At 33.3% G+C, this 72,089-nt stretch overlaps 2 protein-coding genes across 2 annotated transcripts; both read right to left on the bottom strand.

Moving 5' to 3' along the window:
* Window positions 1-16,826: 16,826 nt before the first annotated feature.
* On the bottom strand, window positions 16,827-17,360 carry LOC139511013 (uncharacterized). The gene has a single exon (XM_071297578.1). It carries the CDS (start codon window positions 17,358-17,360, stop codon window positions 16,827-16,829), a length of 534 nt encoding a protein of 177 aa, XP_071153679.1.
* An 8,831-nt stretch (window positions 17,361-26,191) lies between these two features.
* LOC139511012 (uncharacterized) lies at window positions 26,192-63,690 on the bottom strand. The gene is made up of 5 exons (XM_071297577.1): window positions 63,679-63,690; window positions 59,600-60,808; window positions 58,760-58,799; window positions 48,483-48,731; window positions 26,192-26,331 (listed from the first exon to the last, which is right to left on the bottom strand). The coding sequence occupies exons 1-5, from the start codon at window positions 63,688-63,690 to the stop codon at window positions 26,192-26,194; spliced, it is 1,650 nt and encodes a 549-aa protein (XP_071153678.1).
* Between the last annotated feature and the right edge of the window lie 8,399 nt (window positions 63,691-72,089).

The raw sequence follows: 72,089 nt of genomic DNA, 5'->3' as shown, positions 1-72,089 counted from the left end.
AATTTTCATTTCCTTGTTTGGTTTCTATTTCCTTATTCGATTTTCATTTCCTTAATCGGTATCCGTTTTCCTTTTTCGATAATCAAATTTTTAAAAATTTTACTAGTCCTAACTAAATTTTTTTTTCCCTCAAATTTTTTTTACAAATTTTTTTTTCCTCAAAAAAATATTTTCTTCAAAAAAAATTTCCTAAATTTTTTTTTCACCTCAAATTTTGTTTCTCTTATTTCTTATTTGGTTTCTATTTTCTAATTCGATTTTTTCGGTTTCTATTTCCTTATTTGATTTTTATTTCCTTTTTCAGTTTCTATTTCCTTATACGGTTTCTATTTCCTTATTCAGTTTCAATTTCCTTATTCAATTTTCATTTTCTTGTTTGGTTTCTATTTCCTAATTCGATTTTCATTTCCTTATTCGGTATCCTTTTTCCTTTTTCGAAATTCAAATTTTTAAAAATTTTATTAGTGCAAACTAAATTTTTTTCCCCTCAAAATTTTTTTTCACGAATTTTTTTTTTCCTCAAATTTTTTTTTTCTCCCTCAAATTAAAATTCCTAAATTTAGTTTGCACTAGTAAAATTTTTAAAAATTTGAATTTCGAAAAAGGAAAAAGGATACCGAATAAGGAAATGAAAATCGAATTAGGAAATAGAAACCAAACAAGAAAATGAAAATTGAATAAGGAAATTGAAACTGAATAAGGAAATAGAAACCGTATAAGGAAATAGAAACTGAAAAAGGGAATAAAAATCAAATAAGAATTCCTAAATTTTTTTTTCACCTCAAATTTTGTTTCCCTTATTTCTTATTTGGTTTCTATTTTCTAATTCGATTTTTTCGGTTTCTATTTCCTTATTTGATTTTTATTTCCTTGTTCGGTTTCTATTTCCTTATTCGATTGTCATTTCCTTATTCAGTTTCTATTTCCTTTTTCAGTTTCTATTTTCTTATTCGGTTTCTATTTCCTTATTCAGTTTCTATTTCCTTATTAGATTTTCATTTCCTTATTCGGTTTCTATTTCCTTATTCGATTTTCATTTCCTTATTCGGTTTCTTTTTCCTCATTCGGTTTCTATTTCCTTATTTGATTTTCACTTCCTTGTTCGGTTTCTATTTCCTTATTTGATTTTCATTTTCTTATTCATTTTCTATTTCCTTTTTCAGTTTCTATTTCCTTATACGGTTTCTATTTCCTTATTCAGTTTCTATTTCCTTATTCAGTTTCTATTTCCTTATTCAGTTTCTATTTCCTTATTCGATTTTCATTTCCTTATTGGGTTTCTATTTCCTTATTCATGTTCTATTTCCTTATTCGATTTTATCATTAATTTTCCTTATTCGGTTTCTTTTTCCTCATTCAAATTCTATTTCCTTATTCGATTTTTATTTTCTTATTTGGTTTGGGAGAAAAACGTTTCGTAGTGCCGAGACACTACCACTACCATACAGTGGTTTTTTACTCTTTTTTTTTAATAGTATTCGTGCAAAACAATTAACAAGGGTCTAACTTAGTTTCATGTAATTTTCATTATCAGCATAATATTGGGTTGATATCCACTATAAAACAATGTGTCCACTACGAAACGGTTTTGTAAACTATTAAAATTCATCAAAATGTCCACTAAGTAACACGAGACTGAGTTGTTTCCTTATATGTAAAGTAACTGTCTAATCTTTATCGGTAAAAAATGGTTCTCCAATTCAGAAAAAAAAAATTCTAGGATATAATGAAAAACAAACTGGAATGTCTATAGGAGACATTAAAGAACAAATGTCCCCTACGAAACAGTAGAGGGTAGATTATGAAAATAATATCATTTTAAAGAGTGTTTAAGAATGAACTTTTTATTTACAAATAGGTTTATGATAGAGGTATTCAAAATAACTCTTGAAATAAAATTTTAGACAAGTTGATTTTCCATTTTTTTAGGTCTGAAATTCACGCTTTTATTAAAACACGCCCAATTATGTCACAATGCAATATAAAATTGAAAGTGGTCATTTTGTAGTATTGAAAGGCGCATCCTGAAATGCCAGCGTATTCTCGATTTTGGTAATTTTTTTTACTTCTTTTACAGAAGCGACAAATACAACCTCAGTAGCCAAGTCAATAATTTTCTATATTTAGATCGGAATTCCTTCTAGTTATTAAGACTCTGGGGCCTGTTTATCGAAACTGTCCTAAGTTCCGTCCTAAGAATTTCTTAGGACAGAATTTAGGATAAAGTTAGGACCGACTTACGACACGTCTCAGCATGCACATCGAAGCTATCTTAGGAATATCTTAGCTAGGACGTCCTAACCGATGTCCTAAGTATTGGCGGAAAAGAAAATACAAATTAAATATGAAAAAAAAATATGATATCAAATTTTATCAATATTTTTTGTTTTTTTTAAATATGATTAATTAGAAACTAGTTTTAGATTAAACGTAATAAATAATTGTACATTTAATCTGTGTAAAACAAAACAGAAGAAAAAAAATAACTACAAATTATCAAACTAATTGTAAACAAGATATAATTATAATCGGTAAAAATCATTACATGTTTTTGAGTGAGTTGAATTCGAGGTGTCACGGTTTTATTCTTCAACAGTTGAAAGGCAAATCTCGTGCATTTTTCAAATAAATACGGAGACTTTCAACTAATTTACTACTGCTAAAAAATAATACGTGTGAAAATGAGCAAAAGACGAAATTAGAATATATCCTAAAGTTAGGACCATCCTAAGACCCTCTTAAGACACCTAAATTGGTATCCTAAAGTTAGGACAATTCCTAGGATTTTCCTAAGTTGAGACATGTTTGATAAACCCATTTAGGACTAAGATGTGTCCTAAGTTGGTCTTAGGACACGTCCTAATCCTAAGAGAGCTTCGATAAACAGGCCCCTGGTCAATATCGGTTAGGGACATTTTTTCCGGAACTTTATAATAAAAAAACAATAGGATAGCAGTTATCGTTATTAAGTGATGGAAACATCGGGTTACTCAATGAAATATGACTTATAGTGGAGTGGGCATTCAGTTTAACCAGCCTTGTCCGTGCGTACGTCCGTACGTAAAAAAATAGCTTCCGTTCTTTTATCTTGAGTTTGCCTGAACAAAATGTTATGAAACTTATACACAATCCGTATTACAACAAAAAACAGATCACATTTGAATTTTGGTGGCGTCATTTATACCATTTTAGGGTTATGCGCCTTAACAAATTAAAAAAAAATTACTGAATTTTTCGTTTCCGTTTTCTAACCTTGTTTGCCCGACACCAAATCAAGACATACACACAAAATTCGTAGCAAAGAAACAGCGTCTTTATTGCTGTTCTTCATCTTGAAATAATACAGTGAGATCTTCAACACAGAAAATTTTCGTCTAAAAAAAAGTTGCAAGACAGCCCCTAGCACCTGTTTGAGCAGAATTGTTTGCTAACGTCAATATTGTCACAGTTGTACGTGGCATAGGAGACACACAGATGCGAGGCAATATGAACAACTTAATATGAAAAGCTGTCAAATTTCACTTAATTTAATACATTAATATAAAACGAGACAAATTTGAAGTGAAACACATGGTAAGTTACTACAGGTTGCATATATATAAAACCCCTCACAAATGAAGTTTTAGGTGGTATGTATATATGATAAACCAATTGTGTTCCGTCCTAACTTGTGAGGTACTAGTACACTACATTATGTAGGTGGTCTTTTTACCGGGCACAATAAAAAAAAATCCATCATACATGCCATTTTTGCTGAAGATGGAACCAGAATCTTTTTTTAGTAACTGAATAGGCCAGATCATTTTTTTCTGGTCAAAATAGAGGCCAAAATAGAGGCCAGATAAATACCCCCCCCCATTTAAACACAATGCTTTTGACCACAAAACACAGATCAAGTTTACATTTGGGAAGCGTCTATTTACTAATTCTAGATTTATGACCACTTTACAAATGAAAAAAAAATGCTTATTTTTTCGTTTCAGTTCTCTAACTTTAGTTTGCCTCAAACACATATTATAAAACTAATGTGCATTACTTATTAGGGAGCAAATATTTGACTTTTTTTAATAAGGGGGGGGGGGGGGAGTAGTTGTAATCCCTGTCTTGCCTTTTTTTATTTCTCATTGTATTCGGTACTGCCTTTTTTATTAGTTTATCCTGACTTGTTTTACTAAAATTGTCATCTTGCTCTTTTTGGCAAATTTGTGTATCCTGTTTATATTATTTCGTTACTGAAAACTACTGTCCTGCATTTTTTCAAATTTCATCCTACTGAAGGTTGGTGGTTTTCTCCAGACACTCTGGTTTCCTCCACCTATCAGGAAGAAGCCAAAATGTAGAGCTTTAAAGGGACGTTAAAAACAACAATCAATCGATGAATTAAAATGGTTTTTATAACAAAACTTTGATCAAGTACAAATTTGGGTAGTGTTACTTTTACTGTTCTTGATATATATCCCTTAATAAGTTACATCGTATATGCAAGCAGGGGCATAATTTCTGTCCCATGAAAACAGTTACAATTTATTCTTAATAAAACGACAAAAGTTCGTTTAAACTTTAAGAAAGATGATTGAAAAAAATAATAGTGCCACAGATCAGCTTTTATCGTTTGCTACTTTCTGAGGACTAACCCCCATAATCTGGTACTATAGTTGTCACATAACACCTAAGATGACTGTGTATAATACTATTAAGGTCACATATACCAGCATTACATGCATCTTCTAAGGACTAACCACCCCATCAAGGTACTACAGTTGTCACACATACCACATGGGACTGATTATAAGACACTTTGGACCATAGACACAGACCAGGTTTTACAGACAAGTATCTTATAAGGAATAACCACCAGAAACCCAGTGGCGAATCCAGGAGAAGGGTTCCGGGGGTTGAAACCCCCTCCCTCTTTTTTTTTGGACGATCAATGCATTTGAATGGGGACATATAGTTGGACCCCCCCCCCCCTTCCCCTTTGTCCTGGGTTTGGACCCCCTTTTTAAAATGTCTGGATCCGTCCCTGAAACCGGTACTATACTTGCTAAACACAAACTCAACTTAGAAAGACTGATTATAAGACCCTTTGGATCATAGTCACGGACCAGGTTTTAAAGGTTAGTATCTTATAAAAACTAACCACCACAACCAGGTACTATAGCTGTCACACTACCACAGATGACTGATTATAAGACCCTTGGGACCACAAACACATATACTCATATAACACGGTTTTACTTTCTCGCATGTTTTAACATATTATAGAGGTTAGTACTGTATAGACATAAGACTATGGCCATAGCATTGTCAGTTTATTTTCGATCTTTGAGTTTGACTGTTCTTCTGGTATCTTTCACCACTCTTTCAGTAACCTGACAGTATGTTCTACACTGATATATAACCACACAACACTTCTAAGTGAAACAAAAAACATATACAACGGTTTACTATCTATTATTTATAAACAGTTCATGGAGGTGAAAACAGACATATAAGACTAACTTCAGTAACCTGGCAGTATATATTCTACACAGAAATATGACTGTACAACACTCGTTCTCAGTAAAAAAAAAAACTCATTTTACATGGTTGACTATCCCTTATGTATAAACATTATACAGGCAAAACACTTACTTCTGTAACCTAACATGCAGTATGTTCTACACAGAAATATAACTGTACAGCACATGTTCTCAGTAAAAAACAACAACATTCATTTAATATATGGTTGACTATCCCTTATGTATAAACAGTTTATGGAGGTTAGTACAAACATAAGACTAACTTTAGTAACCTGGCAGTATGTTCTACAAAGAAATATAACTATACAACACTTGTTCTCAGTGAAAAAAAAACTCATTTTACATGGGTGACTATCCGTTATGCATGAACAGGTTACGGCGGTTAGTACAGGCATAAGACTAACTTCAGTAACCTGGTAGTGTGTTTTACACAAATATATATCTGTACAACACTTGTTCTCAGTAAAAAAAACTCACTTTACATGGTTGACTATCGCTTATGTATAAACAGTGTATTGAAGTTAGTTAAGGTATAAGATCTAGACTAACTTCAGTAAAATGGCAGTATGTTCCACACATAAATAAAACTGTACAACACTTGTTCTCAGTTAAACAAAACTCATATTACATGTTTGACTACCCCTTAAATTGTGACCCTTATGTATAAACATATGGAACGCCACAGCTGTCTTATGTGGAACTCTGATATTACGTTATGTTATCTTATTATTACTTGATAATATTTTGTTTTTACTTAATATGGTTTTGACATTACTTAACCCTTTCGCTGCCAAACAAATTTTTAACAAAACCCCTTCAGTGCCAATGCTTTTTTTGATTGTCTTAACGAGACCGCAAAAAACGTCGACGTCATAGTAAAGGTATAATAGCGCCAAAAGATGTTAACTGCAAGTGGCGGGAAAATTAAACTTTTTTTTACTAATAGTCCATTTTCCTACATATAATATCGATTTTTGACTCCGAAGTTATAATATTTAGACAAGTTACGTGTAATAAGATATTCTGGTTCCGGTTCTAGTAAAAGCAACAAGATAAGGTAAAATATTTTTTTTTTGAGGGAGGGGTAACTATTTATGTTTTCCATGGAACATGACAAAATAATTGCACCGATTTTAAGTTTGACTTTACTTCTTTTAGTTGCCCTCACTTGAACTTATACCAGAAAATCCCTACTATAGAGAAGGTAACCTGTCTAAAAATCATATACTCCCGAGTCAAAGTTCGGTAATACGAAAAGAGATAATGCAAATTAATTTGTCACTACTTATAAATTAAAGAAAGTTTGTGATTATTTTGTGTGAACAACTTCATTATATGAGCTTGATACAAAATTCCAGATTCATATTAACATTTCTCAAGAAAGATATTTTATTCGTCGGTGTTACATCGTCTGTCGTGTTTCTTATATTTACTACATGGTTTATGAACAATTTTACGACAGAGAGCACACATGCATATACTAGTACATGTTTCGGCCCTTTCCTGCAACCAGGCAGAGGCGGATTTAGGGGGGGGCAGGGGGCCCGGGTTGCTTATATAGGGAATCACTGAAGCGTGACTGGAGCGGGCCCCCTCTTAGGTCAGTCAGTGGGCCCCCACTTATGAAAATTTCTGGATCCGCCACTGCCAGGGACATTTCGTACAGAACATACAGAACAGTCTCTTCTTTTCGACCCGGCAATTTTCTCAAATGTCGTTTTGTTCTTATTATATGATCTTCGAAAATGTCACCGAACAATTAAATGTATAAAATAAAGACCTGATCTAACATTGTCAGAGTTCTTTTAATGGGAATTTTCTATCGTATCTTAATATGAAAAATAATGTGTTCATTAATTCTTGACAACCGTACAATAATAATTAACTGTGATTGTAATTTTGAATGTATAATTGTTCACAAAGTTTTCAGGTTGTTTGCGGTTTTGTTATCTTTTATTTTGGAAGAAGGGATAAATAATAAATAAGTACAGACATGCACCGATCAAAGAACATGTAGTTTACTAGGAAACATGTTACATGTATCAAATAAAAGTGTCATGTTGACCTGGAATGTTAATTTGGCCGGCACAATCCGGCAATACTCTTTTTTTACGATGCTTTACAGGACATTGCATTTTCACACGATAAATAAAATATTAAATATTTTCCTTGTATCTCTTGTATTATTCATGTTTAACTGTTTGCCTTTGAAATTTATTTAAACGTATGCCGTATAAAGCCTAGAAAAATTAAACGCAGCAAAACAAAAAGAAATTAACGAAATTTATTCCATGCATTAATATTCTCTGGTGGCGTTTTAATGGAACATGGGCATAAATGTATGTTATCAAGACAAACTTCTTCGTCGAATGAATTGTGAAAAACAGCACGATATAGGCAATGGTTTTGAAAGGAGTAGGTTCAGTAAGACCCCTTTTTGGCCCCAAAATTAAGCAGTTTTGCAAAATTGTGAAAATGTAATCTTTTAATTATTTTTTAGAAAGTAGAATGCTTCTGCTACATAAATATGTGCTGTTTTTGACAAAACAATGCACATATATCGTGTACTAGCATCATTAAGTCATGCTAAATTACTGAAATCTTCACAATTATAGCATTTTAGTTAAATTTTAGACGGTTTCCGTCTTAAATGAAAGTGGCCGCATTCGTGTTCATTCATAATATTGAAATGTAAGTTGTATTTGATGATAATACATAACATATATAAAGGTTGAGGATGAACACGGATGCGGCCACTTTCATTTTTGACGAAAACCATCTGAAAAGTGACGTTTTTTTGGCATATTTGATAGATTTTTCATATTTTAGCTTCAATCGGAGCGTTTTTAATGACTGAATCAGTTAAAATCTTTAACATAAACTAATCGAATCAATTGAAATAGACACTAAGTGTTTAAAAAGTGTCCTAAATATCTCGTTAGATGAAACTAAAATTTGGGGCCAAAATTAATCGGCCCTTACCGGACCTACTCCTTTCCCTGCAGTATTCTTTTATATGACCTACATTCTGGTTAAATAATGTGTGATCCCTCACTCAGGAGGATAACCACGGATAAGGATTAGCATATAATCCGATGGATGCGTTATAAATGAATCACGTCATTAAATTAATTGCGTCATTAACATGTAGGGCACTTTTTGCGTACTTTTTCATCTTTTTAATTTTTATTTTTTTTGCGCTTTTTCTAATCCGTTCTTTGTAAAGGTATTTGAATAACTTCTATCTTCTATATTTTATGTATGTGAAATTATATTCTTCCAATTTTGGAAAGTAAACGCTTAAAAACTTAAGGCAGTTTAGGAAAGTACGTAAGCCTAGAATATATAAATATACTAAATGGCCTACTGCAATAGCGTCGGGGAAACAAGAGTGGAAAAAATTATTTATATTTATAAACGCATCCTTACATAATTTTATTTTCATAAATTTCATAAAAAAGCTCCCCTTTCATATCTTTTAATATTGGTAAAAAAACGCGCGAATGTTTCAAGACGGAGGAATTAAATTTATCACAAAAACGGCGACGTCATAGTACATTACGTAGTTCATAACATCATTTCAATTGGCACTGAAAGGAGTATGACTTTAGGCCGATCATCGGCCCTGTGGCACAGAACTCGTTAATGATGTCATGATATTACACGATATGGTTTCGTATTGACTCAATATGGTTTTGTCATTACTCGATGTGGTTTCACCATTATTTAATGTGGTTGTGGCATACGTCAATGTGGTTTTAACATTACTTGATGTGAATGTAACTTTTAAAATTAACGTTATTTATCATATGTTTAGTAGTAAATACAGTAGTTTTTGCATGTTTGATAAATAGCCTGCTGTTTAATCCATATCGCGCAACTTTGATGCGCACCCTTTATCGCATACCCTTTATCACACCCCTACTTTTTTTTTTTTTTTATACAGAAAGTCAGTTTTTGTTTTTTTAAGACCAAACAGCCTATTGTTTATGCGCATCAACTAACGCAACTTGGTAGTGACATAAAAGCTCTATGACGTTGTTTCTAGCAATGAAAAAAACGTCAAAATAAAACGTCCTATTTCGCGTTTTTCACGGATTCCAACATGGTGTACGCTTAAAAATACGTCTCCCAAGGAATTAAGTGTCGCGCTGATATCTTGTGGAAATTTAACACATATGGACACAACAGATACTACACTATATTTAACCTTCGTTCTAATATAAATAATAAAATATAAGTTTTGATCTCGCCTTTTTTACATTTGCGCCTATCTGCATTTTATTGTTTTTATTCTTTCACATGCGTAGATTTTGTCTTATATTTGCGCCGATCTTCATTTCATTTTTTTTTATTCTTTTACTTGCGTAGATTTTGTCTTTCATTTGCGACGATTGTGTACAGGTTAATTAGATAGATGAAAGTTATTTTTATGCCCAATTTATGGGCATTATGTTTTCTGGTCTGTGAGTCCGTTCGTCCGTTCGTTCGTCCGTAGTTCGTTCGTCTGTCCCGATTCAGATTAAAGTTTTTGTTTAAAGTTTTTGGTTAATTAAGGTAGTTTTTGATGAAGTTAAAGTCCTATCAACTTAAAACTTAGTACACATGTTCCTTATGATATAATCCTTCTAATTTGAATGTAATTTTCTTCTAAAAAAAATAAACAAGAGTGCACACACTGAAATGTCTCGCCTTCTATACTAATCATTGATATTATGTTGATAGTCCTAAGTATAAAGCTAAGCTTTATTACAACTGTCACATAAACTTAACATTAACCAAGATAACTAAACAAAGACCAATGAACCTTGAAAATGAGGTCAAGGTCAGATGAACCAAGCCAGGCAGACATGTACAGCTAACAATGCTTCTATACAACATAAATAGTTGACCCATTACTTATAGTTTAAGAAAAATAGACTAAAACACAAAAACTTAACACTGTGCAATAAACCATGAAAATGAGGTCACGGTCAAATAAAACCTGCGCAACTGACATAAAGATCATAAAATATTTCCATACACCAAATATAGTTGACCTATGGCATACAGTATTAGATAAAAAGACCGAAACTCAAAAACTTAACTTTGACCACTGAATCATGAAAATGAGGTCAAGGTCACATGACATCTGCCCGCTAGACATGTAGACCTTACAATCATTCCATACAACAAATATAGTAGACCTATTGCATATAGTATGAGAAAAATAGACCAAAACACAAAAATTTAACCATAACCACTGAACCATGAAAATGAGGTCAAGGTCAGATGACACCTGCCAGTTGGACATGTACACCTTACAGTCCTTCCATACACCGAATATACTAGCCCTATTGCTTATAGTATCTGAGATATGGACTTGACCATCAAAACTTAACCTTGTTCACTGATCCATGAAATGAGATCGAGGTCAAGTGAAAACTGTCTGACAGACATAAGGACCTTGCAAGGTACGCACATATTAAATATAATTATCCTATTACTTATAATAAGAGAGAATTCAACATTACAAAAAATTTGAACTTTTTTTTCAAGTGGTCAATGAACCATGAAAATGAGGTCAAGGACATTGGACATGTGACTGATGGAAACTTCGTAACATGAAGCATCTATATACAAAGTATGAAGCATCCAGGTCTTCCACCTTCTAAAATATAAAGCTTTTAAGAAGTGAGCTAACACCGCCGCCGCCGCCGCCGCCGGATCACTATCCCTATGTCGAGCTTTCTGCAACAAAAGTTGCAGGCTCGACAAAAATTGAGTATTCAAAAGGTTAGGCCGATAAACAATTATTGCCATACTGACAACGTATGCATGTAACTGATGTCTGGATGATTCTCGTAAAATAATGTCCGATCTTGCAATGAAGTTAAAATTTAATAATACTGCTTATTTGACAAAATCTTATAGTGAACATAAAAGTATGACAAAGGGTCATTGTCGTTTGTCATTTGTTTAAATTCACATTGTCTAACCATTTCGTCTGATCTCACTGAAGCGTACAGCTAATTTCCTACTGTATGTAGATCAATACTTTGGTTATCTTGCTAGCTTTGTTTGTATATTATGTATAATTATATTCTGATTGCGTCCAATTGAATTTAAATATCATATGTACAGGTTCACATACCTATATATGAAGATGTAAATCTTAAGTCTTAACTACACTACATTAATAACAAACACAAATTGCATTTAGCCGTGCAGACTACATTTAGCCGTGCAGACTAACAGAGCCGGCGTTTAATTTATATTTTATATTATAAATCATGACATATATGAAATACAAATGCATTCCAAATGAGGTACACAGAAAGAATAAACATCTGAAACAAGTTTACTCTGAATCAATAAGAGCCCATATCTCTTTGTATGTATGTATGTATATATGTATATATATCCGTCTTTAACGTAACCTCGCCGCCCAGGAAAAACCATCAAAAAACTTTACTAAAGAAAATTGATATGGAAACCTGTGTTCGGAGCAAGTGCAAGGCACGCCTCGGGACATTAATGCCAAACTCCATCACAAGAAAAAACAGCAAAATAATATACAATATCAAATATTATGAAACATTGAAGTTTAGTGTTGAACGTCTGCGGCTAGAATGATTTTCAAACACATGAAAATTAAAAACCCGCTTTCACCACAATCCAAATGATTGGTCCACGTAACCACGTGTACAACTACACATAACAAAACCCGCCAAACAGTCATTCCCAAAAAATGGGTACAATTACAAAATTTCAGTGTCGCCGGCAAATAACCACAAAATGCAAGCTTCACATATGTCACAGATAATCTTTTTCGTGTTCTAAGTGATTAATATGTATACTAAAATAAAATTATATTCTTTTGTGATGTATATCGTAAATATATTTGTGTGATTTTCTATTCAATATACGGAAATCACACGAATTCCGAATGTCGCCAAGAAAAATTCCAAATATCGGTGTGAATTAAAATACTTTATTTCATCTAAATCATGATTAGATTTGGATTTTTTATTTGACACTATATTGATTTGTATTCACAAAAATATTTTAGAATCAAAAGTTATAATATACACTTTGATTTACCCATTAAACCAATGTCGCCGATAAACGTATAACCTACCGTAACGTATCTTTAGGTACAGTCAAAACATATTTATATGATTGGAAATCATGCCCAAAGTGACTTTAAGCAAAGTTGATACATCAAATTTTAAAATCCTGGCTTTAACTTTTGTTGCAATGAAACGAAAAATAAAAAAAAATCTTCTCTTTCTCTTTTTTTCGATTGTCGCATATAAGAATCCAACCTACGTAACGCGGATTTTGGAACGCACTAACCAAGAACAGATCAAAATGATGATTATTTCATTGAAAGCACCCATAAAGCTTCTCAATAATCAGTTTTGAGAAAGCAACTCAACAATATTGTTACATATTTCCATGTATAATGTAAATAAAACTAACCTCCGTTTAAATAACCTCCGTGACGCAGTTATTTACAGTTAAGTTGTCAGACTTGTTTTATCAGTATCAGCGGCTGCCGACACTGCCGAAAGTCATTTTTGTAGCAGACATCATTTATTATAAAGAAAACAGACAAACAAAATACAGATTTTGAGAAAAAAAATTTTGTTTTGAGAATGGTAGGTTAACTTGTTTTTTCCCTATTATGTGAGCAACATTATAACGTTTGATAAACGTTATATCAGCCATTTTCTTAGATTTAAAATAGTCTACAACACAACTTGTGTAAATACGACGACAATCATAACTTTAACAGCGGTTTATGGCAAACATTTTCAAGATTATTTAGGACTCATCAATGTAACGGAGGTTATGCAAATAAAAAAAATCTAAAGATGCATGTAAACACGATCATACCAATTGAAATTCTTGTACATTGTTATAGATACTAAATCAGTTCATCAATTATCACTAATAAAAATCAAAAGATGATGTCAATCATAGACGACATCATTGATTTACGTTACGGAGGATAGAAATTTAAGGAAAAAAAGTTTTTTTTCTCTAACAGGACTTTACTCTTTTAAGATAACGATTTACTAAGAAAAATGTTTAATTCTGTTGTCTTGTTTGTCATTTAATTCCAATATTTACATTCATTTATATGTTTGCTCTTGGTAAGAACTGGAATTGTCCGTTATGGAGTTTTTAAAAGTCGTTACGGAGGATAGAAATTTTTGAAATGAAACTAGTTTGACTCCAAAACTTCATAGTTGAGTATAATACATACATTATGGTGTGAAGGAAGATGACATTATCTGTATAGAGCTAATAAAATTAAGTTGAACAGTATTCGGTTTAGGTAAAACATATTTTTGAGTGAAAGTTCATGAATCGTTACGGAGATTTTGACAAGAACAAGTCCATTTGACTAAAAGAAATATATAACTTGATAGAAAACAGTTTTTTAGTTTGTAATGTCAATAAATTGTTTAGAAAAGCTAGCATTAAAGAGTTAAGTGTTACTATGTATCAGCATTCAGATGCTGGTTTGATATCAACCTCCGTAACAAAGATGGGGGTGTGGATTAATACAAGCATAAAAAATACATACAAGTGATTCAAAACATAAATAATAGGGTTTTTCCTGGGAAGCTGTATTATGAAACTAAAATATTATACAGCATAACATTTCATTAGTTTAAATTTATTACAAAATAAGTTGTGAAAACTACTTATTTGAATTATTTTTTAAACACTATATTAGTTCAGACCTTAAAATTGGTATTTGCTTTCAATATATACAGAATAATACGTATAAATCAGTTTGATATGGTGGTAAATGTAACCCATTTCACATGAGCCTGGATTTAAATCTTGTGTTTTTCTCTAATGCAATTTTTAAGATGACTTAATACAACACTAACCTCCGATACGTTCATACTTACCTTGTCTTACAAAAAATGCTAAAACTAGAAAACAACTAAAATGGTGTAAGTAAAAATTAAAAAACTGACAGACTAGATATAGACACAGAAGAAAACAACACTCTCTCTCTGCTCAGTTGAAATTTATTTTTTAACAGTGTCTACATTCGAATTGTACCCATTTTTTGGGAATGACTGCAAAAATATATACCGTTCTTATAAAACGTTCCTTTTAGACAACATTTTCCCGCTATACTCCGAAACGCGGGAAAATACATGTCTTAACTACACTACAATAATAACAAACACAAATTGCATTTAGCCGTGCAGACTAGAAACACAAAGAAAGGGCGGAAAAGTGTAAATGATATACAATAAAATGAAAATGCTAAAGACCTAGCTTCTTAGTAACTTCTAAACGATGTGCAAGTGAGTCTGCCACGTACCCATCTTTGGCAGTGTCAGATTTCCATCGACCGTGCCGTTTCCAGCAGCGTTCGTTAACATCAGCGTTAGCTGCGACAGTGGCTCCACCCGCCCTTAAAGAATGTAAACCTATGTTTATATCACCACAAACTTCTTTGAGTCTAGCTACTATACACTCTCTAGCTCTGGTATAACTCAGTTTTTTGTTCTTGTAAATTAGCGAACACCGTTTGCCTGATCAAAAAATAGGTTTAAATAAATACTGCTCAGAATTGGACTCAATTTTACAAATACTGAAATACTTGGACAATAAATTATAAGGACAAGCAGCAGACTCACCATTTGAAATAACTAATTTTTCCCCTAATCTATACTGATCAGTTTTGCTTTTGTCAATATCAATCTCTAAATAATTAGTTTTGAAATGAACGTCTTTACATCGAAGAGAACTAAGCTCATTGAATCTAAGAAATCCAGACTCTGAGAAACTAAGAACAATCATACATAAATCCCTTAAAATAGCTATATCATCACTGTCTTTATATTTTGTACAAAGTTCAATAATAGATTCAGAATCAATATGTTCCTTTTTAACTTTCGGTTTATGTGGTTGACGTTTAGATGACTCCAGTAAATTGGTCACAAAAGCATTTTCTGTGGGATCTGAAAAACCTTGAACTGTATGTGCCCATTTTATACCGTAAAACGCTGACTGAACTACACTATAAGATGAACCTGTGTCTATCAGTTTGGTTAAATATAAAGCTACATGTATAGGCTTTGCTGGCAAAGATAGTCTCCCTTGTTTCAATATAAATCTCTCCCATCGTTTATAAGCATAAAAATATTTATTGTTAGTATTGTCACTCCTGGACTGCAGTAAATACGATGACATCTTACGTCCCAATTCGTCAAAATCAGCCGAAAGAATCCCTCCATCTTGTATTTGCTCCAACACCCTGCTTTTCAGACCGATACCTGTAGGAAAGAATGAAATAAATTAAAACCTTATTTTCATAGCCAACATCCTGAAATCTGTTGATTTTCCGAACATACCATTTCTCCCTCGGCCTTTTTTGATAACTGTTGATGGTAATATTTTACTATCTTTAATGAACGATTCGAATTCTACAACATTACCATATACTTTGTGTAAAAGTGGCCAATATGGTGCTGAAACCCATAAAGGAACAAATAAAGTGCTTTATCTAGTATAATTTTGTGTATACATCGGGATATGTCTGAAGGTGGTGGCACAATCCAGTTATTTTCTTTACCCCACTGTCTATTGAAAGCATCGATACCCAGTGTATCTGGACACCAGTGTTTAGTGTTGAATATGCTACATTTTGCATTGTAATCAGTTTTGCTTTAACGTTCTCTTGTCTAGGTACCCACTCTGGTACGATCTTAATGCTATTTGATTCACATACGTTTGCTATTTTAATTGTAATATTTTGTAAATCAGATTTCTTACTGCCCTTTTTTATTATGTTTACTACGTTCTGATTATCTGTGTGCCACTGAACTGTTTGACCCTTTAATGACATAGATATAGACTGCAGTACTATATAAACTGCCTCAAGCTCTCTCCAAGTAGAACTTTTCAATTTTTCTCCATCGTTCCAACTACCCATAATCTCTTCGTCTATGGCTTTTACCAAATAGCCACCATAACCTATGCCTGAGGCATCTGTGTATACTACACTCGAGTATTGCTCAACAATATGTAATTCTCTGCCATTCATTTTCTCTATATTTTCCTTCCAGATAATTATCTCATCAAGAGATCTACTGTTCAACAGAACATTAGCATTCCAGCTTGTTTTATACAAAATGCATTCGTACATACTTCTTGTACGTAGTCTAACTACAGGACCAACTGCCCCTTGCATATATATGATCTGACCAATTATAGAAGCAAGAAACCTTGCCGAAACGTGTATTTCTCCTTTCCCTATTTTGTGTATAATTCTATTTAAAGTATCTAACAATTTGGAAAGTCGCCTTTCCGTGACTGAAACCATGCCTTTGTCAAATTGCCATACCAAACCCAACCATACCACATTTGGCTAGGTGTCCAATTGCATTTATCTTCTGCTATCAAAAACCCAGAAGCTTTCAGTACTTTCTGAACAACTATGCTAGTTTCCTGGGCCTGACTTATCTCGTCAGCCCCGCCTAAACCATCGTCTAAATACATGATAATTTTCAAACCTGAATTTCGTAAATGTTTAACAATACACCTTACAACTTTGGTGAATATATAACCAGCAGTAGATATACCAAATGGTAAAACATTAAAGACGTAATATTTTGTTTCACGATTTTTGACCCAAGCAAAACCTAAATATGTCTTGTGTGATTCAAATATCTCTACATGATGGTATGCCGATCTCAAATCGTAAGTAAAGCAGTAATCTCCCTTCTTAAACATTTGACTGGCTACGCTAGCATCTTCATATTTAAATCTGAATTTATAAAGACGTGGGTTAAGGTTTATGTACCCTTCTGTAGCCATTTTTGTACGAACTTTTCAAACTTCAATTGTATCAAAACTACAGATATAATGAATAATAGAGATAGGCCATCTTGTACATATTCCAAGGGGAAACTTGATGCAAAGCATTATTTTTTACTGTTCCATTGCATTTAGTAGAAAAAAAGGACTTTGAGGCAAATAAATCAAGATTTTTATAGAAAATCCACAGCCTTTATCCTTGTACTCTCATATTTGGCAATTTGATGACTGATAGATATAGGATTATTGCATGCAGTGCTAGCATTGATTTCCTTAAAACAAGTTTATAAATGTAGTTATTGGTTAAGACAAGTATAAATATGGCTAAAATCAAGTACACCTTTTAGGGTGCGCTCGACTTTAGTGACTCAGCACGAGGTGTTTTGGAATTTACAGGTTACTTAGAACTTTTTGTAAAAAATAAACACTAGCACATTATAGAAAATCAAGTGAGTAATTTATGTTTCAAATTTTATAACAAAAATTTCTGTATTAAAGGCTGTGGATTTTCTATAAAAATCTTGATTTATTTGCCACAAAGTCCTCTTTTTCTATCAAATGCAATGAAACAGTAAAAAATAATGCTTTGCATCAAGTTTCCCCTTGGAACATGTACTAAATGGCCTATCTCTATTATTTATTATCTTTAGTTTTGATACAATTGAGGTTTGAAAAATTCGTACAAAAATGGCTACAGAAGGGTACATAAACCTTAAGGTTCATGTGGACCCTATGGCTAAAATGGCCGTATTTTCACCTCAAAATTTACTCTGCGTACAGACAAACCTGCGAATCTGTAAAAAAATTCAGGCATGGCATGCCCTAGATAAATAAATTTCAAATATGTTTTATGTTTTAGAAAAATAAAAACTTACCAGGATTTTGTCGTGCACTTTTTTTCATTTCTCCAGAAGGTGCCAAAATAAACTAAGTTGGCAAACAGGTTTGAGAACTTCCCCACAGGTAATAATTGAAGTGAGCTGTATTGCTTGACATGGACATGAGATGGACAATAGATACCTGACAATAATTGGTTATTTAAACTGTGTACCTGAGTGGACCATATCAAGGTAAACTCAACTGTTTGTTGATTTTATCATCTTCTGCAGAGACGAAAAAAAGTGTACGGCAAAATCCAGTTAAGTTATGAATTTTCTAAATCATACAATGCAATTAAATTCTATTTATCTAGGGCATGCTATGCCTTAAAACTTTCCCAGATGCACAGGTTTGCCTGTACTCAGAGTAAATTTTGAGGTGAAAATACGGCCATTTTAGCCATAGGGTCCACATGAACCTTAATGTGTCTACAATCTAAAACTAATCTTAATTTGTTTTTATTGTTAGCTACCGTCAACGGATTGACTACTTTAGGTTTACATGAAAATTCTTTTATGCATCCTAATTCTATCAACTTTAAAATCTCATTATCTACGAAATCTGAATTCTCTAAAGACGATTTGTTGTTATTCAAAAATACCTCACTTGGCTCTGTGTGAAAAGGTATTTTATATCCATGTTCTATGATATCAATAACTGTCTCGTTAGCGCAAATAATATTACGCCAATAACCAATTGAACTTCTTAGTTTACCTACAGGTGAATTACATGAAACTATAGCATTTTCTCTACCAAAATTAACAGATAAATCATTATTAAATAATCTAGTACTTATCTTATCAGACTTTTCTTTCTGAGTTTGCCAACCCTGTTTATAATGGTCTGACCTCCAATGTCCTGACAAACCACACTCATAACATTTTCCGGGTCGATGCACCACAGGAATGTTAACTGTACTCTGCTGATTAACTGAGCTGAATCGAGTAGACTGTGGGGCACTGTAAGGAGTTGTGCGTGTCTTAAACTTTTTGTCGCTCTTCATTTTCCTCGACGCTTTGTTTTTTGCTCGTAATATGCGTTTTTCGTCTTCTGAATCATCTGCTAGGTTGTGCGTTTCGTACTCGGTAACTGTTCTCCAGCCGTTCTCGGACTGATCCGCGAGCTTAATCAATTTTTGTCGATGATTGAGAATGTCCAAACCTTCACAAATGTTCCTCATCGCGCCCTCTGTACTTTCGTTGTTGTCCTGCGATTCTGTTAGAATACTTCTGGCCTCTTTCATCTTGTTGGCGATTTTTGTGTTAACCTTGAACTGCTCTTCGTTTCCCTTTCGCTTGAAAACGTAATTTTCGGTGTTCATCTGCTGGATTTTAGACATTTGAGTTTCTGGTAGCTGCCTCTGCGTTTCGTGAACGGATCTCTGAAACGTGTCTAAACGACTAGACATTAATCTGTCGATGCTCTGCAGTATTGTTTTGGTTCTGGCTCATAGCGTCTTTAATTTTTCGGTCGATGAGCATGTTTATTTCTGCCGGCTCCGACATGTTTAGTATTGAACGTCTGCGGCTAGAATGATTTTCAAACACATGAAAATTAAAAACCCGCTTTCACCACAATTCAAATGATTGTTCCACGTAACCACGTGTACAACTACACATAACAAAACCCGCCAAAAAAAATATATACCGTTCTTATAAAACGTTCCTTTTAGACAACATTTTCCCGCTATACTCCGAAACGCGGGAAAATACATTTACAAAGCTTGAAAAAAACATTTATACAAACAAAGCAAGGAAGCCAACCAAAGTTTTACCCTACATGCATTAGGAAATTAGCTGTAAGGCAAAACATACTAATAAAGTTAATACTCAGCGAATGTGAATTAAAATCAAAATTTTCGGTGTTTAAAACTAAATTGTTGAAAATCTAACTGATGACAAAAAACAATTGCTCCAAGAATAATATCCAACATAAAAATATCTCCCTTTCATTTAGCTACAACTATGACCAGAAAGATTGAAAACAAATTTCAATGCCGGCAACAACCTTGTCTTTGTTTTAATTTCCAAAATAAGCAATTTCGATTTATAATATTTCATCCTGTTGGAGAAATCTTACTTTGTAGTTTTCAACGGAAAATTATTTCTAAATTAATTTTTGAATTAAAACTTTTTGTATTTTATAGTTACTGTCTCGTTTATTCATATATTATACGTATAATTTTAATTTCCTTATATCTTAAATATTCAGAAATAATGAATTCACAAACTAGATGGAATAATTTCTATACATTCGTCTTAGACGGGTAAAATAATGGTATAAAGAAGTCCGTCCATGCTTTTGTATGTCCGTCTATTTACAGTAGCGAATGAGTTCTTTACGGCAAACTTCTGAAATTGACGCGGGAAAAAACCCCACACATCTAGTCTGATATAGTCAAATATTCTGTAAGTTAACTAGTGCCACCTTTCATTTCTTTTTTTATTTTCAATAATTTAATTTGCTAATGAGGACAAAAACAGACTTTCCCAACAAAAGCGGCGTAAATGGTTATTTCAAACAATTTCCCATTCCGACGGCTGGTATTTCTGAAGGTTAATAGTGCGGCAACATCATAAGATCTGATACTGATACATGCATTAAACTTGTATTACCGGATAATAAATTAGGTAATATATTTGTTATTCTTGGAAATTTAAATCTGGGTTTCAAACGTCAAATTTGCGATTTTTTTCAAATAGTGCGCCAGCAAGGAATGTTTGTACTATGACGTCAAAGCAATGTTCTAAAGAAAGACAACTCTTTTCTTCAAAACGAACGCGACAATAAACATGAAAATTACTCATAACTATTTTGAAAGGTCGGTTACATACACTTTTTTTTGCTTTATTTTGAAGAGTTCACATGGCGCTTTCCTTCTTGAAATTTTTATGAAGAAATCACTGGTAGATATTTTTTAATACTGGAAACGTTTTTCATTTTTGCGTTTTATTTTTGGCGGGAATGAAATAATAAAATTTAATGATTTAATAATTAAATTGATTTATTGCATTAAAAATACACTTAGTTGTTTATTGTGTTTCAAACGTACGTCAGTCATTTTTTTACGTTTTGCTATTTACATAATTACAACCATATATTTAAACATACATGTACGAAAGAATATGCTTTGAAGCGCCTCGTAGACTTTGGTCATATATAAGCACGTGCTCCCGCTAAATTTTCATTCCACGAGTATTTTTTAAGTTTGCACAAGGATAGGACCAGAGCGTTAATAAGATAAGTTGATTTAGTTTATTCATTATACTTTAAATACGTTTCGTTTTATGCATTTAAATTCACTTTAACAGTCAGGAGTCTACTTCGTCAAAATTATCTCCCCATTACGCCAGTTCATTTTCACAATCGTAGAAATGGAAGCCATTTTAGGGATGACGCGCTATCAATATTGCTCTTGGAAACCGATAAATTTATCCACATTGCACCATTACGATCCTTATATGTCAGTTGTATTTTAAAAGACAAATGTATCAACTACCTAATGAGCATCAGTTAATAATCTTGTCTGCATTGATTCAACTTAAAACTATTGTCTGATCGGTTGTCAGGTGGAATTTTCGAAAATTCATAAACATTTAAAAAAATTCTAATTAAATATTTCGTGGAAGGGCAGACTAGATTTTTTTAGTGTATGAAGACTATAAACCCTAAAATCACACACAAAAAAAATAGAATTTTTCGAAGATATGCATTTTCATCATCCAACTTGAAAGACTGTCGTCAAGTACTTTCAGTAAAAAAAATAGCTATTCGAACACACCTTCTCTCTTTTTGTGACTCATTAGATAGGTGTTTCACTTGACCCATATATTTCATCTTTTAGTACTGTGATTTTTTTGTGTTTTAAAGTCAACCTGTAGCTTTAATATATAAAAATGATAGAATCTGAAGCGAGACGATGTATGAAATATTCTTATTTTGTACGATACCAAGACAAAATACTCACTCAAACACGCCCTAACATAAAAAGGTGCTCTCGATTTTCTCTTTTCGATACAATTGTTACCCATTTTTTGGATTTTTTTCTTCAGTCACGAATGGCAGACACGAAAATTACTGAACTATTAGATTGATATGTTTTCCGTCCGTGGTAGTTTTTTCATAAAAATCGGAGGTTATGCATTTTCTTCATCCAACTTGAAAGATACCCATGTCGTCAACTTGATATCTAATTGTTCTGCTTAACTATGTACAGTAAATTAGATAAATTGAAAACTTATGCAAATGGTGTTTTTAAAATGAAACACCTCGTAATTGAGAAGAAAATTGCAATTTTGTTTGTTTCTATTAACTTTTTAAAATTTTGTCACTATAGTAAACAATACAGTAAACATAATGTCATTTATCGCCTTCTCTAACAAAGAGCTTCAATTCTTTTGTTCTATTTCAACCTGGTTTCCGACTGTTAAATTTGGTTACATTTAAAGAGCAAACTTTTAACCTGTAACGATAAAGTAAAACAGGTAACTTTAAATTTAACACGTGTTTGCATGGGGTCGTAATTTTGTTAACCCTTTTACGTTCACTATTTATTGTACATGAATTGTTTCATGTCAATTCAATATTACAGTTATACATATGCTTATTTATTACCGTTTAATTTCATTGACTTCTGGTTTTGCATTTAATTCAGTTCTTAAACATGTTATTTTTAACGGTAAGTTTTTGTTTCTATTTTACGATTGTAGCATTGAATATTCTCATTTAATTAGCTATGAAATGCATGTATAGGATTGCTTACGATTAAACGCTTAGTTATTTTAAGTCGCGGACTTTACCTACCTGTATTGATTTAAATTGACACTTACAGTATACCGGTTATTCGAGTTACGGAAGGCCCGATTATTACAAATGTAAAGCCCCAGTCCCACTAGACCACGATCGCACCACGCTCACCGCGATCTAAAATAAATTTAGATCGTGGTGAGGTCGCGGTATGAGCGGCATGAAAATGTAAATTTTCGTTGCTTTCACGATGCTACTACGTCCTCTCTACGCTTCTACAAAGATCCCGCTACGATTATACCACGTTCTCACCGCGCTTATTCTGCGACCTCACTACGCTTATCAAGATCTTTCTACGCTCTTCACGTTCTCACTACGACCATACCACGAGTTATCCGATTGCAACACGATCTTACTGCGATTATTACACGTTCTTACCAAGATTATACTACGTTCATAGCGCGATCTTACTACGTTCTCAGCAATAACGTCAACATCGTGTTCCATATCAGTTCAATTCCTTCTATTTCTGATTAAATCGTAGATTTCTCGGAAACAATACAGTCATGCCACCAAAATCTACCAGAACACGTGGGCATGGTGGTAGGAGTTGATGTAGAGGCAGAGGGAGCAAAGTAACGAATCCTGATCAAGCAGAGATGTCGGACCGACCAATCCAACCTAAATTACAACCTATGGCTGGTCCATGAAGCTCAATGACGATATTTAAGTGAACGATAGCAGAGATGACATAGATGTATCAATATATATAGGAAGATGTGGTATGAGTGCCAATGAGACAACTCTCCATCCATATAACAATTTATAAAAGTAAACCATTATAGGCCAAGGTACGGCCTTCAACACGGAGCCTTGGCTCACCTCAATCAGCACGTTATAAAGGACCCAAAATATTACTAGTGTTAAACCATTTAAATGGGAAAACCAACGGTCTAATCTATATAAAAACGAGAAGCATGGTTGAGCCGTTAGAGCAAATAGATAATTACATTCAAACAAACAAAATCTAGGGAGCTTTTTTTATATATTTTATGTGAAAATGACAATGAGAATGATGGTTGTATTATGAACGTAGTCAGGTCGTTAGAAGAGCGTGATGAGGACGGCAAGGGCGTGCTAGAATCGTACTATGGTCGTGAACAGCGTGGTATAGTCGTAGTGGAAGCGTAGTTGGGTCGCAGTGAGAACGTTATGGTCGTAGTGAGGTCGTGATAACGTCGCTGTGAGATCGTAGCGCAGTCTCTCCGAATAGAATCACGCTTTCGCTACGCTCTCGCTACGATTGTACAGCGACCTTTGCGATCTTACTACGATCTTAGTGCGCTCTCACTACGCTTCTACTACGACCTGATTTCGCCACGACCGCACCACGATTGTTTTGAACATGTTCAAAGTTGGCCACGCTCTTCACGATCTTGAAGACCTCACCACGACCGTGATACGACCTTACTGCGATCTACACGATCGCACTACGATCATCAAAATTTGCATTTTTTTCACAGATCGTAGTGCGATCGTGGCCTAGTGGGACTAGGGTATTACGGCATTTATCTAATTATAAAATCAACTGCTGTTCAGTTTGCTCGATGTTATTGTACATACATGTATATAGCGGTCTTTAAATTTGATATTATAAATTGACACTTATATTATACCTGTTATCAAGTTATGGAACACCCAATTATTACAAATATATTGCATTTACAACTGCTGCCCAAATTACTACAGGTTATTATACACTTCTAGCTGTCTTAGGATGCGTACTTGTATACACATTTATAATTGTATATATATTTCAAGTACGGAACAGTTGTTAAATTAACGATTTTATCTATATGCAGCCGAAGCATCAATGTACTGTTTTATAAATTAGAACATCTTTATATATTTACAAACAATATACTAATATTGATTTCATTTATAAAATACCTAGGAGAAGGAATGAATATCATCGGAAATTATGGCCCAGGGTCAACGACGTTAAGGTTCAACAACATGCTCCTCATGAAGAACCTGCACCCGAAGATGAACCCGCACCCGAAGATGAACCCATCCCCGAGGAAGTTGTCTAAGTGGTCAACAGAGGTAGACGTGGAAATAGAAGGCGTGCTGCGCCAGAGAATCAGTAAGCAGATCAACCTGTTGAGCCTATTAATCAGCATCCACCTCAGAAACAGCTGAAAAATACGACATTTCAGGCTGACCCGGTAATATTTTAATAATACTGGTCCCTTGTTAATGTCATGTGCTTATGAAGTTGATATAATTGTTTCTCAACAAACAAACAAAAAAAAAAAAAAAATGGAATTTTGAATATGCTGATTTTGTAATCTACTCAAACAAATAGTCAATATTATAGCAATGTGGACCAGAAACAAAGTGTTACTGTTGAAAATGGAATGTTTGTCCTTTCCAATAAACCTTCAAATGTCAATACTATAAATAACATTGAATAATGGACTGAAGCTTTTGCATTTTTTTCTAAATGATACTTCTTCAAAAGCATGCTAGCTTAGCACAATACTTGTTTACGTGCATGTCAATCATAAGAGATACTATATCAGATGCTCCTTTTGACATAGTTTACCAGTATGTTAGACAATTTAGATTACGTGTATCACTAAATCACTCTAAAGTCTTGGTCTGAGATTGATGGCTTTCTTTGGTTGAAATTCATTGCAAAGGGATCACAAGGCACACCTAATCCTGTAGTCTATAAGGCTAACTTACAAAAACCTTGTTTTGATTGTAACTTTAAAGGATTTTGTCAGAAATCTCGGTGTTTTTATAAACATAATTATATGAAATGTTTGTTACAAAATCCAGCCTTATCATGTGTTAGATTTGACAGGTTACAAGGTAACCAAGGTTTTCATTTTGGATCATTGAGGCCACCTATGTTTAACCAAAATAGCCCTCGAATGTCTTACCAGTTTCGACAAAACAGGCTTTCATTTGTTCAACAAAATAGATATAGGCCACCATTTAACACAAGGTATTCAGTACCTAGATTTAATCAAATGAACTGAAATTAACCTTTCTTTCAGATTTGTCAAAGGATAGATATGATATTTGGAAGATGGGATATTCACCTATTAATATTAAACAATTACAGATAATTTTAAAAGATTATCCTAATAAACAGATTTAGTTTGAATTATATTGGACCAAGGTTTCCATTTGAATCAAAAATTTAAATCTGTTTTGTCAAATCCTGTTGGAGCTAGATTTAAGATTGAATCTGAAATATCATTAGGAAGAATAGCAGGTCCTTTTTGTAAACGATCAATATCTAATCTTAGATGTTCTCCTATTGGATTAGTTCCTAAAAATAAAAAAAATAATAAAAAAACTGGGGCACTTGAGCCTTGAGCAGTGCTAACGATTTCATTGATAAACAGTTTACCTCGGTTAAATATTCTTCATTTGATAATGCTGTTAATATGGTTAAGAAACTTGGAAAAGGTGCTAAATTAGCCAAAATGAACATTAAGTCAGCATTTAGATTGCTTTCAGTTTATCCAGGCGATTTTGACTTACTTGGTTTTAATTGAAGATGAATACTACATAGACAAGGCAATGGCAATGATCTACTAAATTTCATGTGCTATTTTCGAAAAGTTTTTAACTTTTTTGAATTGGGTTTTTAAACGCAAGTCTGGTTTAAATAATATAGACCACTATTTGGATGATTTTTTTTGTTGTTGTTGGCAAATCAGATTCTGATGAATGTGAACAACTGATGTTTCAACAGATGAAATTTGCAAAAAATTTAGGAATCCCACTTGCAAATGAAAAAACTGAAGGTCCAACTACACTGATTGAGTATCTGGGTCTTACAATTGATACGGTTAATATGCTTGTTAAAATTCCACATAAAAAGGTAGAAGAACGTTTAGACAGAACTATTAAGTTGTCAGCCATAAAAAAAAAGTAACGTTAAAAGAATTGCAGTCAATATGTGGTTCATTAGCTTTCTGCACAAAGACTTTACCTGCTGGAAGAGCGTTAAGTTGTCGTTTGTATTCAACCGTGGGCAAAGTTTCAAAATCGTTTCACTTTATTAGGGTGACATTAGGCATGAACAATAATTTATTAATGTGGAAATTATTTTTGGAACAGTTTAATGGGATTTCGTATATATATGGTATAGGATGGGTATCCTATTTTGATCTTGAACGTTATTCAGATAGTGCTGGTGGATTAAGTCAAGGGTGTGCAGCTTATCTTAATGGTAAATGGATTTTTCTCGAGTGGCCTAAAGATTGGAATAGTTTGGAAATATTTAAAGATATAACATACTTTGAAATCATTCCAATAGCACTTGCAATATTTTTGTGGTTTGATCAATTTTACAAGAAAACATACTTTTTCACATCGATCATCTGGCAGTAGTGAATATTTTAAACAAAAAAGTCAAGCAAATCTGAACGAGTTATGTCCATTTTGAGATTAATTGTTCACTGTTCACTTATTGGTAATTTAAAGCTGTTCACATTTTGTCAAAGGACAATGCAATTGCTGATGCATTATCTCGTGCAAATTTTCAGAAATTTCGACGTCTAGTACCACTAGCCAACGATCGTCCACATCCAATTCCAGTGGAGTTATGAAACCTTTTGAAGACGAAGTGAATAAACTTTTACAGCACTCCCTTTCTTCAAATACAACGAATGTGCATGAAAATGCTATCTGTTCATTTAATAAATTTCGGACCAGTTTTCAAATAGAGGAAAGTTGGCCACCACCTGTTGATCACATAATTAACTACGCTGCATATCTTTCAAAAAATGGTTATTCCTACACCACTGCAAAAACATATCTATCAGGAATTAATCATAAGTTGAAAATTAATATTGGAATGATTATAGAAAATCATTCATTTTGGAAAAAATGTTAAAAGGTATGCAGCGTTTGGATAAAAGAGTTGATTCAAGAAAACCTAGTACTGTTGATGTATTGAAACGGATTATATGAATTCTTCATCATGTTTGTAAGTCAATTTATGAGACAACACTGTTTAGGGCAGCATTTGCTTAAGCCTTTTTGGATTTACGAGAATTGAAGAAATCACATATGTTGACAAAAATGCTGATAATCATGTTTTAAAAATATCTGATATTAAATTTAATGATATTGATTCTGAAGTTTTTGTTACAATAATGTCTTCAAAGACGGATCAAATTGGTTGTTCAACAACTTTAATATTGTCTTCAAATGTAATGACAACGAACTGTGTGTTGTCAAAATGATAAAAGATAACTTACAGTTACGTCCAGATTCTCAAGGCCAACTTTTTTGTCATCTTAATCATAATAAATTGACTCGTTTTCAGGTTTTAGCTGTTTTAAGGTCTGCTTTAAATTTTATTAGTTTGAATCCTGTCCGGTATGTCAGTATATAATGTTGTACCAATAGTAGAGAATTTGATACATTGTTGCGGTTTACCAGATGCTGTTTTGCTTCACTGTGGTGGCAATGATATTGGACTTGTTAACTGTGCAAAACTTCTATTTGATATTAAATTTATGCTAGATATAGTTGTACGTATGGTGAATGGAGGTAAACTTATTTTTTCAAGCATTTTACCAAGGTTAAAATGGAGATATTCAAATGATTTCAAAGCAATGGATGCAACCAGGACACGTATACATAGGGGAGTTAAATCACATTTACATAAAACTGGGGGTTACACTTTAACTCATTCTGATTTTGAAGACAAACATCAATCTTTATTTAATCATGATGGCGTCCATTTGTCGTTTATTGGCAATGATATATTTTTGAATTCATTTCAAACTGCCTTAGCACAATTTTACTATATACCAAATAATTCCGTTTATCCGATGCATGAATGATGTTGTTCGTTTATTTTGTTGTATGTTGAAAAGAATAACAACTAGTTGATTATATTTTCATTGAATTTATGCTGCTTGAATTGTCATGGCGGATTAGCATTTGATTGAGAGTTCACTAAAATGCCAATTTTGGCAGTGATTTATTCAAATATCGTTCATTAAGCTGTTATTGATCTGCCGAGCAGCTAGAAATTGTTATGCATTTACTGTTGGTTTTCCTTCAGTGACCAATTGTCATCAAGTTTTAACTTGTTGGCCAGTTTGTTGATGTTGGTTGTTTGTTGGTTTATATTTTTGAATATTGTTGAATAAATGCCATGACAAATTATCAGCCAAATTTCAAATTTAATTGTTTGTTTGTTGTTTATATTGTTCTTGCGAAAGAATGGAACATAACACATCTGCAGTTGTATATTCATTGCGTATATTGAATATGCAATAAATCATATTTTTAGAGATCAAAACAATATGAGACTTAAATTCTTGAACCTGTATTTGATAGATACAAATCTACTGTTTAACGTGAAACAAGAATTATGATTGTAGGTTTGATATAAAGGATTTTATTTTAGTTTCGATAACAATCAAATATTATGTTAATATTCAGGAAAACACGAAACTGAGGTTGCTATAGTGACAAAACTAAGTCGGAGACCCCCAATTTTTTTTTTTATCATATTTTGTTTCTCAAGTCATGAAATACCCTCACACAAAATTTTAAGGAAAATCACTGGTAGAAATGAATAGGCTGTTTGGTCTTTAAGAAAAATTTTCCTCAAAATAGGTCAATTTTTGAATGACGTCATTTAGGAGATAACTGTATTGTATTTTAAGCTCAGACGGCATCAATTGGGGATTTGATGGTCGCAAATTAAGTTTACTGGCGACGCGTTAAAATACAATATTGTTATCTCCATTCTAATGAAACTGACAGAAAACAACATTAAAACATGTATTTAAAATTTGTCATATGCTGTCTGCGCTTGCGCGTACGTTCCATAGCATCAATTGTCAATTGATGCCATTGATGCCATGTAAATAAGTGACGTTATCCAATTAAAATGAACGTTACAACTATGTTGCATTAGAATGTTTGGTATGTGACGTCACGAACGTCACGTTTTCATATTGTATGTGACGTCACGAACGTCAAGTTTTCATATTTATTGGCACACTAAATGCAACTATAAAAAATACAAAACACACAAATAAATACAATAAGCAAAATATTTTTAAAACTACAGCACGCAAGTTGTAAGGTAAACCAGGTGCTTCGGATAAGTAACTGAGCAGTTCTTTTAAGGCCTTTGAAACAAGACAAAAGTAGAACTGAAGGTAACCCAGTGCTATGGATCAGAAAACAGTTCATATAATATAATACTCTTCTGTTGAAATATATGATAAAGCGTATAATACATGGCGAAATCCGTATCACATGCTGTATCAGCCTCGACCAATATCATCCCTCGGGCCTAAAGGCCCTTGGGCTGATATTGATGTCTCGGGATGATACGACATATGATACGGATTTTGCCATGTATTATTTTCTCAGTAGTTGTTTCATTACATGATGTGGTTTTGTTATTTCGTAATTCTTTATATGGTTTTAACATTACGGAATGATGTTTCAAAATTTACGATTTTACACTACATGATGTGTTTGCTTTATTATTTGATGTGGTCTTGTCATCCCTTGGTGTGGTTATCCCATGACTTGATGAGGTAAAATCATGTGATCATTTCGGAAAAAATATGTTCTATTTTTAAACAAGAGTTAAATATACATGTCGTTTGTTTTATGTGCTTTGGATGTGTATCGCTATCCATTGAGTAAAAGTTCAAATTAAAGTTCGAATGGTTGTTCAAAGTTTTTTTGGTATGAAAAAGGGGAATGGCAGACAATAATAAGAAAATAGTACTAAAAGTTTACAGTATTTCGGACATAATTGGAGTATTATATGATTTTGTAAAATATTCCGCAGAACCCTGTGACTCGCCTGATATTGCTACTGTCGGTGTTAACCGTAATGTTGACCGGCTGTTCATTTATAGATACATTTATCGGTAAAAAAAAAATAAAAAAATGTGTTTTTTTGTTTTTTTTTTCTGTAGATGCTTTTTAGCTCACCTGGCCCGAAGGGCCAAGTGAGCTTTTCTCATCACTTGGCGTCCGTCGTCCGTCGTCGTCGTCGTCCGTCGTTAGCTTTTACAAAAATCTTCTCCTCTGAAACTACTGGGCCAATTTTTACCAAACTTGGCCACAATCATCATTGGGGTATCTAGTTTAAAAATTGTGTCCGGTGACCCGGCCAACCAACCAAGATGGCCGCCATGGCTAAAAATAGAACATAGGGGTAAAATGCAGTTTTTGGCTTATAACTCAAAAACCAAAGCATTAAGAGCTAATCAGGTCAAGATCTATCTGCCCTGAAATTTTGAGATGAATCGGACAACCCGTTGATAGGTTGCTGCCCCTGAATTGGTAATTTTAAGGAAATTTTGCTGTTTTTGGTTATTATCTTGAATATTATTATAGATAGAGATAAACTGTAACAGCAAAAATGTTCAGCAAAGTAAGATCTATAAATAAGTCAACATGACCAAAATGGTCTGTTGACCCCTTAAGGAGTTATTGCCCTTTATAGTCAATTTTTAACCATTTTTCGTAAATCTTAGTTATCTTTTACAAAAATCTTCTCCTCTGAAACCACTGGACCAAATTAAACCAAACTTGGCCACAATCATCATTCAGGTATCTAGTTTAAAAATTGTGTCCGGTGACTTGGCCAACTAACCAAGATGGCTGCCATGGCTAAAAATAGAACATAGGGGTAAAATGCAGTTTTTGGCTTATCACTCAAAAACCAAAGCATTTAGAGCAAATCTGACATGGGGGTAAAATTGTTTATCAGGTCAAGATCTATCTGCCCTGAATTTTTTAGATGAATCGGACAACCCGTTGATAGGTTGCTGCCCCTGAATTGGTAATTTTAAGGAAATTTTGCTGTTTTTTGTTATTATCTTGAATATTATTATAGATAGAGATAAATTGTAAACAGCAAAAATGTTCAGCAAAATAAGATCTACAAATAAGCCAACATGACCAAAATGGTCTGTTGACCCCTTTATGAGTTATTGACCTTTATAGTCAATTTTTAACCATTTTTCGTAAATCTTAGTTATCTTTTACAAAAATCTTCTCCTCTGAAACTAATGGGCCAAATTAAACCAAACTTGGCCACAATCATCATTCGGGTATCTAGTTTAAAAATTGTGTCCGATGACCCGCCCAACCAACCAAGATGGCCGCCATGGCTAAAAATAGAACATAGGGGTAAAATGCAGTTTTTGGCTTATCACTCAAAAACCAAAGCATTTAGAGCAAATCTGACATGTGGTAAAATTGTTTATCAGGTCAAGATCTATCTGCAACAACAAAAGAGAGTTTTTAATGACCTCAGCTGGCTATGCAACCCTTGCACAATCAACTGAATTTTGCAGAAATCATTAATAGGATAGATTGCCCTTATATGATAATTTTTTATTACCTTTTTGGTTTTTTTGGCAAAGGGGGAGCAGGGGGTTGCGCAACAACAAAACAACTTCACAACTTTTTCATTACTTTGCATTTCTCGTTAGATAAATTTTACAAAATGCTCCCTTGAAATAACTGTCAAATTTAAACAAACTTGGTTTAAATCACCACTAGGATATCCAGGGACCACTGTGTATGATGACCCTGCCTGCCCACATGGCTGAAATAAAACAGGCTTCAAATGCACTTTTTAGTATTATATCTCTGAAACTAAACGACAGTACAACAGTTGCATTTATCATGCATCAATTGTAAATAAAAATATCAGGTGAGCGACACAGGGTCCTTGGACCCTCTAGTTCTTGATATTGAGGAATAACTCCTATACAAGTTTTAAAACACTTCATTGTAGTTTACAAATTTATCATGTCAAAATAGTTTAAATCGGTAAAAAAAAGACTATAAGGTTTTCAACAATGAGCAAAACCCATGCCCCTTAGTAAGCTAAAAAAGGTCCCGAAATGAAAAATGTAAAAAACTAGAAACCTAACAATCTAAACGATGGAGACGCCGACGCCACTATCGACGACGGAATATGGATTTGTTATGTCTCACTGCCGCTACAGTGATGTCGCAGGCTCGACACAAATCAAAAGACTTGTACTTAATGGTTAACAATATGACACTTTAAATCAACCCACACTCAAGTTGCAGGGAAATGGGGGAGGGGATTGGGAGAGGGTCGGACTAACCGACAAAGCATCAATACTGTAAAATAAGAAGTCTCCCGTTTTTTACGTAAATGATCATTTGAACATATAAGAATGTCAATCTTTTTACAGCGGATGACCGTGAGGGTATTCCGGTGTATTGCGATCGCCTAGATTTCCATTACGTTATATTCGTTTTGGGTTTTTAACCGATCTATTAACATGATGATACGTAGACATCATCTATTACAAACGAATATTCCTATCTTCCGCATAACTTATCATACAGTTTAAATCTTAGGAAGATTTCTCGTTACTGTCAGTTTGAACATATATTGAATGTCTGCATGTGGTCAGGGTTTTGATTTTTATTAATATTTGCTCTTTTGGGAGATAGTTGAACTTTGTAATTTTTTGAAAAAAATACTTTCATAAGAGGAGCGTTTCCAGATTACTCCACCTACAGTTTCATTGCTAGTATTAAAGTTTTATTCTCTGCTGGCTGTGTGTGCGCATGTTGTCAGGGTTTTTTAATTTTATTAATTTATGCTCTTTTGGGAAGTAATTGAACGTTGTATTTCTTTTTGGTAATGCAGTTAAATGTTAGTTATTTTTAAGTTACACTTTGTATCTGCAGGGGCAGCAATGGTGTCTCCCAGACACAATAATATCCCAAAGAAAGTCCTACGTTGACTTTGTTATAATGAAGTTACTTTAGAGTGGAGTGCAGAGAGCATCACTTTGTCTAGTTTACATTTTGTTCTCATGTTGTGCTGTTACACTACTGCAACAGTCTGATGTTAAGTTAATATTTAGCGCTCACATACATGTCAATTCCGCCACGTGCAATTTCTTTATAAACCTGCCCCAAGTTAGGAGCATGAATTTCAACTGTTGTCGTTGTATCAAGTGTGTCATATTTTTTTTGTAGATTGTATATTTATAAATAAGACCGTTAGTTTTTTTGTTTGATTTCTTTCTAAATTTTCCCATGGTGGCCTTTTGTAGCTGACTATACAATGTGTTGAAGGCTGTACGGTTGCTTATACATGATTTATTACCTCCACTGCATTTAAAATGTGGTGGCAATTGGTAATCACACCTCATCTTACTTTATTTCAACTTCAATGTTGCGTTTTGTATACTGTTACATTGTTTATCTCAGTTTGAGGAATAAGGAAATGAAAATAGAATAAGGAAATAGAAACCGAACAACTAAATGAAAATCAAATAAGAAAAGAGAAACCGAATAAGGAAATAGAAACTGAATAAGGAAATGAAAATCGAATAAGGAAATAAAAATCGGATAAGGAAATAGAAACCAAATAAGGAAAAAGAAACCGAATAAGGAAATGAAAATCGAAGAAGGAAAAGAAACCGAATAAGGAAATGAAAATCGAATAAGTAAAAAAAAACGGAATAAGGAAATAGAAACTGTATAAGAAAATAGAAATCGAAAAAGGAAATAGAAACTGAATAAGGAAATGAAAATCGAATAAGGAAAAAGAAACCGTATAAGGAAATGAAAATCGAATAAGGAAATAGAAAGGGAATAAAAAAGAAGAAACTGAACAAGAAAATGAAAATCGAATAAGGAAATAGAAACTGAAAACGGAAATAGAAACTGAATAAGGAAATAAAAATCAAATAAGGAAAAAGAAACCGAATAAGGAAATGAAAATGGAATAAGGAAATAGAAACCGACTAAGGAAATAAAAATGAAATATGGATATAGAAACCGAATAACGAAAAAGAAACCGTATATGGAAATGAAATTCGAATAAGGAAAAAGAAACCGAATAAGGAAATGAAAATGGAATAAGGAAATAGAAACCGAATAAGGAAAACGAAACCTAATAAGGAAATGAAATTTGAATAAGGAAAAAGAAACCGAATAACGAAATGAAAATCAGATAAGAAAATAGAAACCAAATAAGGAAAAAGAAACTGAATAAGGAAATGAAAACCGAATAAGGTAAGAGAAACTGAATAAGGAAATGAAAATCGAATAAGGAAATAGAAACGGAATAATGGAATAGAAACTGTATAAGGAAATAGAAATCAAAAAAGGAAACAGAAATTGAATAAGGAAATGAAAATCGAATAAGGAAAAAGAAACCGAATAAGGAAATGACAATCGAAAAAGGAAATAGAAAGGGAATAAAAAAGAAGAAACTGAACAAGAAAATGAAAATCGAATAAGGAAATAGAAACTGAAAACGGAAATAGAAACTGAATAAGGAAATGAAAATCAAATAAGGAAAAAGAAACCGAATAAGGAAATGAAAATGGAATAAGGAAATAGAAACCGACTAAGGAAATAAAAATGGAATATGGAAATAGAAACCGAATAACGAAAAAGAAACCGTATATGGAAATGAAATTCGAATAAGGAAAAAGAAACCGAATAAGGAAATGAAAATTGAATAAGGAAATAGAAACCGAATAAGGAAAACGAAACCTAATAAGGAAATGAAATTTGAATAAGGAAAAAGAAACCGAATAACGAAATGAAAATCAGATAAGAAAATAGAAACCAAATAAGGAAAAAGAAACTGAATAAGGAAATGAAAACCGAATAAGGTAAAAAAAAACCGAATAAGGAAATGAAAATCGAATAAGGAAATAGAAACGGAATAATGAAATAAAAACTGTGTAATGAAAATAGAAATCAAAAAAGGAAATAGAAACTGAATAAGGAAATGAAAATCGAATAAGGAAAAAGAAACCGAATAAGGAAATGACAATCGAAAAAGGAAATAGAAAGGGAATAAAAAAGAAGAAACCGAATAAGGAAATGAAAATCGAATAAGGAAATAGAAAGGGAATAAAAAAGAAGAAACCGAATAAGGAAATGAAAATCGAATAAGGAAATAGAAACCGAAAACGGAAATAGAAACTGAATAAGGAAATGAAAATCGAATAAGAAAATGAAAATCGAATAAGGAAATGAAAATCGAATAAGGAAATAGAAACCGAATAAGGAAAAAGAAACAGAATAAGGAAATGAAAATCGAATAAGGAAATAGAAACCGAATAAGGAAAAAGAAACCAAATAAGGAAATGAAAATTAAATAAGGAAAAAGAAACCGAATAAGGAAAATGAAAATGGAATCAGGAAATAGAAACCGAATAAGGAAATAAAAATGGAATATAGAAATAGAAACCGAATAACGAAAAAGAAACCGAATGTGGAAATGAAATTCGAATAAGGAAAAAGAAACCTAAAAAGGAAATGAAAATGGAATAAGAAAATAGAAACCGAATAAGGAAAAAGAAACCGAATAAGGAAATGAAAATCGGATAAGGAAATAGAAACCGAATAAGGAAAAAGAAACTGAATAAGGAAATGAAAACTGAAGAAGGTGAAAGAAACCGAAAAAGGAAATGAAAATCGAATAAGGAAATATAAAACGAATAAGGAAACTTAAATAAAAAATAAAGTATAAAAATTGAGGAAAAAAATTTTTGAGAAAAAAAAATTTGTGAAAAAAAATTGAGAAAAAAATTTTGAGGAAAAAAAAATTGGTGAAAAAAGTTTTGGAGGTAAAAAAAATTCAGTTTGGACTTGTAATATTTTTCAAAATTTGAATATCGAAAAAGGAAAAAGGAAAAAGGAAACAACTTGTGTCTGGTACATATTTATACAATCCAACACTTGATAAACTTCAGATTCAAATTTTTGAGCTAAAGATACAAAGCAGTGTAGAAGTGTACAATACACAAATAACTTATATCCCGGTTGAAATTTGGTTTTTGTCTTATAAAATTGGAAAACTTGTAAATACAATTACATCATCATGCATACACAAAGCTGAAGAATCTTTTTGTTTCGAACTTTCACAAAGATATTCCATTACACAACTTAATCGAATACATGATGTTTTGATCAATAACATATCTGATAGATTGTATACACAATCAAAAGCACATAGTTCACACAGGGAATGTATAAAATTTATGTATGTCTTTTTTCCGAAATTAGCCAATTATTATCGACTCCTAGGAGTCGATATTAAGAATTGAAAGATTGACAGTTAGTGCGTGAATTTTTCTTGCTACCTGATTGGAATATATTACGAGACGTGAATAATCAAAGTTTATTGATTGGTTAGGACAATCCAAACCTAGTAAATGTCCTTCAATCCCGTAGAGTATCGAATTTGTCCTCTCTATTTTAGCAACTAGATTTTGCCTGGTCATTAATCATGCATATTCATGATATTGGTACACAGGTAACTTTTATTTATAAATAGTCGAATCTTCTGGAGTTTCGTAAACAACAACGTTAAACGATATATACTACTTCATAACGTGTGACCTCACGTGTGTGGTTAAATTTGTTGATTGATGCACGTGGCTATTCTAGTAAACGAATTAATCTACAAAGCGAGAGCATTTTCCATTTTCATCAGCTAAAAGTCGACTAGCCCTTTTTGAAAGGCTAATGCTTGTCTTTATTGGTATGTATCAACATGTATTAAAGGGCACACGATATACCCGTGGTTTAGTAGCGTATCAATAATTATGTGGAGGTCACACCAGGGTATAGTCCAGGGGCCGTGTCAACGAAGCTGTCCTAGGACTAAGACATGATGTCTAAGGATGGTCTTAGGACACGTCTTAGTCCTAAGTCGGGTTAACGAAAGTCTCCTAAAATAAGATATGTCCTAAATTTGGTCCTAAAGTTAGGATATACAATTAGGTGTCTTAGGATAGTCCTAAAGGTTACATCGTCCTAAAACGTTATAAAACAACAAATATGGCATAAACTCAATACTAAAAGTACTAATACAATATTAAACTATCATTAGAAAAAATTAATAAAAAAAAAATATTGTTTAATGTTTGTTAAAGATTTAATTGAATTATATTAAATTATTTCGTGCTACCTTTTTTGAAGCCTAAACAATACTATATAAGCAACATATTTTAAATAATTCAAATATGGGAAACAGTTTACTTCTTTTTTACCTAATCCTGATTCGATACATGTAATGAAATCGAGTGGACCTAAGGACAAAACTAGTTAATGTACTTAAATTGCAGCACGAATATCACAAAGTTTTGTGACCATTTACTTTTGTTTTCGTATTAAATTCATTTATATCTTTTATCATATTCAATAACGCATTTATTAGTATTCCGTAAAAACTTTAACTTTTATTTTGCGTTAATTGTTTTCTATATAAGAGTCATCCTCCCTCTCTTCAATCTATGTCATACAAATCTCTACATATATTTTCAATTAAATAAATGTGTTAGGATGCTCCTAGGACCATCGTAGTTAGGACTGTCCTAAGACAGCTTTGTTTTACACCCTAAGACATGTCTCAGACACGTCCTAAGACCATCCTAAATAATGTCCTAAGACCTATCTTAGGACATGTCCTAGGATACTTTCATTGACACGGCCCCAGAAAGGATAAATTACAAGCTAGTAGACACATGATTTTTATTGGGTCAGAATTTTTACCTCTAATACCTTGTCAACATGATGGTTTATTGAGAGTAAAGATATATGGAAATATATAAGAATGGTGTAAAATTAAACCGGCTGTTAAACAGTCTACTGATCACCAAAGTGTATTTTTAAAATTTAAGCCAGGGGCCGTGTCAATGAAAGTATCCTAGGATATGTCCTAAGATATATATTAGGACATTATTTAGGATGGTCTTAGGACGTGTCTGAGACATGTCTTAGGATGTAAAACAAAGTTGTCTTAGGACAGTCCTAACTACGATGGTCCTAGGACCATCCTAACACATTTACTTAATTGAAATAATATGTAGAGATTTCTTTGTCATAGATTTAATGGTATGTTAGTATCTACTCTTATATGGAAATAATTAACGCAAAATAAAAGTTAAAGTTTTAACTTAATACAAATAAATACGTTATTAATTATGATAAAAGATGTAAATGAATTTGATACGAAAACAAAAGTAAATAGTCACAAAACTTTGTTAAATGCGATATTCGTGCTGCGATTTTAGTACATAAACTAGTTTTGTACTTAGGTCCACTTGATTTCATTACATGTATCGAATCAGGACTAGTTACAAAAAAGAAGTCAACTTTTTACCATATTTAAATTAATATTGCACCATTTTGGTTAGTCGCAAAATATGTTGCTTATAATGATAGTATTTTTTAGGCTTCCAAATAAACAGCACGAAATAATTTAATGTAATACAATTGAATCTTTAACAAATATTGAAAATATTTTGATTTATTAATTCAATTCTAATAACAGTATTATAGTTTAATATTGTATTAGTATTTTTAGAATTGAGTTTGTGCTATATTTGTTGTTTTTATTACGTTTTAGGACATTGTAACCTTTAGGACTATCCTAAGACACCTATTTATATATCCTAACTTTAAGACCAAATTTAGGACATACCTTAATTTAGGAGACTTTTGTTAACATGATTTAGGACTAAGACGTGTCCTAAGACCATCCTAAGACATGTCCTAGTCCTAGAACAGCTTCGTTCACACGGCCCCTGCAGGGTTATCAGAAAGGGGAAATGGGCATTGGAAAATGAATAACTCAGTATTACAAAATAAAGATTATCAAGAACGTATAAAATGTTTAATTGATAAATATATGTTTAAAAAAGACTCAATAGATTGTAGGCTTTTATGGGATGGATTTAAAATCGAGGTAAGGGGAGTAACTACAACTTACTGTAGAAATAAAGAGAAGTTAACAAGAGAGCGAAGGCGCAGTTTAGAACAAGATCTGGAAGAAAAGATGGAACTTATAGATTAGAGAAACAATGGGGAAAATCATTATTTGGAAAAAGAAATTAAAGATATAGAAACAGAATTAAGTAACATTTATGACGAAAAGGCAAAGGGGGCACAAATTAGATCTACAGAAAAATGGGTTGAGTTTGGGGAAAAGAACAATTACTACTTCCTCGGTCTAGAAAAGAAGAGGCAAGTGAAAAAAATCAATAAGCAAACAAAAAGGAGAGGATGGGGAATTAATTACTAATCAAGAAAATTTACTCCATAAAATAAAAAATTCTATGAAAACTTGTATAATGTAAAATCTGCAAATAAAAATTTAACTGAAAAATCTGCAATGACACAAAACTAGAAAACAAAGTAGACAAAAAGGATAAACTGATATGCGATGGAAAAGTTACAGTAGAGGAATGCACACAAGGCATTTATAAAATGAAACTAAATAAATCACCAGGGCTTGATGGTCTTTCGGTTGAATTTTATAGACAATTTTGGGATAAACTTAAATTTTTAGTTGTGACTGTTTTAAGTACCGGCTACGATAAACAAAGTTTATCATACTCACAACGTACCAGTATATTAACTTTGCTATTTAAAGAAGGAGGTCCTTTACTTTTGGAAAAACTGCCGTCCAATTTCACTTCTAAATGTAGATTTTAAACTTTTGTCATATGTTCTAGCTCAAAGATTAAAAAGGATACTTCCAAAAATTATTAATGAAGATCAAACCGGTCATGTTAAAAATAGATTTATTGGGTTTAATTTGAGACAAATTCAAGATGTAATAGACTACGCAGACACATACAATATTGAGGGGGCATTAGTTTTTGTAGATTTTACAAAAAAAATCGATTTATTGGAATGGGATTTTGTGTTTGGGACATTGAAACATTTTGGTGTTAACGATTCATTTATCAACTGGGTTAAAGCAATGTACACAGATATACAAACAATGGGTGGGTATCAGAAACTTTCAAAAATTCACGTGAAATAAGACAAGGCTGTCCTTTATCGGCTCTTTTATTTGTTTTGGCTGTTGAAATTATGGCCCAGAGATTAAGGAATAATAAAAATGTAAAAATCCTAATTATAAAGACTTTTATATTGCCTTTTTAACCGGATTTTTGTGACAAAAATGTCGGTTATTGAATTGGGGATGTACGGCGGGCGGGCGGGCGGGCGGGCGGCAATCAAATGTTGTCCGTGCATTAACTCATGAACCGTTCAACCAAAGCTTTTAAAATTTTAATATGTTGTTACTGACAACTAAATGAAGGTCAAGTTCAATAATGGCGATTTTGACTTTTACCGTTCAGGAGTTATGGTTCTTGAAAGATTGAAAAATGGAGTTTCCAGTCGTGTCCGTGCATTAACTCATGAACTGTTCTACCAAAGCTTCCCAAATTTTAATATGTTGTTACTGATGACAAAATGGAGGTCAAGTTCAATAATTACGATTTTGACTTTTACCGTTCAGGAGTTATGGTTCTTGAAAGATTAAAAAATGGAGTTTCCAGTCGTGTCCGTGCATTTACGCATGAACTGTTCTACCAAAGCTTCCCTAATTTTGATATGTTGTTACTGATGACAAAATAGAGGTCAAGTTCAATAATGACGATTTTGACTTTTACCGTTCAGGAGTTATGGTTCTTGAAAGATTGAAAAATAGTGTTTCCAGTCGTGTCCGTGCATTTTCTCATGAACTATTCAACCAAAGCTTTTAAAACTTTTATATGTTGTTACTGATGACAAAATAGAGGTCAAGTTTAATAATGACGATTTTGACTTTAACCGTTCAGGAGTTATGGTTTTTGAAAGATTGTAAAATGGCGTTTCCATTCACGTTGTTGCATTTACTCATGAACCATTCAATCTAAGCTTTTCAAATTTTAATATGTTGATACTGATGACAAAATGGAGGTCAAATTTGATATTGACGATTTTCACTTTCACCATTCATCAGTAATGGTTCTTGTGATATTGCCAGGACACAAATAAATGTTAATAAATCCGGTTTGCTGTCGTTGTGACAGCCTCTTGTTTTACTTTCTTGGGAAGCGTCTGTCTTACTCCAGAAAATTATCTAAATGAAATAGAAAACAGTAGCTACAAATATATTTTGAATGGGAAACTAGACAAGGTTAAAAGAAACATGATGATTGGTCCATATGAGAAGGAGGGGTCTAAAAAGGTAGACTTTAAAAGTTATTTGGTGGCTTTAAAAGCATCATGGGCAAATAGATTGGTAAATGGTAAACTTGAGACTTGGAAGCTTATACCATTTAAATACTTAAATGTTTCAAACAATGTTTTGTCAATATTGAATATAAATTTTAGTGATATTAAATCTTTAAGATATCTTAAAGATATTCCTACGTTTTAGGAAGAAGTAATAACGTCTTGGAATTTGACTGGCGGGGGCAAACAAAACAACCAGACACATTTGTCGATATTAGAAAGCAAGTAATATGGGGAAATAAATCTTTAAAATTTGGTAATAAACCAATTATATTTGAGATTTGGATTAGGAGTGATCTAATTTACATAAATGATATCTTAGATGATAAAATGTCATTATCGGAAATCTACATTTTAAACAAATTAAAGTTCAAAATAAACTTGATCGCCGAATTCCAAAAAATAAAAAAAATCTATACCAGCAGAATGGATTCAAGTTGTTCAAAAAGAGAATTCTGTCAAAACTACAGTTAATATTCAGAGATTTAAAATCATATGGAAAAATAATTTAATCGAGACTACATTATTAACAAATAAAATGTTATATAACTCTTTGATAAGTATAAAACTAGAGTCGGCAATAGGGATAAACAGATGGCTTAGAATCCTACCAATACAAGAAACTCTTAATATGAATTCATTGTACAAATTTATTTTTGAATATATAACTGAAAATAAATAAAAAATATTTATTAGATGGAAATTATTACATTGTATTGTTCCAACTAAAAAACTGGTATTGCAGTGGAAAGTAACTATAAAGACAGATAAGTGTAATTTTTGTAAGCAAGAAGAAGATTATGCTCACTATTTTCTGAAGTGTAGATATTTGAATAAATTTTGGCAAAAAATCTATGAACTCTTTAAAAGAAGTAAAATAGATTTTGATATAAAAATTGCAACATCTGGTATTTGGATATAAAATCACAGATAGTAAATATTATGTTTTGAATTAATATACTAACAGTATTAAGTTTTTCTATTTATAAGTAATACTATGTATCCGAGCAGAGAACACAAACTGTTGATGTCTTTAGTATTTTTGATAATTAATTTAATAAAAGAATAGATGCATATAAATCAAGATGTCCAATGTTATTGTCAATTAAAAAGAATTTTTAGCATGATAAATCTCTGCATCAGACAACTATACATCCTTTATATTATTTTTTATAAGTTAATAAGTTGGATCAGCTGTTTATTTCCCTGGATAATCAGTGGAGTGTAACAGGGTAAATCAAGAGAAGCTTGGACGCTTGGTCAGGTGAAATACATGTATGTAACAAGCAAGATAAGATGAATAGATATTATTATGTTGTTAAAAAAAAGAAGATTAATTTCTTTTTCGGATCGAAATGTACAAGTACTGATGCGGATTTCAACAGCTGTTTTGACTCTAAGAACGCTTTTTCCTGTTCTTTTCCCTAACACCATTTTGTGTCTTTCTGTAGAAGTACATGTAGCGGTTTAACAAGTCGGACAAATTTGGTAAAAATCTATTGTAATTGTTCAACATTCCAAGATAAACTTTCAATTCTGTCACGTTTGTCGGACTTGGGGCTTTATCGATCGCCTCAACTTTACTCTCCACTGGATAGATTCCGTGTTTGTTTATTTTAAATCCCAAATAAACAACGTCTGCGGCCATGAGCACACACTTCTGTATCTTAAACCGAATTCCAATTATCTTAAATCTAGAAAAAAACCTCAGAAAGAGTATTTAGATGTTTCTCGTTTGTTTTACCAGTTATCATAATATCATCTACTCGAACCAAAACATTGGATATACCTTGAACACATTTTCAAGTGTACTTTGGAAAATTCCTGGGCTGGACGCTACACCAAACGGAAGTCTATTGTATCTAAATAAACCCTTATGCGTGTTTATAGTCACATACCTTTTACTGTCCTCATCTCGTTCAATTTTCTGGTAAGCTTGATTTAAATCCAATTTTGTATATTATTGTCCTCCTTCAAGCGTTGCATATACATCCTCAGTTTTAGGAATCGGATAATTATCCAACTTTGAAACGGCATTAACAGTAACCTTGTAGTCACCACAAATTATAATAGATCCGTTCTCCTTAACTACAGGTACTATCGGAGCGGCCCAATCGGAAAATTACACTTGCTGAATCTGACCCTCTTTCTCAAGACGTTCAAGTTCCATCTCCACTTTATCCTTCAACGCATATGGCAAAGGGCGAGCCTTGAAATATTTCGGTACGGCACTCTCATCAACATTTCATTCCTTTCACAGTTCCAAGTTCATCTTTGAAAACCTTCTTATTTATTCCAAGATCACATTTAAATCACTCGATTGTTGATTATCACTTCCAACGACGGTGAAATACTCGGGATTTCGGGATAAGGGAATTCTTTTTTCGAACTTCGGAATAGCGGGATTTAAATTTATTTAAACTCGGGATTTTGTGTTTTTAGCCTGGGATTTCGGGATCAGGACCCCTTCTACCCACTCTCCCTCATTTGACATCATTGTCCTGAATTTTAATTTTTCATTCTTTAGTGACCTGCAATTTTCATTAGTTTATCCTGAAATTGTTTACATAGATTGTAACCTGCTTGTTATGCCAAATTACTGTTGCTGTTTTTGTTTGCTCAAATGCGTGTCTTGCCTTTTTTCAAATTTCATCCAAGCCTCTGACAATAAAATGTTAACTAAATAAATAAACCATGGACAATTATACAATGCTTCTGCTCGTAGATCTTCGTACAAAATTGATTTAAATAAAAACTGAATGGACTCCACAATACTTTTTTTTAAAACCATACATGTAGTTTTTAATGAAATATGGGCTTAGTAATTAATATACGTAGTAATGTTAAATAGGTTATGAATAATTTATAATTTTAAAATTTCTGGCATATATTTTTGAAGTGCAATTGAATATTTTTTTACATGATTTATATTCATGTAAAAAGTAAGAAGATACCGAGGGAGGATAATCAACCACCAGTGCAACATTAACATGTCATGGAACAAAGACAAGAAGAAGAAAAAAAAACCATCCTATTCAGTCCACAAGACAATACACACATGTATGCACTTTCATATTCATTTGAATAAAAAAATATTACATCTTTCTAGTATCTTTTTTCAACCTTAATCCTGACAGGTGTAGAAAATAAACGGGTGTCTTCTATTCGGTCCGCAATTTTAGGGAAAGATAGGTCTATGATATTTAGAATCGTGGTTGAAACTGAAACTAAACATGTATGATATAAATAGAACATGTTATTTTTGCATTATCAATGAATTTCGAAGGGATAGCAAAATTTGTTATTTTTCTTTTATTGTGCTTTTGTCATGTTTGTGTATCTTTCCGATTTTTTTTATCAAATGCAATTTTGAAATAAATATAAAATAGAAAGTGTGGTGTTATATATTCCAAGTGACAAGTGATTTTTTTTCTTCCCAAGTCTCAATTCAAGATTATTACTGAATAGAGTAATCGTTCTCTATAATAACAAGGGGCCCAAAAAATAATGTGAAACTTGTAACTGCCGTGCTTTTAACTAACTAGAGGCTCTCAAGAGCCTGTATATCGCTCACCTGACTACTTTGGTTTTTGAAATCATATAAAAACAGATAAAATTTGACTACAAAGTAACAACACTTGGCCATGCAGTACCTCATAAGGAAAGGACTATTCATGCTATGTTGGATTTCATTCAATTCCTTGGTTCTCTAGAAGAAGACTTTTGTATGCATTTCCCATAGGGTCCTATGTTAAACTAAGCCCCCCGCTGGCAGCCATCTTGGATGATGGATCGGAGACAAAGTAACAACACTTGGTCAGCATCTCATAAGGAATATTCATGCCATGTTTGGTTTCATTCCATTCAGTGGTTCTCTAGAAGAAGTCATTTGTATGCATTTCCCATAGGGTCCTATGTTAAACTAAGCCCCCCGCTGGCAGCCATCTTGGATGATGGATCGGAGACAAAGTTACAACACTTGGTCAGCATCTCATAAGGAATATTCATGCCATGTTTGGTTTCATTCCATTCAGTGGTTCTCTAGAAGAAGTCATTTGTATGCATTTCCCATAAGGTCCTATGTTAAACCAAGTCCCCCGCTGGCGGCCATCTTGGATGATGGATCGGCTACAAAGTAACAACACTTGGTCAGCACCTCATAAGGAACATTCATGCCATGTTTGGTTTCATTCCATTCAGTGGTTCTCTAGAAGAAGTCATTTGTATGCATTTCCCATGGGTCCTATGTTAAACTAAGCCCCTTGCTGGCGGTCATCTCTGGTTTTTTTCCCACATACACTTAAGAAAATATCTCTTTTCTGGTCTTCTTCGTCTATCTCATTAGCATTAAACTAATGTTTTATAGGTTCTACATATTGTGTCCAATCTTCGGATTCATCAAAAGAGTATAATTTCCTGTAGGTCGGCATTGTCACTTGTAGAATAATACATTTATTTTAATATTAAGTTTTTTCCTCGTCACCTAAATATTTAATATATTTGCTATGTAATAATACAATCCAGTTTCGATAACTAATTTATTAGCAAGTACATCGTTTGATGGTCAGACTACAGAATGACAACATGTGTATAAGAACTTCAATTGATCTGTTTAATTATGTTTATTTAAGAAAGTGCAGACATGTGAGAGTTGCTGATCTTTCAATTATTATTACTGTAACAGATAATACGGTAATAAAATGAACTTTATAACACTGCTTATAGATATACCATTATTAGTCTAATAAAATATGCTTCTAGGACAATCCATCAGTGCTTTTTCTTTTGAGAGCCTTATTAACATGCCGATGGTAGGATATGAATCTTGTATCAATGACTAAGATCGACTGAGGCTAATTTGAGGGATAGTCGGAGGGGTCCTGATCCCGAAACCCCAGGCTTAAAAATATGCAATCCCGAGATGCAGAATTTAAAGAAATTCATATCCCGAAATCCCAAAATCGAAAAATATATTCCCGGATCCCTTAAGATTCAATCCCAAAATCCCGAGCTTAAAAACACCCGATCCCGACTTCCCAAAAAAGGTCCTGCCTACCTCTAATCTCTACCATACTTTAATTTTTGCCAAATCACTACTTTCACTTTCAGCAATAATTTTTTATGTCCCATTTATGGGCATTATGTTTTCTAATCTGTGCATCCGTGCGTTCGTTCGTTCGTTCGTTGGTCTGTCCGTCTGTCTGTCCCGCTTCAGGTTAAAGTTTTGGTGGAGGTAGTTTTTGATGAAGTGGGAGTCCAATCAACTCGAAACTTAGTAAATATAGTGCCGATGCGGCATCTGTGTACTATGGACACATTCTTGTTTCCACATGTTTTACTTATTTTAATATATATGCAACTGGTATGACCCCTTAAAAAGTAAACTTTTCAAAGAAAATAGTAGACAGAATACATAGAGTTTCTATATATTAAAGTAGTATAATTGTAGTTTACATGTAGATAAACGCGAAAAATAATTGTCCTCTCTAAGGAGGTATGATATGTGTAACACCACTCATTCGGGCCTGGCCAGAAAGCACATTCCAGAAAGTAGTACATATTTAACACAAAATATGTAGAATATTTAGGTATTTTTGGTATCAAATGAAAGCTGAAGGACTGGTAATCATTGTAGAACACTTTTGGACTTATAATTTTGAACATTATAAAAACTGCACAAAATTTTAAAAAGAGAGTACATTTTGTATGTTTGTCAGATCTGAAATACCTGATTTGGTACATCCGAAGTTCCGGGAACCAGTTCTTTCTTATATGCCATCAAAGGTATGTTGATTTTTTCAGTACAAGACACCATAAAGTGTTGCTTTGACATGCAATGCCACTTTATTTTAATTTAAAACAAAAGAGGTGTGCCTGGTTGAAATGGAGGAATTTAACATAGAAAGCAATGGGACCATGAATTAGTGGTGTACTCCAAATAGTTGTGATTCTTGCGTTCTAAACACCATAATATGAAGATTGGCTTATTTATTTTTCATTTTTGTTATTTATCATACGATTGGTTGTACTTGTGCATGTTTCTAACCGGAAGCTTACATGACTAAAAGTCAGTCTGATGACGGAATCAATATCCGAACTCCTTTTTGTCGTTTTTCTCCAAAAATAACTCAATCTGAATAATCATAAGTGGATGACAAATGAGACTATGCATGTTACCTATAGAACACAGAGGCATGATGATTAATTTATCGTGGAAGGAAGAGGAGCGACACACAAATTGAGGTCTTCTCGTTTAAAAGTATAGATTTCAAAATTTTAATGGAAATATAGAAAAAAAAAAGACATGATTAATCGCAAGATGGTGCAAATAATAAATGTGTACCTGACATAGTTTGTGAATTGTTATATCTGCACCCTTCAGACTTTCTTGGAGCTGCTTAAATGAGGCATATGTAGAACTCTTCTTCCAATCATATAAAGCATTAAGCTTTATATCAAACCCTTCTCGCTTTTTTGATTCGTTGATAATGTCCCATTGTAGGGCTGGTTCATTTTCCTTTAAGTACATATATATCTTCCTTGTGTCATCGTGTGTTAATTTAGCTGCTAGTCGTCCAAGGTGTTTGTCTTCAGGCTGGCGGCCTAACCATACCTGATCTAAGCCTGTAAATATTGCAAATCAAGTTATACCGCAGTCCCACTAGGCCACGATCGCACTACGATCTGTGAAAAAAATGCAAATGTTTATGATCGTAGTACGATCGTGTAGATCGCAGTAAGGTCGTATCACGGTCGTGGTGAGGTCTTCAAGATCGTGATGAGCATGGCCAACTTTGAACATGTTCAAAACAATCGTGGTGCGGGCATGGCGAAATCAGATCGTAGTAAAAGCGCAGTGAGACCGCACTAAGATCGTAGTAAGATCGCAAAGGTCGCTGTTCCATCGTAGCGAAAGCGTAATTCTATTCGGAGAGACTGCGCTACGATCTCACAGCGACTTTATTACGACTTCACTACGACCATCACGTTCTCACTGCGACCCAACTACGTTTCCACTACGACTTCACCACGCTGTGCATGATCATAATACGATTTTAGCACGCCCTTGCCGTCCACTCCATGCTCTTCTTACGACCTGACTACGTTCATACTACGACCATCATTCTCATTGTCATTTTCACATAAAATATAATATATCTCTCCAGGTTTTGTTTGTCTGTATGTAATTAGGAATTCTTGTCCATTTTCTCTAACTGTTCAACCATGCGTCTCGTTTTCATACAGATTAGACCGTTGGTTTTCCCGTTTGAATGGATTAACACTAGTAATTTTAGGGTCCCTTTATAACTTGCTGTTCGGTGTGAGCCAAGGCTCTGTGTTGAAGGCCGTACCTTGGCCTATAATGGCCTTTTACAAATTTTTACTTGGATGGAGAGTTGTCTCATTGGCACTCATACCACATCTTCCTATATCTATTGATACACCTGTGTCATCTCTGCTATCGTTCACTACAATATCGTAATTTGAGCTTTATGGACAAGCAATAGGTTGAAATTTAGGTTGGATTGGTCGGTCCTGTACATCTCTGCTTGAACAGGATTCAATACTATCAGAGCTTTCTCTGCCTCTACATCAACCCCTACCACCACGCCCACGTGTTCTAGTAGATTTTAGTGGCATGACTGGATAGTTTCCGAGAAATCTACGTATTAATCAGAAATAAAAGGAATGGAACTGTATTGATATGGAACACGATATTGAAGTTATTGCTGAGAACGTAGTAAGATCGCGGTATGAACGTAGTATAATCTTGGTAAGAACGTGCTATAATTATCGCAGTAGAAGCGTGGTAAGATCGCGTGTTGCAATCGGATAACTCGTGGTATGATCGTAGTGAGAACGTGATGAGCGTAGAAAGATCTTGATAAGCATAGTAAGGTCACAGAATAAGCGCGTTGATAACGTGGTATAATCGTAGCGGGATCGCAGTAGCATCGTGAAAGCAACGAAAATTTACATTTTCATGCCGCTCATACCGTGACCTCACCACGATCTGAATTTATTCTAGATCGCGGTGAGCGTGGTGCGATTGTGGTCTAGTGGGACTGGGGCTTAAACAAATATTAAAATTATAACAATTCTAATGTAGGTTCTCTATTGAGCTACGGAACCCCAGCTTAACTTTAAGAGTGTATACTACCTTGTAATAACATGAAAACGTCTGTATTCTGGTATCCATGACACAAAACTGTACAGTAGTATATCGAGTCAGATTATTATTATTTTCAGTTTGTATTATTGATACCTTTTTCTTAATACTATTTGTTACGATGTGATGGAGCTGTTATCTATATGTATTATTGATGTATGCTACTTCCAATTTCCTTCATTTCATTTTTCAATATTGAATGACAAAAAGGAGCCAGAATTGCTTACCTGAGATTTCGTATTCGATTTAATTGAGAAAATACAAATATATATATTCATATATTTGTGTTTAATGGAATTGTATGGGTCAAAAGGTTGTCTTGTTGATCATTGTTTATGAACTAAGACACCGTATCTTAAAGAGAGTCAATTGGATCATAAGTTTTTTACTATTCCTAAAAAAATGTCAACATAACCAAAAAAAATAATAAATTTAAACAAAAATGTTTTTTAATGTGCTTATCGCCAAAAGGCAGCGGTCTTGTGCTTTTAGCCCTGCTAATTTATTTGAAGATCATATTGATTGATAAATGTAGGTACTGCAATGCACTTTTTTACTAAATCAGTTATCCATGTGTTTGAGGTTTTGATTTGACCAGTTGCTTACTTAGATACATGTACTTTCTGTTTAGAGTTCGGTATTTTTTAATTTTAATTTTTGTATTTAATGTCGGCAAAACACTCAAAACCGAGTAGAGATAGTCATTCCGGGTAATATTTCCGTGTTTAGGTCAATTGAAGTTCGCAGCCCTTGTCTCCTACTGGAGACTTAATTAGCTGAAAGTAATTGGGACAGACAGTTTTATTCTTTTTACTCTCTATAATATCGGCAAAATTAACAAAAGCGCAAAAAAGGTATAGATTGCCTTTCAAACTCATTACGGGAGTTGTCAGATGTATAGGTAGGTATTGCTTTTGTCCGATTTATCTGCTTCAATAAACAATTTTGCATCAGTACAAAAACTTGAAAAGATTGTCAATTAAGGGCATTATTTCTTAGAGAGAGTAAACGTAAAATATACTTTAGTTTGAATTAAACCAACGTATAATAAATTGCTTCGCAGAGCCCGGCTGGATACGAACGCAGTGTCCAACCCTAAACAGTTGGGGGAAAAAATGGACACAATATTCAAGGTTGATACAGCTCTGAATTGGGTTTGTTATAAAATATTTGACACATTATAGGTTTCTCACACAGAATAAATGTAGTCACGGCTTTGTTTACGGCTACAACTGTACCACTTTCACTATGAAGTTTTGAAAAAAATCTTATCCTAGTAGAATGAAATTGCATATGCAGTTACAATTTTTTTCAAAGGTCAAAATATAGGTCTCTGTGGCATATTTTCAACGTTTATATACCCTGAACTTTTCAGGGTTTAGACTAACACTAATGTTCTTAACTACCCCTACCTCGAATGAAGGGTTACCACAGATTTCAATGTAAACAATATCCACATGTATATTTACTGGTAAAATTCCCAAGTTATGTCTCTATGAGATGCAACACAGAGAGCATAACTGGGAACCAGTATGTGAACACAATTAATTTTCTATGAATATTCTAATTTTCCCCAAAAAAGCGTGGTTTGAGAAACAGCTGTATTTAAAAGTACAACCTAAAGATTTCTTGCATTTGTGCAATACACTCTGCACTGTGCTGCTGTGCATTACTCAGTAAGTCGGTGTTCGGATTATATACAAAGAATTAACAATTCTGAGTCCCAATTTTCTTAGGAAAATTGTCAATCTCTTGGAGAAAAAAATAATCCCCTCCTTCTAAAATAAATAAAATTGGAGAAATTTTATTTTCAATTTCTGAAGAGAAAAAGAAATCATAATTTCTTTACGGTTTACCCAATAACCCCAAAAATAAATCCCTATCTTTTACTTTTGATATTTAATCTAGTGGTACAATTTCAGAGCATTCAAAAACTAGAAAAATTCTAGGGGCTTTTTTTTGGCCCCTTATTCCTAAACGATTGGTATAAACAATATGAGTTGGTATGATTGTCAATGAGACAACTCTACACAAGAGACCAAAATAACACAGAAATTAACAACTATAGGTCACCGTACGGCCTTCAATAATGAGCAAAGCCCATACTGCATAGTCAGCTAAAAAAGGCCCCGAAATGACAATGTAAAACATTTCAAACTAGAAAACTAACGGCCTAATTTATGTACAAAAATTGAACGAAAAACAAATATGTAACATATAAACAAACGGCAACCACCTAATTACAGGCTCCTTACTTGGGACACACATATACATACAGAATGTGGCGGGGTTAAACATGTTAGCGGAATCCCATTCCTCCCCCTAACCTGGGACAGTGGTATAACAGTACAACATAAGTACAAACTATCAAAATCAGTTGAAAAAGGTTTAACGCATCAGATGGACAAAAGTATAAGTGGACCTGGACGGTTACTTGTACATCTTAACAACAAAAAGACACTAGGTACAGATCTGAGAGTTAACTGACAGCTAGTTCAAAGCCTGTAACAACTAATAAAAAAATCATGCATGTAAGACTAAATTATCAATCTGCCAATGGATTTCGTGTGAAGACGTCATAAACAGTCAGAGATAAACATGACCTTGTGCAATGCCAAGAAACAGGTATCGAGAGATTGTAGATCCATGAATGTGTATAAGTATATATTTCATACAAGTATCATTTAGTTTGATTTGATTTACTGATAACAAAATAAATATTTATACCGATAAAAACAATATTCAATGATCGTATTACACTGATGAATTGGTAACTTTTTAGAATAAGTTTATATAACGGAGCTACAAGTTTAACAGGATCGTTTCTAAATTTTCGGGCACGGTTAACAACATGTCCGTAGAATTAAGGATGTGCTATCTCGTTAGAAATAAGTTGTCTGCAGGTACAACTAAACTTCAAAACCAAATCTTTATATCTATGGAAAAAATTAGTAAAGGTTTTAAGTAATTTATGGTAACGAAATTTCTGGCTTAACAGTTTTCATAGATTATGTTTGTTAAAATCAAAAACGTCACAACAGACACGCAGAGCGAACGAGCTGTGAAATATAAACGCTGTAAGATGGTGCCAAGGGAACATCACCATCTAAAAATGGAAAATCAACAATAGGGAACGAAAAATCGTCCATTTTGTCGTTAATTTTAGTGTTGAGTTTCCCAAAATATCTTAATCTAGGAAAGGACAGTTATAACCACATTTAAATGTGATTTATTTAAAGTAAGTTCCTTTGGGTAAATTTCAGCCGTATATTGAGAAAATTTTTGATTACTAGTATTTAACGAAAAAATATCATCAAGATAACGGTAAAGTATTGTTGAATTTATCAATTAAATCTAATTTCGATGGGTCTTTACTGATTTTGATCATAAACTGTGATTCATAACAGTACTATAACAAGTCTGGTATTAAAGGCGCGCAATTAGTGCCCATAAGGATACCTACAACCTGTCGATAAGCTTTGTTGCCGAAACGTACATACATATTATCGAGGAAAAAATTAACAGCTTCAATCATCTCATTACACCTCCAGAAAGTATATCTAGCATATTTACCTTTTTTATTCGAGTAGAAGGCTTTAAATGAGTTGCAGCAAATATATTTGTATTCAGATTTACCAAACGACCACTTTATTAAAAAGGAAAACGTGTGTTTAATAAGATAGTGTGGAAGCGTAATGTAAAGAGTAGAAAAATCAGAACTGCCAACAGAATCAAAAGGACCATCAAAAGCACGTAATTTATAAAAACATCCAAAGAATTTTTGACACTTCAAAAATAGTTAAATCCACAATGTTCATATATTTTATTACGATAGGTTTTGATAAGTTCTTTGATGGTAGTTAAGAAACTTGTGCAAGGCACTGAAAGATTAGTTGTAGAACACTTACAAGAGGCCGAGATGAAACGATATTTAAATGGTTTTTTTTTTGTAGTTTAGGTAACCAATACATAGTAGGGACCTTCAAATGTTCAAAAGGAGCCTTAAACTTTGATGTGGTTATGATATGTTTTTTTACTATATGATATGGATTTGTAGATGAATTTAAAATTGCGTTCTTCTGAACGTCTGTATAGTACTTACAGCATCTCTCACCACATTATTTGCTGCTTTGTTGGCCGGGATAAACACAAACCGCTATGAAAGTTCATGAAGTTTATTTCAAATTCTGGTAATAGGCGTATTATGTTCTCTTTTTTTTTTTTTACTTCTAAATTATTTTCAAAAAGTGATATTCTAATATCTATTATTGATACATTCATTTAAATAAGAATCAGGAGATTTTTATTTTTAGTATCAGATTTTTCCCGTTTACACCATTTTTGTATAAACAAGGGAAGAGCATCTTTGGTGACTTGACAACACTCTTTTTAATCTATTTTAGATGGAGGACGATATATTGGTCCTTTTTTCAAAAAGTGTTTAACCTCCCTGCCCTTGACGATATTGAGGTCCCCTGTAATAACATGGTCATAGGGAACATATCTAAACTTCGACGATTCACAGTTTCAAGTTGAGGGAGTATTATTTTGTACATTCACGTCCGATATAATACCGCAGTCCAACTAGGCCACGATCGCACTACGATCTGTGAAAAAATTGCAAATTTTGATGATCGTAGTATGATCGTGTAGATCGCAGTGAGGTCGTATCACGGTCGTGGTGAGGTCTTCAAGATCGTGATGAGCGTGGCCAACTTTGAACATGTTCAACACAAACGTGGTGCAGTCGTGGCGAAATGAGGTCGTAGTAGAGACGTATTTGAGAGCGCACTTAGGTCGTAGTAAGATCGAAAAAGTCGTTGTACCATCGTAGCGAGAGAGTAGCGAAAGCGTGATTCTATTCAGAGAGACTGCACTACGGTCTTACAGCTTCCACTACGACTATAACAACGGATCAACCATGTTTCTCGTTTATATAGATTAGACCGTTGGTTTTCCCGTTTGAATGGTTTTACACTAGTAATTTTGGGGCCCTTTATAGCTTGATGTTCAGTGTGAGCCAAGGCTCCGTGTTGAAGGCCGTACCTTGGCCTATAATGGTTTACTTTTATAAATTGGTACTTGGATGGAGAGTTGTCACATTGACACATCTTCCTACATCTATTACCACATCTGTGTCATCTCTGCTATCGTTCACTAATATATCGTCATTTGAGCTTCATGGACCAGCAAAAGGTTGTAATTTAGATAGGATTGGTCGGTCCGAAATCTCTGCTTGATCGGCATTCGTTACTATTAGAGCTCCCTCTGCCTCTACATCAACCCCTACCACCACGCCCATGTGTTCTAGAAGATTGTGGTGGCATGACTGTATTGTTTTCGAGAAATCTATCTATTAATCAGAAATAGAAGGATTGGAATTGTTTTGATATGGAACACGATGTTGACGTTTTTACTGATAACGTAGTAAGATCGCGGTATGAAGGTAGTATAATCGTGGTGAGAACATACTATGATCGCAGTAAAATCGTGGTAAGATTGTGTTGCAATCGGATAACTCGTGGTATGGTCGTAGTAAGAACGTGATGAGCGTAGAATGATCTCGATAAGCGTAGTGAGGTCGCAGAATAAGCGCGTTGATAACGTGGTATAATCGTAGCGGGATCGTTGTAGAAGCGTAATGAGGACGTAGTAGCATCGTGAAAGCAACGAAAATTTACATTTTCATGCCGCTCATACCGTGACCTCACCACGATCTGAATTTATTTTAGATTGCGGTGAGCGTAGTGCGATCGTGGTCTAGTGGGACCATAAAGCTCAATGAAGATATTTTAGTGAAAATGACAATGAGAATGATGGTCGTAGTGTGAACGTAGTCAGGTCATGATAAGGACGGCAAGGGCGTGCTAGAATCGTACTATGGTCGTGAACAGCGTGGTATAGTCGTAGTGGAAGCGTAGTTGGGTCGCAGTGAAAACGTGATGGTTGTGGTGAGGTCGTGATAACGTCGCTGTTCGATAGTAGCGCTGTCTCTCCGAATAGAATCACGCTTTCGCTACGATTGTACAGCGACCTTTGCGATCTTACTACGATCTTAGTGCGCTCTCACTACGCTTCCATACGACCTGATTTCGCCACGACCGCACCACGATTGTTTTGAACATGTTCAAAGTTGGCCACGCTCTTCCACGATCTTGAAGACCTCACCACTACCGTGATACGACCTTATTGCGATCTACACGATCGCACAACGATCATCAAAATTTGCATTTCTTTCACAGATCGTAGTGCGATCGTGGCCTAGTGGGACTGGGGTATTAGCCGTAATTGTAACAACTTCTTGGAATTTTGGGTCCTCAATGCTCTTCGAGTTTGAACTTATTTGGCTTTATAACTATTTTGATCTGAGCGTCACTGGTGAGTCTTATGAAGACGAAACGCGCGTCTGACGTATTAATTTATAATCGTGGTACCTTTGATAAGTATATGTAACACTCAGAAACGTGTCCTTCCCCCCAAACATGTCCGATTCCCCCAAACATGTCTAGTTGAAAACTGCGCCAAAGCGTGTCATTTGTATAAACGCCCAAACGTGTCCATTTCACAACTAACCCCCAAACGTGTCCAATCCCCAAAACGTGTCCTTATCAAGCGTTATTTGGTTATTGCTATTTCATTAACGTATACTAATTTTACCATTTCATTAAAAATATACATAAGCACGTTAGTACTTTTTCAAAACGGAAGAATTAAACTGGCTAAAAGTGGGGGCGTCATTTCGGCTATTTCGTTTGTAAATTGTAAGCAAACATGTTGAGTTAAACAGTACAGTTAACGGGTCAAAGTGTCCCTTTCTCTGCGCGTTAAAACTTTAATGTTCTCTCTAATTATGCATGAAATACTGACAACTGGACAATTCGCAATCAACAGCCTAAAGTTAATTTATTCAGTAGAACTAAAAAAAAACATTAAAACTTGTATGTTTTCTCTAATTTGCATGAAATACTTGCAACTGGACAATATGCAACCAACAGTCTAGAGTTTATCTTAACAAAAGAACAGTAAAAACATTAAAACATGTATGTTAAAATGTAAAAAAAAACAACAACAAAAAACAGGTAGCCTATGTCCTCTCTAAATAGAACTGCAAAAACATTAAAACTTGTATGTTCTTTCTAAATATGCATGACATACTTGCAACTGGACAATACGCGATCATCAGTTTAAAGTTTAGTTTAAAGTTAATGTGTACAGTACAACTGTAAAAACATTAAAACTTGCAAAACTATTGTGCGCTCTAAATATGCATAAAGTACTTGCAACTGGATAATACGTAATCAACATTCTAAAGTTTATTTATACACTACAAAATAAATTTGCATTTAAAACCGGCGTTGATCACATAACAGTAATATTCATAAAAAAAAGAATCTATAAAACTTATGCATGAAATATTTGGCACTGGACGTTATGTTTCTTATCGTGTGTCTTTAGTGATGGTGGAAACCTAAATTTTATTAAAAACCCGGATAACAAGTTTATAATTTGATGGGCTTTTGAAATACACACAAACTATTGACAAAAGTTAAAAAAAAAAATACTGTTTAAACCCCGCCATGCAATATTCGGATAAATATAAAAGGCATCATCGGAGTTTATAAGTACAAAATAATTAACAAAGTTAACGATTAATTCAACCCCAGAACTATGTGTATGTTCGCTCTAAACGAATATGAAATACTTGCAAATGGACAATAAACAACTGCAGTCAAAGTTACTTAATAATAACAGATTAATTTTGCAATTATTATAATCATTAAAAACCTACATCGAACTAACTTAATCTGATACATGACATCTTCATCACGTGTGTCTCCCATCATAGAATTGCCGTAAACGTTATCAGCGATTTTATTTAAGAGATACATGTAAAAGCGCTAAAAGACGTGTAACGTTTTGGCGTTAAATATTGGACACGTTTTGGTGAATAACAATTATCGGACACGTTTGGGGGTTATGAAATCGGACACGTTTGGGAAATATTGTACATTTCGGACACGTTTAGGGAGGAAAGACACGTTTGGGAGAATCGGACACGTTTGGGGGGAAGGACACGTTTGGGAGTGTTACATATACTTCAAGTAAAGTTACTGTTCGGAAACTAAATGTCTTCGGACGACGACGACGACGACACGACTCCCACAAATGTGTATGCGGTCGTATGAAAAAGATATTCACATTGTTGCAAATAAAATAAAGAAACAAGAAGCTAGTGCATATAGATGTTCTTATATCAAAAAGGGAGTTGACTGATGATTTCCTTCATGTTGACTTGGATATCTTGGCTAACTTTTCAGTAGTAATATTAATGTTAAGCAAATATTCATGTAAATCATTTTTCAATGTCAATAATCTGATTACGTCAATGCACATTTTCAGTTTGATTGATGCAAAATAAATTATGCATCTCTTCATATATTGACAGGAGTGGTAGAGTTGCAAAATATAAGATAATTCTTACCAGAACATTCATCAGGGCATCTGTCGTCCACTGCATATAACTGTAAGATAGGAGTTGTAAAACGATTAAATACAGAGATGATGTCTTTATATGTACCTAATTGCGGTACAAATGTTATTTTTAGAATGGGGCAACATGGTTGATTAAAACAAAATGAGCGGAAGGTATAAAAGGGACCATGTTAAAAAAAACACGAAAAAACACTGAGTTAGTTGAAGACAAAACATAGAAAACTTGACACAGAAAATATCGAACTCAAAAACAAACAATCAATGACCGCTGATGCTCGAGAAGGGTATTCATATCCTGTTTCAGATGTAACACCTCCCGTGATATTCCTATAAACAAAAGTTCATATGCTGAAATGTCTCGCATGAAGTACTACAATTAATTTTATGTTGATAGCCCTAAAAATAAAGTTATACTACATGTATCATATGAACAAAGAAATTGAGATCAATGACTGATAAATCATGCCTAAAATACATGTACACCCATACAGTCATATCACAAATCGAATTTGTTGAACTACTGGTTATAGTATACAAGAAATAGAACAAACCATGCAAACAGATTATTAAAATATTTTCTAAATGATGAATATTATCAATACAAACATATTCGTTATAATACGTTATTTTGATTGACTAAAAGCAATCGTTCGTCATTCTGAAATTAACCTTTATGTAAAAATGAAATGTTATATTTATGATGACACGAGCTTCAACAATAAGTGAGAGGCGTAAGATACCAAGGGGCATTTAAACTCATAAGTCGCAAAAAACTTAAATAATATACACAAATAGAAAAACTTTCATTAATTATACAGAAAGAACATACCTTGTCTGCAAACCATCTGGACACAATATCGGTTTTGTGTATTGTATTGTGATCCGGGCATTTCCATTCCTTATTCGATGACAAAGTGTGATCAAAAAAGCAAAGATCAGTCCCACAAACAATGCCGATTTGAATGGAAAATGGCAAATCTCTATTACAATCAGAATCCTCTGAAACTGAGAAATAGAAATTGGAAATGTTTGTAATGGCATGTGTTAGGCATTCCTGGGCTGTAGATGCAATTGTTGGTACAATAGAGATTTTGTTTTCATTGTGTGAAAGAGAAACAATAAACCTGTTTCTCTGAATATCAAATCTCATATCGTGTTCCCCGTCAATTGTTACATCTGCACTGTCTCTAAAGATCATCAAACGACTGGATTTAGCGCTGACCCGTAGCTTCCACATTGATATGAAAGTAGCAATGAACCTGTACAAAATAGCAGGTGGTACAATGTCCTCCTTAAATCTGTAAGCCAGATGGATGCTTCTGTAGTGCTCTATCTGTTGGTTCTCTTCTCTTTTGGTACTAATCATGCAAGGCACCAAGAAAAAGTCTGATCCATCTTTTTCGTCTTTTTGTGTACAAATTATATCCAAATGAACCAACATGTCTACTATGTAATCTTTGTGTGTCCAGATCTCATGAAAACTGTCTTGCTTCCATATTTCATATAAATCCTGTTTCAACAATTTTCCGCTTTTTTTGATACTTTCTAAGATTTCTTTGAGGTTGTTTGGCCAGAACAGATCATCAGTGACAATGGAACGTAGTACATCCACCAAAAACACAGGATCTATTATAACGTTATCTCTCAGGCCTGCTTCATCGAAGTAGATCAGTTTTCCCAGAGCATGATTAACCTTTAGAAATGATTCAAGCTGAGCAGGAGTCAAAGCCATTTTGTCATTCTGCTTGTTTATGTCACTCAGTTCATTCATTGTTAGTATTTTCTTGTTTTCCTCTACTTTTTGTGCTAGCTGAAGTTCCAGTGGTACAAACTTTGTTGGCATTAGTTCTCCACAGCGAGGATGGTCTAATGCAACAACCACTAACTGTTTCTTTAATGTAACTATTTCTTTGTCTTCCTTGTTTCTTGCATCCACAAATATGAGTGGCTTGTATTGAAGATGCTTTTTTCCTCCATGGTTTTGAAAGAGTTCTTCGATTGAGTTTTCCAATAAACATCTCTGTTCTTCAACATCACCCTGAAATATACATAGATCATAATGTTACACATGGTGCTACATGTGGAGTAGGATCTTCTCACCCTTCTGGAGCATATGAGATCACCCCTTTATATAGATATGAGATGATGTGGAAGGAGTGACAAGTCCAAGTCAAAATTTGTAAAAGTAGTTCAGTTTTTTTTCTCTTTTTAAGCCCAATCTTTGATCTATGAGTTTAAATCTCTGGTTTCTGTTGCTACTTTTATAAAGAGTCCATAAAACAATCCTAGCAACACTGACTGATAACATTGCCTATAAGTTGTTTCATTTATTTTTCCTACAAACATTCTATAACAACTTTCCGTAGTCTAGGTGCGCATTTTTGAATGCATACATATGTTGTTCTAATATTACAGGTTTTTTCTATTACTGTTTTGCTGGAATTGTTTCATGTGTAGACTTTTCGCGTGATATTAAAAGCATAATATGACAAGTGATGTCACAAGATATCAGCTATTGATGTCTTAATTTAATATAGTATAAACCAATCTTTAGCTAGTTAATATGGATATTAAAATCTAATACCAAGCGCCAACATAAAGCGATACCACATTCGACAAACGGTTTAAATTTTCTCTTATATAAGTAAACATTTCTTTTATGCTAAATACAAAATTCAGCGACATGGTTGTATATGTAAAGTTTTTTGCACGTAAAAGTATGAATTTCTTACATCGAGTTGAGATGACCACTGATAATCTATTAATCGCTATTTTACCTATGACAATGTTGTCAATTTTATGAGCAACGCCACGTGCCTCCTTAGTTTCTAGTGATAATTTTCCATCTCAAGCGAGTAGCATGATATGAAAAATTATTACAAAAAAGATCAAAGGAAAAATGCCCAAAATAGCGATAATCGTATTGATCTATGCATGCAAATCATCATTTTTCGTATCGCTTGTACAGATTATTGGTAGGGCTGTGTGATCAGTCCTAAGTTTTCTAGGTTCTGTGTTCGAGAACTATTGTCATTGCATTGTTTTTTTGTTCGACTATTAAATTTTAAGAACTCTTGGTGACGTTTGCCTATCTTGAACATGGAGTGTGACACAAAACATATTTTGGCATGCAAGAAATATATAACACGAAGAAGTCACAAGAGAAACAGATTAGAATATTTCATTTGAAAATATGTTAATCGAGAGTCTTATGTTTTTATTTTGTTAAATATATTTTATTTCGTTTGAAATTGGTGTTTTCCCGTTTGCTATTAGTGGTAATTATTTATAGATTGGAACTAGTATAACTAGTTCTGCAACAGTATGTACTATTTATAGAGTTTGATGTCGGGTGTATAATGCACGTGAAAAGTTTTGGCGGTTTCTACGGGTGGGATTTAATGGTACTATATAAAGTTTGGCATCTAAATGTAATATTATCTCAGGTGCATGCTCGCAGTTGCGTCGAATTGAAGTTGGTCACATTGGTAAATTGACAGTTGCTGCTATGTTTATTACATACGTACAGGCGTTGGAGGTATTAACCGAGGAAAAAGAAAAGATGCGAATGAGAAACAATGTTATATGTCATGGATTTATATGTCAGTGGTTTGAATCGGAAGAAATATGTAGAAGAAAGTAAAATAAAATATTGTATCGCAAGAGAAAAAGATATGTTACTGCGAGCAACTAATCCTATATCTGTGTTTGCTTTGTTTATAGCCTAATGAATTTAGAGATGCAATACTTTAAATTTGGACGAGCAGGGCGAGGGAGAATTTAACACCTATTATAAACATAACTAAAAACCTATGGAACGCCTCAGTTGCCTTATGATAACAATAACCATATCAGAGGGGGGAGGGCAAGGGGTTTAACTGTTATGCTGTTATGGGGCATTTTAATGCTTTGTTATCTGTTATTCTGAAAATATATCTATTGCTAGCTGTTATTGACTTATAATTCTTTGTTAGCTGTTATAGGACTATTATCTATTTTGTTATCTGTTATTGTGAGAATGGATTTGCTGTTAACTGTTATTGAAAATTGGAATGTTAGCATTTTGACAGCCAATCTTCCGTAGAATTTGAAGATAATTGAAAATTGTGATTTGAATGGATGATAGTCTCATTGGCACGCTTACCACATCTTCTTACAATGTATATCTATTGAGGTCTTTCTACTGGTAATATCGGGTGGCCCTGTATTTGCAGAAGAATTTCAGTAACATACATCACATAAACATATTAAAATCAATTGGACCCAGGACCATTCCAGTATATATTATTATTATACTTTGTATTAAATTCCATTGTCTGTGAACATGTAGCATTTTGTACAAATTATAATTCACTTATTACTTGTACAATAACTTATAGTATGGATTTTGTTATAAAAAAGCATTGGTACACCCTATAGGTTATTTTTATTCAATGACCACATAATAATCTTTATGATGTACTGTTACACCACTGTCCCTGATTAGGGGAGATTGGACACCAACTAGCATGCTAACGTTGACGCAATCACATTCTGTATGTGCCTACTTCCAAGTCAGGAGCCTGGATTCAGTGGTTGTAGTTTGTTACTGTGTTACTAAGTTTCTCGTTCACTATTTTGTGGATAAATTAGGCAGTTAGTTTTCTCCTTTGAATTATTTTACATTACTAAGTGGTATGGGTTTGAATTATGGCTTTTGAAATTATACAACATCTTTTTCTTTTAGCATTTATATTATAAGTGCTACTCCCTCTCTTTTCATTTACATGAAAGAGAACCCTGACCACCATATTTTTAAAAGTTTTTTAACTGCATCACATGGCGAAAATTGAAGCTCTGAAACCATTGATGCAAATAAAGATGTGTCTTCAGTTTAATTTTTCGATAAATACCCTTTTAAAAACCTACAGCTTCTCCCATGCTGTACCCAAATTTTCCATATTCTATATTTTCACATAAGAGGCATGATTGGTGTTTCACTTGGTGTCATCCAAATTTTCACTAGGTCAAAATTCTATTATACTATCAGAATTGTCACTTGAGGCAATTTCTGTTATCAGAAGAACCATAACTGGCATGCTTGTTTCAGTTACATGTCCTGTCTCAACTGATCTGGGTATTTTTGTATTTTGTAAGTAAGTTTTATCAGGAGGTCATTAAAATTTGTAAAGTATATATATTGCTTTTCAGAAGAAAAAAATCTAAAAATCAAATTGATAATAAATTGTCACTGGCTGCACTATTTTCAAAAATTAAATAAAAAAACCTAAATCATTAACAATTGATCCCTCAAATGCCCTAGATTAAAAATATCCCTATATCAAAAACAGAAACTAGTAATTTCGTTCAGAAAAATTCAACAACCACACTATAACTTATTGTACAAGTTACGGAAAAAATCAACCAAGGCAGAACTGCCTCAACGGCCGAAACGTCTGGTTAAAATTTTATAGGTCCATACCACAAGTTATATACTAAGATCTACGAGTCATCTACTGGATTGGTCCTGGGCAGATTTATTTTCATATTTCATTTACTGTTATCTGTTATTATCCCTTTTCAATTCCTTGTTATCTGTTTTCCACCAAATCAATTCACTGTTTTGCTATTATGGGGACCCCCCTTGCCCCCCCCTCATATCATTAAGGGGAGAGCTATATCACGAAGAAACTGTTCTATACTTTAACGGCATTTGAGTATAATACTCTGTCAATTTTCTATATCACTAAGGTAAATTTATATACTATAACGGCATTTGACTATAATACTCTGTCAATTTGCTATATCACTAAGGTAAATTTATATACTATAACGGCATTTGACGATAATACTCTTTCAATTTGCTATATCACTAAGATAAATGTATATACTATAAAGACACTTTGATACAACATGGAGTTAGCTTTTCATATTATTCTGTCATTTAACTTTGTTATGAAGATAATATTTCATACTATGAAGACATCTTTATGTAACATGGAGCTACATTTTCATACTGATTTGTCATTTTAATAAACTATTATGTGATATTGCTACGTCATAAAGATACATTTCAAACTATAAAGACATTGTAATATAGCATAAAGCAATTTTTTCATACTACTTTGTCACCTCAGTATTTTATAACAATACATTTGTATACTATACAATCACCTCGATATAACATGGAACAATTGACCCTTATTTTGCATTTGCCATAGTCGGATCAAGGGGGCTGGAGGGGGGCCTATTTTGTTGAAAAAAATGGTTGCTTATATAGGAAATCACTGTAGCATGACTGGAGCGGCCCCTCCTTATCTCAAATGGCCCCCTTACAAAAAGTTGTGAATCCGCCACTGTTTCTCCACAGCGATTTAGAGTTGAAAAGACTTAGGGCGACACGAAAGGCAACGCTTATAGGTTGGTACCCCTAAAAAATGAAGAAACAAAAACTAAATAACATACAAGCTTAAAACAAAAAGATACAGGGTTATATTCTTTTCGCCAAATTTTAACTATCATGAAAGCAACCGGTTTGTTTTTTTAGATATTTTACTTAAAGCATTTGTTTGCAAATCATGTTGAAAGGTACGGGGAAAATGTGTAGTCCGTAACTTGTACCAATTTTCCCTGTACCCATGATAATTTAGCCGTATTCTTGAATATTATTATTAACTAAAAGCTGAGAGATAGTCCAGACCGGTAGATGTTAGAAATGACATTATTGTTAAAATCATAATGATCTGTAAAATGAAGTTAACACATCAATTCTGAAAGTCGATTAATCTTTACTTTTCTATCTACATTTTACAAATTATCCTAGCGGTTTACAAAGACATCGTCGGACCAGAAAGGGGTTGGGGTGCACTTTAATGCTCAATTGATAAGGGGTGCCGCTGGGGTTCATGTACGCTACCCTTTCCGTATAATCATGGTTTTTAAAATGTATAGCATTTTATTAAACATTTGCGTATGTGAAAGTGTAACCTTTTTACATTTAGGTTGGTTTCATCTGGCCTTGAAGGCATAAAACTTTGCTCAGTGCTCCGAGCACAAAAATCATGCTCGAAACATGAAATCCAGCAATTTAATTGGTTGATTTTCGAGTCTGAGTACAAAATCATGCTCAAAAGTTTTATGACTGTGAGGCCAGGTGTGTTAAAAAATGGGTGTTGCTAAACGGAACGGAATACGGAACGGAAACGGAAAACGGAAACAGAAAGAATTAAAATTGTTCTTTTTTGGTTATTTTATCTTCATAGACATGTTTTATATAGTATAACACATGTTCACAAGAAAGAAAAACATGAATAAATTCAAAATAAAAGATTTTAAAGACAATCAGACAAACAATAGTACACTAAACACAACATATAAACTCAAGGCTGAGCAAAACGAATCCCACCAAATACTGGTCAGGTGGTTAACTTAGTTGCTCCGGTAGGGTAAACAGACCCAGCTCCACATGATACACCCGCTGTAAAACATAGACATGAGTTCATATTCATTCACACTAAAGGAATGTTGAAATTTGAAAGTTATCTTTATTTATATTGGTAGTTTTTAAAAGATTTTGGTGCTATGTTAAGACAACTGAAAACTAATTCTTCTCTGTTCTTTTTATGACGGAAATGATACTTTATTTTACACAACGCATTTGATCGTTTGGATGTTTATATGCTAATCTATTCTCGCCCCCTACTTAAGTTATGTCTTTCCATTTTGAATATAACGGTTTATTTAGTAGTACATATTTAGTTGATACAATTATAGTGAATTGTTATTTCAATGTTTCTGTAGGTAGACCTACTATGTCTTTAGTGGTGGTATACCTTTTTATATCGTACATAGCTCTTCCAAGCTAGCGAGTTCTCGTCACTTGGCGTCCGTCGTCCGTATTTGTCTTTGTTTACTTTTATAAAAATCTTATCTGAAACTACTGGGCCAAATCTTACCGAATATACGTATTTTAGAAAGTCGTCTGACAGCTTTGGTTAAACTTTACAACAATTATCATTGGTGTATCTAGTTTAAAAAAGTGTTAAACCTGGCTGCCAGCCAAGATAACCGAAATGGATAAAATTAAAACATAGGTATAAAATGCAACTGTTGCTATTGAAACCAGCTATTATTAGCGAAAATCTGATGGGGAAAAACATGTTTAGAATGTTGAGCTCTAACTTTAAATGTCCATTCACGTCAAAACGGTCAAATGATTTTTTTTTTAGGAGAACTGTCAACTCTTTATTGGAGTTCTCGCTCTTAATGATTTTACCAATCTTTTGTGTTTTGCTAATTATTCTGAAAAATATAAGTCATAGCTAAAAATGTTAAAACAAAAATGGTTAGAAAGACAAGATTTACAAACAAGTCAAAATTTTCGCTATACGGTAAGTAGACTTTTTAAAGTAAATACATGATTGCCCTAAAATGACGATGTTTTATCCTCTCTTGTGGGTTGGGTAAAAATTAAAGAAGATAGAGAGATTTTTGTCATGAACTATATAAGAGGGAGGTATAAAAGTTGAGTCAAATCACGAAAACACATGAAATAAAAATCGCAAAAACGTTGCACGGTCGGATAATAAAAATCGGGAAAAACAAAGCACGAGAAATTAAACCCTAAATATTAAGGAAAAAGTACTAATAGGTATTACTCAGCTGTTTTTGGAGATCATGTAGTTATTATCAAGTTTATTATATACTTAGTAGTAAATACAGATAAATTGTATGTGTAATACAGTCAATGCCAAGCGTGCTGTATCAGCCACCCGTGATGATATCGATATCAGCACGGTTACAAAAGCTTTATCACACCTTTAATCTGTATGACGTCACGTCATTGATTGCAGTCACTGTTGCAAAGGTTTTCAAATCCCTAATCTGTATGACGTCATGTCAAACCTATAATCTGTATGACGTCATTTCAAACCTCCTTATCTGTATGACGTCATGTCACATAAAAAAACATCTACTTGAGGTATATGTATATAATAAAGTGTATATGATATGGCTTTTTCAATATCACACACCGTACTGGTCAACCCTCAACCAATATAATCCCTCGAGCAGAGCTCTTGGGTTTATGTTGCCTTTTGTTGGTGTCTCGGGTTGATACGGATGCGATATTGAAAAAGCCATAATTTTTTTATGATATTCTCTATTTATCACAAAAAGTCATATGAAATATCCGGGAGGACTTTAAATTAGTACCGGTTTACTTTTAAATCAAACTCGGGACAAGCACGAGAAATTAAGAGTACTGACACGAAACACGTAAAATAAAAAGGGGAAAACACAAAGCACACTCATCAAACCAAATACGAGAAAAGGAGAAATGAAACGTCAAAGCACGGAAACACGTGAAATAAACGGTCGAAAAAATTGCACGAAAATAACCCTTTACCACCCTAATTCAAATCTATAGTATTGCAGAGGTCCCATTGTTTAAGATGCACATATACGGGTCATTATAAAAAAAAGTGCAAATTTCGACGAGGTAGTATTTTGAAAAATGATGTCATTGTTTAAAATATTTGAATGTGGCCCTCTATTCTTTAGTATGATAGCAACGATATTCAGAAATATGCAATGGGGAAAATGAAGAGTTCCTTCAATTTTAACAACTTTAGGTCATCCTTTGATAGAATCGTGTCAATGGTGTTACCAATTTAAACATACATTTAGGTACTAAATATTATTGTTAAACATCAAACAACTGTTCCAATTTGTTGTTTAGGTTTAAATTACGACTTATTGACATTATTCATATAGCTGTGCATTCTTTTCAAACATAAATTTCAGAATAAATTATCGTAAAAAAGTTGGTTGTCCTAATTATGGCCGTTGCAAATACTAAAAAATACACTTAAACTGAATATATGTAAAATGTATAAGATTAAATGATAATAATATACCTCCTTATCCTTCGTATACGACCTAAAAACACTTTTATTTATGAATAAAAATAAAAAAAAATGTCGCATTTTTATATAGTTACACCACTGACCCTTCAGTAACTTCAATGACACAAAAGTATCACCATTGACATCACATTTCAAATTTTACTTTTATTAAGCACTGAACACAAAGTCAAGAACACCGAAAAAAAAAAAGATGAAAAAATACTAATTAGGCTAAAAAATCTCAAATTATATAACATAACATCCATGACTAAAAATGTCGATAGTGTTACTAAATAGTGTCATTGGTGTTACCAGCATACATCAGTTTGTGAAAACTTTGTATATGTAATACATGATATTGTTAAAACATTGTTAAATAAGTATTGTTTTTCATAAATAATATGATGTTTCGCTTGTTAAACATGAAAGAAGCAGAAAACAATGCTGATTGTCATGATATATTTAATGGTGTTACTAAACTGATCAATGGTGTTATTTTATCAAAATGGTCTCACCATTGACAGTAACACCAATGATTTAAGGTGTATTTTAAGATTCAGTTACGAAATAATGCTCCATTCCCCTATTATATATGTTATTACTGGTGCATGTTTCTATAATCAATATATTTCATAATTGATCAAAGTTTATAAGGAAATGTTTTCAAAAGATGATTTTTACAAGAGTACACCATGGACACTATTTTCAGTTATAATATAGCTTTTACTTACTTTTAAGATTTTTTCACTAAATTTTCAAACATAATTTTTGTTTTCTTTTGCATAACATGCTTACAGGTAACATTGCTAAGGGAGAAACTGTTGTAATGCACAAATCTTAAGAAAGATAACTCTTATCCTACTAATTTGTCGTTTGGTTACACCATTGACTTAAAAACTGTAACATTTCCTTTTGGTGAAATTTTTTATTATAAAACCAACATACACCTCCTAAATCATTAAAAAATGTTTGTATGTATCAAAATGCAATAAAAACTGATAAATCATAATAACAAATGATATGAATAATAGTCCTTTTTCAAGTCTGAAAGGATTTATAGTAAAAAATAACAGTTAATTCTGGCTATCTCCAATGGTTTAAGAAAATATTAAGGATGTTTTTATAACATTTCATACTGTAAACTGTATATTGTGTATCACAAAACATTCATATCTAAGATATGCAAGTGTTATTTTGATATATTTTCATGTCTGTGACTTAAAAAGACCCAATAACATAGTTGACTCATAGTTTTGCATGTTTTTTTGATAATGACCCATACCTAGACGAATGGCACATGCTCTTTACATATAGTCTCTTGTTGTTGCTTTTTAGCTGTTATGTATTTCCAAAACTGTTTGGCAATGCGTTTTTCTTTGATATCTAGCTTCTATCCTATTGTCAACTTAATTGTCGTGTGATTTCGTTACTTCCGTCATGGTTGATTTTCGTAGTTCTTTCCATTCCCCCTTACATTCCGTTCATATAAATATTACTTTCCGTTTCTGTTCCGTTTTCCGTTCAAAGGGTCGAAGAGGGACTATTTGTGGATAGAAACATAGCCATGCAATTTCGGCTGTGAAAAAAAATACCGGGTTTTTTAAATAACAAGCAATAGGAACTGTTTTGTGTCATATCATATATTTCTGATATAATTTACCTATTCACATATCATTTAGCTGAAAAAAATGTAACCTTTTTTTCAGCTGAAATAAAATTGAAAATGAAAATGGGGAATGTGTCAGAGACAACAACCTGACCATAGAGCAGACAACAGCCGAAAGCCACTAATGGGTCTTCAAAGGCAGAGAAAAACTCCCGCACCCGGAGGCATTTATGTTTCGATTTTTTATTATTTGAAGTTGTTTCATAAAAGAAGTGTTCAGGTGATAATCTTTGATTTACGTAACCAAAACCGAACGATAATCCCCGCACCAACATCAGACAGGGACGATACTATCGGGAACCTGTAAAGGTTCAAACGAAATAGAAACGAACGAAAGAAACCGAAATAAACAAAACAAAATAAAAATTAATCAAATAGAATGAAATTCAAAACAGTGTGGCTGTGGCCATTGATTGACACATTAAATTCATCCATTGACTGGGACAAATTACGTGAACGTTTGTATGTAACGACCACTGCTCACGACGTACCTACGATAGACATTTAAACTGTGGGGTCACCAAGGTTTCTTAACGCCTTTAATTATAAAATAATTCGAAAAATTAATCAGGAATAACCTTTATGTTTTGATTTATATAATTGATATAAATCATAACATCGTGTTATTTCTGATCAATTTTTTCGAATTACTTTATTGAGGTGGTGACCCCATAGTTTAAGTGTCTTTAAAAAGTACACAGTGAGCAATGGTCGTTACAGACAAACGTTCACCTAAATTGTCCCAGTCAATGGATGAATTTAATGTGTCAATCAATGGCCACAACCACACACTTTTGAATTTCATTCTATATAATATTAAACATCGATGAGAAATATATGTAAACTATATCCTGCTGAATTTTAATTTTTAGACTGGATTGTTAATTGAAAAAAAAATGGATGAAAATGATGAGCTAGTGTTTAAGGTCCAGTAATAAATATTACATTCATATCGGAACAGAAGTATAAGTCATCATATAAGTACATTTGCACAGTGTATAAGAATGTTTGCACATCATATAAGTATGTTTGTACATCATATAAGTACATTTGCACATCATATAAGTATTTATGCACATCATATTAGTATATTTGGACATAATATAAAGATGTTTGGACATCATATAAAGATGTTTGGACATAATATAAAGATGTTTGGACATCATATAAAGATGTTTGGACATCATATAAAGATACTTGCACATAATATAAGCATATTTGCACGTCATATAAAGGTGTTTGCACATCATAAAATGACAAGTGCACATCATATAAAGGTAAATGCACATCATATAATGACAATTACACATCATATAAAGGTAAATGCACATCATGTCGTCTTTGTAGACATTTTTTGTGCACTTGAAACGTATAAGGCAGCAACCATTTGATTTTCTGGGGGGGGGGGGGCTATTGTTTTTTTTTCTGGACAAATTTTTTTTCTCAGAATCAAAAACAAATTATTTTTTTCTCCAAAAACTGGAAACAAACTTTTTTTTCCAAAAAAAAACATAGCCCCCCCCCCCCCCAGAAAATCAAATGGTTGCTGCCTTATACGTTTCAAGTGCACAAAAAAAGTCTACAAAGACGACATTTCATCCTTCCAGGACGCATTTTTCCTACACATATCAGACATGCTCACCCTGCTTAACTGTACTGACACGTATATAATAAGTAACATTTTAAGTTGATTATTAATTATTTTGTTCTGGTGACAGCACAAATCCATTAACATTAGAGAAAGTGTAACAGCGACTGGAAAAACAGAA

The sequence above is a fragment of the Mytilus edulis genome, chromosome 2 (genome assembly GCF_963676685.1).
Source record: "Mytilus edulis chromosome 2, xbMytEdul2.2, whole genome shotgun sequence".
Lineage (NCBI taxonomy): Eukaryota > Metazoa > Mollusca > Bivalvia > Mytilida > Mytilidae > Mytilus > Mytilus edulis.
Note: the sequence above shows the minus strand (reverse complement) of the source record. Positions and strands in the feature narration are given on the sequence as shown.

Coding starts and splice junctions, on each gene's coding strand:
- LOC139511013 (XM_071297578.1), bottom strand. CDS start 17,360: ATGGCTACAGAAGGGTACATAAACCTTAACCCACGTCTTTATAAATTC.
- LOC139511012 (XM_071297577.1), bottom strand. Junction 58,800..59,599: donor CCAGATGGTTTGCAGACAAG/GTATGTTCTTTC, acceptor CCTATCTTACAG/TTATATGCAGTGGACGACAG. Junction 48,732..58,759: donor ATGCCCTGATGAATGTTCTG/GTAAGAATTATC, acceptor CAATATTTACAG/GCTTAGATCAGGTATGGTTA.